The sequence below is a fragment of the Lolium perenne genome, chromosome 5, assembly GCF_019359855.2.
Source record: "Lolium perenne isolate Kyuss_39 chromosome 5, Kyuss_2.0, whole genome shotgun sequence".
NCBI lineage: Eukaryota > Viridiplantae > Streptophyta > Magnoliopsida > Poales > Poaceae > Lolium > Lolium perenne.
In genome coordinates, this window is record NC_067248.2 from 111,082,617 (window position 1) to 111,154,705 (window position 72,089).

Below are 72,089 nucleotides of genomic sequence, written 5' to 3' on the forward strand. Positions count from 1 at the left end.
GATTTGGGGAGGCTTGGGAGCGAGCATGTGTGAGAGAAGGGAACGAGAGCGATGGTCGGGTGCGGGGAGATCGACCCAATTCGTGCCCGACCGACTCGGCTAGTTGGGCCAGGTTGTTTAAGACGAGTTGGGCCAGTCCATTTAGCATCTGACCATTATATATATATATATATATATAGTATATTTATCCCTCAAATAGAATAACTCCATAAGAAAAGTCAAATGCAAATATTTGGACACAAATAAAATTCAATAATTATTAACACTTCTTAAATAACTATAAACTACTTAGGAATAAAGAAAACACTAAAGGTAATTTTTCATATTAACATTAAGATTATCATTTAATCCCTAAATGGTATTAATCCAAATTATTATTTTCTTTATATAATAAAATTAAGAAAAATGTTAAAACAAATATTAGCTTAGACTTAAAACTTTTTCTTAAATTTAATTTTATTTAATCAATTAGTATTTTAAAAATGATATTGCAAATAAGGAACTTAATAGTATCTTGCCTAAAATCCTAATTCCATTAGGAGTAAAACCCTAACTTGTTACTCTCATTTAAACACCATTGATCACCATTTTTAATACCACACCAGTGGAATCAATCAACAATCATTCTTAGTGTCACCTCATTGAAATCAACTTCAACCATCATATCCTTGTAGAATCATAATGATGAACCTAATACCAATCTTGTGTAGCAATGCACTTCACATGCTCCTATTCAACTAAACCCTACTTAGGAAATAATAAGCCACTTAACAATTAGAGATTACTTAGTAAAGCAATTGTGAAACCATAGTAAACCCTAATAGCTAATTTATAGAACCATCTTGATAACCATCCTTTAATATGATGCTTAGAAGAAACCATAGCAATAAACCTGCCAATACTTGCTATATAGAAACCCATTCTATTTAAGAATCCAACTAGTTCCTATTAGAGAACTAGATGAATCCAATAGTAAACCCTAGGAAGCCATAGCTCCTAAGTATAATAGTTCATATTCTTATCTAACCTGTTCCTCAAAAGTTATTCTTTTGAAGTACAAATATCAATCAAACCTTAGAAGCCCTAATCCTTCTTTGAAATACTTATTATTTCTTAAACAACATGTTCTTCAAAAGTTATTCTTTTGAAGTATAGTATAAGTAATCATCAACCATGTTCTGTAGAACTTAAAATTGACAACTGTTCTTTACATATTATTCCACCACTATTCTTTATGTGTATGATTGTTATGATGTCTTATATCACTTGGATATGATGCTAATAAGAACCTTGTTTGAGAATCATTCTAAAAGTGCAACCAACCCTAAAGAAATCTTTACAAATCATACATCCTAAATCATCGAGGTTAGGTTACGCTCGGGACGATTGCATCTCATATTATGCATTATAGCATCTTTGCCAGTTCTTTAAACATTGTCCTTACCGGACGATGATGGTATTTCAGCATTTGGAGTTCTCACGTATCGAAGCTTTTACCTGCATAATCTTGCAGTCAAGAAAGGCAAGTTCATCACTTGCTCATGTCATTTGATTATTTGTATCAAACTATATGCAAAGTACTATACTTATCACTCATGCATTGAAAAGCAAAGTATTATTTTATAATTATGAATATGACTATGTGGTGGGCAATGGAACCATGGTATGTGTTGATATGGTGGAGGTTCCATTGCATGGTTACTACTCATCTAGGACTAAGTACCAATGCCGTCCAGTGATTCTAGCGCCGTACATATCGCGTTCACCATAAGATCTATAATGGCTCTGGGAAGTCAGCTGTATCTTTTCCCTTCTGCACGCCAACGGATTGGTAGAGCCGCGGGGTGTTGGAGGCACTGCCGTAGGTTGGGATAGCCTTTTAAATCCCCATCCATTAGTGATGTTGGGCTCTACGATCTATGATGGATTGTCCACAGTGCACCGTGAGTAAAGCCGTATTATCGGGAGAAGTCTACTGGGGGTGTACGGGTGGACAAAAGGGTGGGTTTGCAGTCGCGGAGAAGGCGGTGTGGACTTGGATCTTACACCTGGCCTCACACCAAAGGAAGTGTGGACGGGAAAGTTAACGCCTGGTTGGCAACAAGGATAAGGTCTCTTATGGGAAAAGTAACGCACCTCTGCAGAGTGTATTGAATTGTGACTGTCACTCCCTGTTCCGGGAAGGGAACTGCGAACGCGGCAGGAAAGGAACTCCATGAAGTTCTAGTCAACCTGTGAAGACTGACGGGCATAGTTTTCAGAATAAAATAAACCTTTTGAAGAAATGTTTATGAAAACTTGCATTGGCCTACGACTTTCTGGTCTATGGCTGTAGCTAGTGCATGATTGTAGTGGTATTGTCACGGCATATGCCATAGGGTGGCTAATCGAAGTGGTTCCTGAGGGATCTCACGGCGGTATCCGGATGCGGGTATGGGCACGAGCGACACGGCGACGTACCCAGGTTCGAGGCCCTCCGATGGAGGTAAAACCTCTACTCCTGCTATGAGTGTATATGATGATCACACAGTACAATGGTGCTCCTAGAGCTGTGTCCGGCTGCTCCTGAGAGGCTAAGGGAGATGATGGTCTCTCTCTCAGGGCAGCTCTGTAGGTAGGTGAAAGCAATAAATGATCGATCCCCTGCACGAGAGGGGGTAGTGCGGCTTATATAGGCACCGGCACTTTACATATAAGACCCTATAGTTTACTGGCCGGCTTGGCCGGCTCCGGCTCCCGCTCCTTCCCGAGGTGGTGACGTCAGGAGTGGTTGAGGCATCGTGGCCTGTCCCATCCGGCTGCCACGGTCAGCGGTATGGAGAGGAGGTGTCCCTGTCTCTGTCAGCCCACCGTAGCGCACGGATCGTCGTAAGCCACGACGGCCTGTCCGGCGCGCGTGGCACTATTGCTCCACGGTGCCCCGCGCTTTACGGAAGATGGAGTCGAGTGGACTTTGGGAACCCGGATCACCAACCCGGTTCCTTCCAAAGTGCAAGACTCGCCGACCTCGAGTCGGTCTGAGGTACAAACCCCAGTCGGATATGGCTTGTAGAAGCCGGCCCAGCTACAGCATTGGTGACCGTAGCCGGGCCGCCTAGGACCTAGAGACTGCCGGCTTCCGGACCAGCCGGCCACGGCGCCAGTCGGCTGCTCCTCAGCCGGCCTTTGCCGCGAGCCGGCCAGTGGCCAGCCGGCAGCTCCGCGTCCATTGCCCTACCCGGGGTCTTCCCCCCGACATTAGCCCCCGAAGCTGGCAAGGTCCTGCGTTTAGAAGGACCTAGGCAGGTTTTCCTGGCTTCTTGAATATATTTGACGGCACTTGGAGGGGCCGACTGAGAATTTCCATTCAGCCGGCTGCGCCCTCATCCGGCTCGTTCCTGCCGGCTGCTTCTAGCCGGCTGCTTTTTACACTTGTACAGTTTTTGCTTTCTCGCAAGATCTGACGGCGCCTCCGCCTTGCTGATGAATTTCGGCTCGGGTGGAACTTATTGTCCGGCTCCGGCTTGCGGCGCGCCGGAGTCTCCGCCGCCTCGGGTCCTGCGCCCGACTTGACTGGTCTGACGCCTGGCCCGGCGGTCGGTTCATCTGGTCACATCAATGTCCCCCCGGATCCGGTGTGGTAGTGGGCGACGTGGTGTGGCCGTTTCCGAAAACCGTCGTGGACGTGGGAGGAGTTACGGCGCAGTAAATCCGGGGACGTGGCCCACGACCGCCACTTGGAGGCCAACCGCCCGCGGCAGGAGGTTATAAATGCCGCGGGGGAGGCATCGAGGCGGCCACTTGCCATTCTCTTCCTCCTCGCGCTCCTGCTTCCATCGCTCCCTGCGCGCTCGAGCTCGCTGTTGCTCCGGCGAACGCCTCCCGCTGGCGAACTCCGGCGGGCGAATCTCCACCGATCCACCGCCGCCACTCCGTCAATCCGGCGCCACGGGGCCGCGCGTCTCGACGGAGCGTCCTCAGCCGCCGTTGTCGCCGCCGCGGTCACAAGGTTCTTCCTCGCCGTTTAGTCTCTCCTGGTCATCTTCTTCCTCGACCTCGTCAATGGCGTCCCCCAGCGGGTCGTGGAGGGGCTCCTACATGCAGGAAGACGACATCGAACGCCTGGTGCGCCTCCGGCGGATCCCGCAGTCGGTGATCACGCGGGTGCCCGGCGAGGAGGTGGAGCCTGAGCCGCGGCCCGGCGAGCGCGTCGTCTTCGGCGCGCACCTCGATCGCGGGCTGGGCCTGCCGGCTTCGACGTTCTTCCGGCAGTTCCTCGACCACTTCGGCCTTCAGCCGCACCACCTGCCGGCCAACGCGTGCGTCCTCCTGAGCTGCTTCGTGGCGTTCATGGAGGCTTACGCCGGCTTGTGGCCCGACATCGATTTCTGGAGTCGGCTCTTCTTCTTGAAGGCGCAGACCAACGACGGCCGCCTGCGAGCCTGCGGCGCCGCCTCGATCTACACCCGGCCTGGTACGCCTTTCCCCAAAATCCCCACCGTCAACTCGGTGAAGAACTGGCAGATGTCATTCTTCTACGTGCGCAACGAGGGGGAGCTCGTCGACCGGATCAACCTGCCGGAGTTCAACCCGGCTCCCCCAGTCGGCCGGATCAACTGGAGCCACAACGCCCGCTCGTCAGATCCGAACGCCGAGGTGAACCTGCTTTGGGACTTCCTGGCGACAGCCACCGATGGCGGGCTGACTGCCGAAGATCTCCTCTGCACCATCGCCGAGCGCCGGGTGCTGCCGCTCCAGAGGCGCACCCACAAGATCGGGCACATGTCCGGCCGGTTTGATCCGAACCGGACGTCCATTACGCCGCTCACCAAGGCCCAGGTGGCCAGCCGGGTGAACCACATCACCAAGGCGAACCTGCCGGAGGACTGGAGTTACGGGCTGGTGCCCTGCGACAGGAACCACCCACCGGCGCGGGTAAGCCTCGGGTCTTTGCCATTTTCCGGCTTGCGGCTGCGAGGCCGACTTCCTTTTTCTTCTGCCGACTTCCGGCTTGTCATATGCTTATGTTTTCTCTGTCTTTCTAGCTTTTTGAGCGCCAGAGCGCCGAGGACGGTGACCTGGCGACGAGGAGGTGGACGCCGGATCACGTCGATCCGGCTGACCAAGCCGGCGACCATGCCGGCGACGACGACCTGCCGCAGGCGCCTGATCTAGGCGGCCAGGGGGAGCACAATCCGCCCCCCTCACCAGAGCAGCAGGAGGAGGAGGAGCCAGCGACGTCCGGCACGGGGCCAATCCCCGCCGTGCCTCTGCGTACGAGGCCGCCAAGCACCACGGCGACTTCGGCGCCCAAGGGCACGAAGCGAGCCGGCTCCACCGCCGCCTGGGAGGCGAAGGCGAAGAAGCAGCGCCGGCAGCAGCCGAAGAAGGTCCCGGAGCAGGCCGGGTGAGTTCTCTTTCTTTTTCTTGTTTGATTCCTTTTCTTTCCTTGCTTTCATGCTTATTGTCTTTCTGTTTATCCGGCTAGGGCCTCTATCAAGTTCGCCCAGGGCGGCGGCTCCCGGCAAGCTCCGCGCGTCGCGTCGCCGCCGCTGCGCCAAAGGAGGGAGCCGACGCCGCAGCCTTCATCGCGCGCTCCTACGCCACCGCCGCTGCGGGTACTGCGCCTTCCGCGGGGGCACCTTCCTTCGCCGTGCCGCTGGCCTCAGCGCCGATCGCGGCACGCGGGTCGAGCCGACTCGGCAGCCGACGCTGGACGACATGTTCCCGCGCCGGACACCTCTTCGGACCCAGCCGGCCGGGGCCGGGCGGGGCATGCCGCCTGCGGCCGGAGCCGGAGCCGGCAGGGCTGCCCCTAGAACCGGCACCGGCAAGGCCGCGCCGCCCGCGGCCGGAGCCGGCACCAGGCCCACCGTGGTGGAGCTGGACGAGAGCCCGGAGGGGGCGCCCCAGGGGCCGGAGACAACTGGGCCGGCTGGGCCATCCGCTGCGCCCGGAGCGACGCCGCCGCCGCAGCCGACGACAGAGGAGCCGGCCATGAAGGAGCCGGCGAGAGACGAGCCGGCGCGCATGGAGGGCGCCGACTCGCGCGCGCTGGTGAGGACGGGGACCCCATCGGCGTCACCGCAAGGTCTGCACGTGGCCAAGGGCGCACTTCTTCTTCAGGTGCCGTCCGCCTCCGACTCCAGCCTCGGCTCGGCTGCCACCATGGAGCAGGCGTGGCTCCGCGCCGACTCCTACGAGGTGACCAGCCGGGAGGGGAACCCCGGCCAAGCATCGGTGGAGATGTTCTTCTCCAGCCTGCAGGCCAATCTCAAGGCCAGGGCAGCCGAGGCCGCGGCTAACATTGCCAAGGTGGAGGAAGCCGGCAAGGTAAGCTTCGTCTGTTTTTGATCTGACCATTATCCTGGTAGCCCTCCGAGGCATGGGCCGGCTGCTTGGAGCCGGCACGGGTTTCGCCTGATCGACTTAACTTTTTCTTTTCCTTAGGTTGTGATGGACCGGCGCACTACTTTGTACAATCGCGCCGTCACCCATTACCACAAGGCCAAGCTGGACCGGGCCGACTTGGCCCGCGAGCTGGAAGCCGTCAAGGGTAAGCTCTATGCTTCTTTCGACTTAATGTCTTGTTTTCTTTCAGTCTTGGTTAGCTGACATTTCTTTCTGGCCGCCTCGCAGTTGAAGCCGCCAAGGTCCCGCAGCTGGAGTCGGATCTCCGAGCCGCTCGCGCCCAGTGCGCCGAGAGCGAGGAGGCGGGCCGATCCGCCGCCGGCAAGCTCAAGCTGGCTGAACAGGAGCTGACTCGGCTGCGCCTGCTGGAGCAGAACCATCTCACCGAGCTCAACTCCCTCAGGACGGCGGAGAAGGCGAAGGTGGATGATCTGAGCCGGCGGCTGACGGAGGTGGAGAAGCAGCGGCTTGCGCTGCAGGAGGAGGTCACCGCCAAGTCCACAGAGCTGACGGCTACCGCCAAGCGTTGGACCGACGATTTTAGCGCGCTTGATCGCGGCTTGGCGGGTGAGTACATCTCTGTGTTCCTTTCCCTTTGCCGGCTTTCGGCAGCCGGAAGCAGAAACTTCTGATTTCTTCGTTATCCTCATCTTCGGGCTGGCGACAGTCGGTTCTTGCCGGCTGCCGCCAGGTTTTTCCTTTTGGCTTAGGACTTCGAAAATTTGCATTTTTCAGCTTATTTCGGCTTTGATGGTTTCTGACTTGCTTCCTCTTCTTGCAGCGGCCTTCCCGGAGACGCAGGAGGCGGCTTTGGCAGCCGTTGGCGTCGCGCGCGACTCCAGGAGGCGGGAGACCGGCGAAGGCAGCTCGGAGTACTTCTCCATGGAGGACCACCTGGCGTCCATGGCTGCCCGCATCGAGCCCGTCACCAAGCTCGGCTGGGAGCTCCGGAAGGCGGCTGAAGAGCTGGTGCCCATGCTGTGGCCTGAAGAGGCGGCGCCGCAAGATATCTCCGGCCTCATCTCTGCGATGGAGCGGGCGCCGGACCGTTTCCTCGACTGGAAGGAGTCGGCCACGCGCGCCGGCGCTGACATGGCGCTGTCCTTCGTCCTCTCCTGGTACAACGAGGTGGACCTGGGGCAGCTTGAGTTCCGGCGAGCCGGCGTGGAGGACAAGCTCCCAGCCGATCTCAAGGCCGCCCGCCTTGCTCGAGCCAGCACCATCGCCGACTTCGTCGACAAGGCCCTTTTCGTCGCGGACCCGAACCCTCCTCCATCCGATGGAGATTACATGGACGATGAGGAGGCGGAGGACGTGCCCGAGGACGACCCGGCAGCCGGCTCCGCTGATGCCCCTCCGGCTTAGATTTCCTGCTTTCTAGTTGTTCTTTTGTCAAGACAGTTTATTAAATCCCCGGGATGCCGGGTGCAGATGTATGAATATTATCGCCCTTTAATTATGTCACACTTTAATGTGTTTGTTAATCATTTGTGTGCCGAGTTGCTTTCTTTCGACTCGTTCGCTTTTTCCCATCCGCCCCACTCTTCGGCTGTGCTCTTGCCGGTCGTACGTCCGACTTGCGATCCATCGCCGGATCAAGAGCGGGCCGCTGGGTGAGGCCGACAGTATTTCAGTCGAACGAGCTGAATTCGGCAATCCGGCACTTTTATGAAAAGTTGCAAGTCAACTCGCTTTTACTCTTTCCCTTAGTCGTTTTTCGCGTGCCGGCTCCCTAGGCCTTACTCCCGCCAGCCGGACAGCCGGGTTGCGGTCTGTAGCTGGATCGGAAGCCGGCTGTCGGAAACCGGATCACGTTACTGAGCCGACCGCGTGAGAGGGTTCAAGCCAATTGGCGAAACAAGGTAAAGTACGCGAAAAACTTGTCGGAAACGGCGCTCTTGGCGCAAGCTTTTTCATAACTCACAAAAGGGGTACAAGGGATACATACATTCCTGCTCTCATGTGTAAAATGGGCGGAGTAACCTGACATTCCAGGGACGTTTAGTCTCCTCGTCAGCCTTGTCCGGCTTGTTTTCTCTAGCCTCTTGGGCATCTATGAGATAGTAGGAATCATTGCCTACCGCCTTGCTCACGATGAAGGGACCCTCCCATGGGGATGATAGTTTATGCTGTCCGGCTGTCCTCTGGACCAGCCGGAGCACTAGGTCTCCTTCTCGGAATGCTAAGGGCTGGACCTTCCGGCTGTGATAGCGTCGGAGGCTTTGCTGGTAGATAGTAGATCTAGACTCAGCCAGCAGCCGGGCCTCTTCGACCAGGTCAACTCCATCTTCGCGAGCTTCTTTGGCTTCGGCTTCTGTGTAGAGCTTGATCCTTGGCGCATCATGCTCGATATCAGTCGGCAGGACGGCTTCGGCCCCGTATACGAGGAAAAATGGTGTGAAGCCGACTGAGCGGTTTGTCGTTGTGCGCAGGCTCCACAGCACATTGGGCAGTTCTTCGATCCAGCAGCCGGCTGCTCGCTCGAGCGGCTCCACCAGTCGGGGCCGGATGCCGGCTAGGACTAAGCCGTTAGCCTTCTCCACTTGTCCGTTGGACTCTGGGTGCGCCACAGAAGATAGGGCCATCCGGATCCCCATTTCTCCGCAATAGCGAGAGAAGATGCCTTGGGAGAAGTTGGTGGCGTTGTCGGTGATGATGGTGTGGGGGTAGCCGAATCTCACGATGATTTCCTTGAGGAATGTGACGGCTGTGGACCCGTCCAGTTTCTTGATTGGCTTGGCTTCGATCCACTTGGTGAATTTGTCAATCATCACCAAGAGGTGTGTCATGCCGCCTCGCGCTGTTCTGAATGGGCCTACCATATCCAAGCCCCATACGGCAAATGGCCATGTGATGGGGATGGTTTTCAAGGCGGAAGCCGGCTGGTGTCTCTGCTTTGCGAAGCGCTGACAGCCGTTGCACTTCTTCACCAAATCTTCTGCGTCTCTGAGCGCAGTCGACGATAAAAACCGTGCCGGAAGGCTTTGGCCACTATGGCTCTGGATGAGGCGTGATGTCCGCACTCTCCTTGATGGATTTCCCGTAGGAGTTCAATCCCTTCAGCCGGCTCGACGCACCGCTGGAACACCCCACTTACGCTGCGTTTGTACAGCTGGTGGTTGATGATGGTATAGGCCTTGGCCCTTCTCTCAATCTGCCTGGCCTGGACTCTATCATCAGGCAGCACACCGTCGGTGAGGTAGGAGAGGAATTCTTGTGCCCATGAAGGTACGCATCTTATCTCGAATACGCTATCCAACAGGGCCTCCTGCGTGGGAGCTTCCGGGTTCGACTGCATGGTCGCCGGGTTCGGCTTGCTAGCCGGCGGGTTCGGCTTGCTAGCCCCCGAGTTTGGCGATGAAGCCCCCGAGTTGGACTGAGAAGTCCCCGGGTTCGGCATGGTAGCCGGCGGGTTCGGCTTGTTAGCCCCCGACTTGGGCGATGAAGCCCCCGGGTTTGGCTGAGCAGCCCCCGGGTCAGCCGGCACGAATATTGAATCCGAGTCCGGTGACGGTATGATGGACGGCTTCTTGAGAACCGCCAAGGCGACACCCGGCGGAATGGCTTGCCGGGTTGAGCCAATCTTGGATAAGGCATCAGCCGCCTCGTTGTTTGCTCGTGGCACGTGGTGGAATTCGCAGCCGTCGAAGAAGCCGGATAACTGCTGGACATGGAAGCGGTATGAGGCCATGTTGGCGTCCTTCGCGTCCCAGTCGCCCGATGCTTGCTGTATGACCAAGTCGGAGTCGCCGAAGCAGAGTATGCGACGCACGCCAATCTCCTTGGCCAGCTTCAGCCCATGAATGAGCGCTTCATATTCCGCCACGTTGTTGGATGCGGCGAAGTGGATCTGCAGGACGTAGTCCAGCCGGTCTCCCTTGGGAGAGGTGATGACGATGCCGGCTCCCAAGCCATTGCGCATCTTCGAGCCGTCGAAGTGCATCTTCCAGTGTGTGGAATCCGGCACAGGCGGCAGGTACTGCATCTCAGCCCAGTCGACGAAGAAATTGGCTAGGATCTGCGACTTGATGGCTGTGCGCGGCTCGTAGAGGATGGTGTGGGCGGCTAGCTCCAGGGCCCACTTGGCAACCCGGCCGTTGGCATCCTTTGCTGCCGATGATTTCCGCCAAAGGCGCTGTGGCAACCACCCTGATGGGGTGCTCTTGGAAGTAGTGCTTGAGCTTCTTGGCCGCCATGTACACGCCGTAGGTGACCTTCTGGTAGTGGGGGTAGTTTTGCTTCGACTGGGAGAGCACTTCGCTGAGGTAATAGACTGGGCGCTGGACCAGCTGCTCTCTGTTTTCGGCTTCTTTGCGCTCCACCACCAGGACGACGCTAACCACTCGGTTGGTGGCTGCGATGTACAACAGCATCGGCTCCATACAAGCCGGCGTTGCAAGGATTGGCGCGGTTGAAAGCACGCGCTTCAAGTCACGGAAAGCTTCATCCGCCTGCGGTGACCAGACGAATTTGTCCGCCTTCCTCATCAATTGATACAGGGGCAGTGCCTTCTCCCCCAGCCGGCTGACGAAGCGGCTCAAGGAAGCCAGGCAGCCAGCAAACTTCTGGACGTCCTTGAGGCACTGCGGCAGTTCCATCTTCTCCAGGGCACTGATCTTGTCCGGGTTGGCTTCGATTCCTCGCTGAGAGACGAGGTAGCCAAGGAGCTGGCCAGACGGCACGCCGAATATGCACTTGGCCGGGTTGAGCTTCATCCGGAATCTTCTCAGATTGGTGAAGGTTTCTCTCAGGTCATCAAGGAGGGTAGTCGTCTCCTTGGTCTTTACAACGACATCATCCACATATGCGTGAACGTTTCTGCCGATTTGATCCTGCAAGCATTTTTGCATGCACCTTTGGTAGGTGGCGCCTGCATTTTTCAAGCCGAACGGCATAGTCGTGTAGCAGTAAGCCCCGTACGGGGTAATGAACGAGGTCTTTATTTGATCAGCCGGATTCAAAGGAATCTGGTGGTAGCCTGAATAGGCATCTAGGAAAGACAACAGTTCACAGCCGGCAGTCGAGTCTATAACTTGATCTATGCGCGGCAGGGGAAAGGGATCCTTTGGGCACGCCTTGTTCAGGCTGGTGTAGTTGATACACATGCGCCAGGAGCCGTTCTTCTTCAAAACCAGGACCGGGTTCGCCAACCAGTCCGGGTGCAGCACTTCCATGATGAAGCCGGCAGCTAGGAGCCGGGCGATTTCTTCACCGATGGCCTTCCTTCGTTCTTCGGCGAAGCGCCTGAGAGGCTGCTTCACCGGCTTGGCTTCAGGCCGGACGTGGAGGTGGTGCTCAGCCAACTCCCTCGGCACACCTGGCATGTCTCTTGGAGTCCATGCGAAGATGTCCCGATTCTCACGGAGGAAGCTGGTGAGCTCGCTTTCCTATTTCTTGTTCAAGCCGGCACCGATGGTGACGAACTTGTCCGGCTGCGCCGGGTCCAGCAGGATCTTCTTGGTGTTGTCGGCCGGCTGGAAGTGAGTCGTCCCAGCCGGGTTGCCCGCAGCCGGCATGTCTGTCTGCGCGGCTTTGGCGAGGGCGACGGCGTCGTGGATGAGCTGCTTCTCGGTGGCGATGACCAGCGTCTGGGCCATCTTGGAGCTCTGCGTGGCGCAGTCCATGGAGCGGCGATAGTCGCCGGCTACGGTGATGACCCCCTTGGGGCCAGGCAGCTTCATCTTCAGGTACCCATAGTGGGGCACCGCCATGAACTTGGTCAGGGCCGGCCTGCCCAGGAGCGCGTGGTAGGGACTCACGAGGTCCACCACCTCGAACTCGATTCTCTCTGTGCGAAAGTGGTCCGGCTGCCCGAACATCACCTCCAGCGTGATCCGGCCGATCGGCTGGCAGCAATGGCCTGGCACGATGCCATGGAAGACGGTGGGGGTGGGGCGCAACTCGGCCTCCTGGATGCCCAGCTTGCGGGCGGTGTCGCGGTAGAGGATGTTGATGCTGCTGCCGCCGTCGATGAGGACGCGCGAAAACGCACGCTGCGCCGGGTTGTGCCGATGGTGGGGTCGAGGACCATGGCGTAGCTGCCCGGCCCGGCAGGACAGCCGGTGTGTCGCGGCGATCAAAAGTGATGGCCTGCTCTGACCAGTTTAGGTACTGGGGGACCGGCGGTATGACCGCGTTGACCTCGAGGGAACGGCGCTCTTGGCTCGTCCTGTCCTCGGGCTCGGAGGTGAAGACGATGTAGGTGGCGTCTTCGGCCAGATATCGGCCGCCATGGTGCACTTGGTTAGCCTCGTGGTGCTCGAGGTTGGCGTTCTCTGCGCCGGCTTGGCCACCCGGCCCGCCGGCTGGTGGGGCGGGGAGGCGGTAGAGGTTCACCGCTTGTCGACCGCTTCATGAAGTGGCAGTCGCGGGTGGTGTGGTTGGAGGGGTTCTTGCCGCTGTGGTATTTGCACGGCGAGTCGAGCATTTGCTCAAAGGTGTACTTCGGCTTCCACTGCCGGTCTTGCTTCTGGCGGCGGCTGCCGCCTGCCGCGTTGTCTGCCACGGCGGCTACGTGGGCGGAGCCGTACCGGCGGTCCGGCTGGTCGCTGTGACGCTTGCCGCGGTAGTTGTCCCGCCGGCTGCCATGCGAGCCGCCCTCGGCCGGCTTGTGCTCAGCCGGCCTGTTGGTGTCCCGCCTTGCTGGAGCCGGTGAAATATCAGCCGGCGCCTTGCCGGCTTCCTCTGCCAGCGCGTACTTGTCGGCGATGGCCATCAAGGCGGCCATCGACTTGGGGTCACTGCGGCGCAACTTGTGCCACAGCATGGTGTTGGGCCGACAGCCTCCCATGAAGAAGCTGATGGCTTGCATCTCGTGCACGCCCTCGCAAGAGTTGCGCATCTCGCACCAGCGCGTCAGGTACGCGCGATCCGTCTTGTCCGGGCCCTGCTTGCACATCTCAAGCTGTTGAGGGCGACCCGGCCGGCGATAAGTGCCGGTGAAGTTGCTGATGAAGGCGGCTTCGAAGTCCAGCCAGCCGTTTATGCTGCCGGCTGGCAGGTTGATGAGCCACGTGCGGGCGGAGCCGAGTAGCATGAGGGGGGAGTAGCGCACAGCCCAGCGCTTGTTGCCTTTGGCGATGCCGACTGCGGTGGAATAGTCCTGCAGCCAGTCCTCCGGCTTGGCGGTGCCGTCGTACTTGGGGGTGTCGCGCGGGAGCTGGAAGCCGTCGACCATGGGCTCGTTGAGGATCCGCGGCCCGAAGCACTTTGGGCCGGCTGGCCCCTCTTCTTCCGCGATGCGGGATTGAACCAGCCGGTCGAGGCGGTCCCGGGCGTCGGTGGGCTCGATGCGCGGGCCCAGCCGGGAGTGTGCCGGCTGGCGCGCGCCGCTTGCTTCTGGAGCCGGCCGGTGATGACGGCGGGGCCCGGAGTCTTGCTCCTGGTTCCGGCTTGGAGGGGCCCGGCTGCGGCTGCTGCCGCTCAGCTGGTGGCTTGGCCGGCCCGAGCTGTGCGTGGCCCGGGAGTCATGGCGCCGGCTTGGTGTTGGGGAGGCGGATTCGGCCGTGTCCCTGGCGCCTTCCCTGTCGTTGCCTGCAGCTCCACGAGCGTGAGAAGCTCTGGGGGCATTGACATACCTGGGGTCGGCGATCTGTCTGTTGGCTGCGTTGAGCAGCTCAGTCACCCGCTTGGTCTGGCGGCGTAACTCTTCGCCTTCGAGGCGGTTCAGCTCTTCCGCGGCGGCTTCTGCCGCGCGCACGTTCTTGTCGGGGGTGTTGTAGACGGGGAGCTCCGCGGACGGAGCCGGCGAAGGAGCGCCGTCGCGGGCGATCTCAGCGCCAAGGTCGCGGCCCCTGCGGCGGATATGGCCGGCTCGGCTTGGCTCGTCGCCGCCTGGAGTGAGGCCGTGGGCGCGGTTGTATTCGCGCTGGGTGATCTCCATCTGGCGCTTAGCGGCAGCCAGTTCTTCGGTTTGCTTGAGGAGGAGCTGGCGGTGCGCCTCCAAGTCCGCCTCGATGGCGGTGGGGTCTGCACCAGGCGTGAGCGGGGTGCTCAGTTTTGCCCGGACTGCATCCAGCCGGGACGGTGGTGGTGGCGCTTTCGGGCCCGAGCCGGAGGCGTTGGGGTCGATGTTGCGCTCCAGGTCGGGGCCGCGCATGCGCGGGTTCTTGGTGGGGAGCTCGTCGCCAGCCATCATGACTTGCACGACGGCGGGGCTGGCGGAAGCGCTGCTGCCGGCTCGCGGAGGAGGGCTAGCGCAGCGCAGCACCTGCCGCGGGTAGCGCGGCGGTGCGACGGTGGCGACGTAGACGTCGAAGCCGCCGAAGGAGATGACGCTGCCGCCGGCTGGGAAGGGGCGGTCAGCGAAGCAGCCAGCGTTGTCGCTGACGCAGTTGAGGGAGCCGAATCTCCAGATCAAGCCTGAAGCGACTCGCTCGCCGGTGGTGATGGTGAGGCCCGTCCGGATGAAGACACCGGCCGAGGATGCTGAGGGCCCCACGGTGGGCGCCAAATGTCGTGGTATTGTCACGGCATATGCCATAGGGTGGCTAATCGAAGTGGTTCCTGAGGGATCTCACGGCGGTATCCGGATGCGGGTATGGGCACGAGCGACACGGCGACGTACCCAGGTTCGAGGCCCTCCGATGGAGGTAAAACCTCTACTCCTGCTATGAGTGTATATGATGATCACACAGTACAATGGTGCTCCTAGAGCTGTGTCCGGCTGCTCCTGAGAGGCTAAGGGAGATGATGGTCTCTCTCTCAGGGCAGCTCTGTAGGTAGGTGAAAGCAATAAATGATCGATCCCCTGCACGAGAGGGGGTAGTGCGGCTTATATAGGCACCGGCACTTTACATATAAGACCCTATAGTTTACTGGCCGGCTTGGCCGGCTCCGGCTCCCGCTCCTTCCCGAGGTGGTGACGTCAGGAGTGGTTGAGGCATCGTGGCCTGTCCCATCCGGCTGCCACGGTCAGCGGTATGGAGAGGAGGTGTCCCTGTCTCTGTCAGCCACTGTAGCCAGTACGGATCGTCGTAAGCCCTGACGGCCTGTCCGGCGCGTGGCACTATTGCTCCACAGTGCCCCGCGCTTTACGGAAGATGGAGTCAGAGTGGACTTTGGGAACCCGGATCACCAACCCGGTTCCTTCCAGTGCAAGACTCGCCAGCCTCGAGTCGGTCTGAGGTACAAACCCCAGTCGGATATGGCTTGTAGAAGCCGGCCCAGCTACAGCATTGGTGACCGTAGCCGGGCCGCCTAGGACCTAGAGACTGCCGGCTTCCGGACCAGCCGGCCACGGCGCCAGCCGGCTGCTCCTCAGCCGGCCTTTGCCGCGAGCCGGCCAGTGGCCAGCCGGCAGCTCCGCGTCCATTGCCCTACCCGGGGTCTTCCCCCCGACATTAGCCCCCGAAGCTGGCAAGGTCCTGCGTTTAGAAGGACCTAGGCAGGTTTTCCTGGCTTCTTGAATATATTTGACGGCACTTGGAGGGGCCGACTGAGAATTTCCATTCAGCCGGCTGCGCCCTCATCCGGCTCGTTCCTGCCGGCTGCTTCTAGCCGGCTGCTTTTTACACTTGTACAGTTTTTGCTTTCTCGCAAGATCTGACGGCGCCTCCGCCTTGCTGATGAATTTCGGCTCGGGTGGAACTTATTGTCCGGCTCCGGCTTGCGGCGCGCCGGAGTCTCCGCCGCCTCGGGTCCTGCGCCCGACTTGACTGGTCTGACGCCTGGCCCGGCGGTCGGTTCGTCTGGTCACATCAATGTCCCCCCGGATCCGGTGTGGTAGTGGGCGACGTGGTGTGGCCGTTTCCGAAAACCGTCGTGGACGTGGGAGGAGTTACGGCGCAGTAAATCCGGGGACGTGGCCCACGACCGCCACTTGGAGGCCAACCGCCCGCGGCAGGAGGTTATAAATGCCGCGGGGGAGGCATCGAGGCGGCCACTTGCCATTCTCTTCCTCCTCGCGCTCCTGCTTCCATCGCTCCCTGCGCGCTCGAGCTCGCTGTTGCTCCGGCGAACGCCTCCCGCTGGCGAACTCCGGCGGGCGAATCTCCACCGATCCGCCGCCGCCACTCCGTCAATCCGGCGCCACGGGGCCGCGCGTCTCGACGGAGCGTCCTCAGCCGCCGTTGTCGCCGCCGCGGTCGCAAGGTTCTTCCTCGCCGTTTAGTCTCTCCTGGTCATCTTCTTCCTCGACCTCGTCAATGGCGTCCCCCAGCGGGTCGTGGAGGGGCTCCTACATGCAGGAAGACGACATCGAACGCCTGGTGCGCCTCCGGCGGATCCCGCAGTCGGTGATCACGCGGGTGCCCGGCGAGGAGGTGGAGCCTGAGCCGCGGCCCGGCGAGCGCGTCGTCTTCGGCGCGCACCTCGATCGCGGGCTGGGCCTGCCGGCTTCGACGTTCTTCCGGCAGTTCCTCGACCACTTCGGCCTTCAGCCGCACCACCTGCCGGCCAACGCGTGCGTCCTCCTGAGCTGCTTCGTGGCGTTCAGCCGGCCTTTGCCGCGAGCCGGCCAGTGGCCAGCCGGCAGCTCCGCGTCCATTGCCCTACCCGGGGTCTTCCCCCCGAGGTTGGGATAGCCTTTTAAATCCCCATCCATTAGTGATGTTGGGCTCTACGATCTATGATGGATTGTCCACAGTGCACCGTGAGTAAAGCCGTATTATCGGGAGAAGTCTACTGGGGGTGTACGGGTGGACAAAAGGGTGGGTTTGCAGTCGCGGAGAAGGCGGTGTGGACTTGGATCTTACACCTGGCCTCACACCAAAGGAAGTGTGGACGGGAAAGTTAACGCCTGGTTGGCAACAAGGATAAGGTCTCTTATGGGAAAAGTAACGCACCTCTGCAGAGTGTATTGAATTGTGACTGTCACTCCCTGTTCCGGGAAGGGAACTGCGAACGCGGCAGGAAAGGAACTCCATGAAGTTCTAGTCAACCTGTGAAGACTGACGGGCATAGTTTTCAGAATAAAATAAACCTTTTGAAGAAATGTTTATGAAAACTTGCATTGGCCTACGACTTTCTGGTCTATGGCTGTAGCTAGTGCATGATACACCTATTTCCTAATATGAACTTGCTGAGTACGCTCGTACTCATTCCCTCCCATTTGAACCCCCTTCTTAGATCAAGGCACAGAAGGAGAAACTACTGTGGAACTCGAAGACAAAGGAGTCAACTACAACAAGATGAAGAATCCAATCAAAGAAGTCCATGGAGTCAGATTCTGCATCAGCTATTATGAAAACCTAGACTAGTAATAGAAGGGAACCTTTCCCTAATCCTAGCACCTAAGTAGTTAGAGTTCTATAGCAAGCCAAGTAGTTCCTAAGCTGGAGTTAGAAATAAGTTAGACTACGAGTCGTTCTTCTGGAGCTTTATTTGAAGTTTTACCTCACTGTAAAGTAGGAGGTTGTGTTGATCTTATGTAAACAGATTGTGTATCCTTCTATAGACATGCCTTCGACTCGCATATGTTTCTGTTGTACCACTCTGAGGGATGTAATATGAGTGGAACGGTGTTTCACTTGTGTTATGTCAATGACTTGTGTACTACACCATGCAGTGGTACGCTGGGTCACCACAGCTGGTATCAGAGCAAATGCTTTGACCCTAGGATTAAAACCCTTTAAAGGAGACCTATAGGTTTGGTAGTGTCTATAGGAAGTGTCTTAGCTAAGTCAACTATGCTAAACCAACTATTCTTATGACTTGAGAGGGGTATTCACTTGAGAATAATCCTGACACACTTGAGTCAATTTTTCTTATCTATTTTCTTAAGTAAAGTTAATTAGTTATCTTGCTTCATTCCAAATAACTAGAACACCATTGGAGCTTAATATAATGGGTGGTAGTAGGACCACAGTTGGTATACAATACATGGTAGTCCAAAGAGAGGATACAACCATAAGGAAGATATCCTATTGGAAGAAGTATACCAATGCAAGTTATGGTTAAGTAGGAGTCTTTTAAAATGTCAAATGACTAGTATAAAATGAGGAAGATAAGACATACGAGGTAGTTTAGATCCATGATGAGTCAATCATAGGAGGTAAGGAAGAGTGATAGGAGTATTTAAGTCTACTTTTCATGGTAAAGTTGGTAATCATATATGATTCACTTGAGAATCATGATGTGAGGGAGTAGAACATCATAAGTTAGTTAACAGAAGTATGATGAGGAGTAGGATTTAAGGAATAGTTCGAGAGCTTAGGCCTTAAAATCCTAATAACTGTACCAAGTATGTTAGAACCATAGTCCTTAATTTAAAGAAGGCTTATTTAGAGCATATCACATAGACAAATCCTAGAGTTATAGGTGGTATATTCTAAACAATCATGTGTTTAGAGTAGACATGTTAGAACTAATTGTATTATAGGAAGTAGTCCTCAATAGCACATATATATGGTATATTATTTTGTTAGTACTTCCAAAGAAAACTAGGTTAACTTCAACTATACCAGGCCATTTTGTTTCAAGTTTGTCTCATTGCAAATGTGCAATTAAGATAAATGTTGAGGCAAATAGTAGAAATTCACGTATTCGTGCTAAGTATCACAACCTAAACCTATCTTATGTGGTGTTATATACTACACATCTGATCCTGATGTTTAGGGATGTCTTACCCAACTACTATATTCAGGCATATAAGGATGTGTATTATAAGCACAAAGCCGAATCTTCTTGGATTTTATTGGATTTTCATTGATTGACTAGATCCATACATGAAGTTTGACTTTGATATGCAAATGCATGTTGCAATATCAAGCTCTTACTTGATGTTATAGGTCTAGAGGGTAAAGGTATTCGTGTGAGGAAGTGACGAATTCTGAAGATTTTGAAGACAAGATGAAGGTTCACTAGAAGAAGGAAGTAAAGTTGTGGGAAGTAACCACAATACTCCGAAGGAAGGACCAATCGAAACTCACTTTTATCCTCAATTAAGGAGTACTTCAACATGGAAGTACCATGAAAGTGAGAAAATAGTGAATATGGAGCAGTAGAAGTAGAGCCGTATTCATTATGGAAGAAGGGAATGCAAGTGAAGTCACTTACAATACTATTTTCATAGTGTCAACAAGTGGTTTTCTTGCAAAACAAACCCTGGAAGAAGGAAAATAGACAAGTGAAGTCGTAGCTTGTATAATAAGACCGCAACTGATATAGAATAGTCAGGAAGAGGAAGCATTGAAAGTGAGGTAGATCTTAACTAAAAAATTATAAAAGTATCCACATCTGGTAGGTAGATATTGACTAGAACCATAACATAGCCACAGCTGGTTGATACGCGTACAGCACGCGTCCGTTGGGAACCCCAAGAGGAAGGTGTGATGCGTACAGCGGCAAGTTTTCCCTCAGTAAGAAACCAAGGTTTATCAAACCAGTAGGAGCCAAGAAGCACGTTGAAGGTTGATGGCGGCGAGATGTAGTGCGGCGCAACACCAGGGATTCCGGCGCCAACATGGAACCTGCACAACACAACCAAAGTACTTTACCCCAACGAAACAGTGAGGTTGTCAATCTCACCGGCTTGCTGTAACAAAGGATTCGATGTATAGTGTGGATGATGATTGTTTACAGAAAAAAGAAGAACAAGTATTGCAGTAGATTGTATTCGATTAAAACAATGGATCGGGGTCCACAGTTCACTAGAGGTGTCTCTCCCATAAGATAAATAGCATGTTGGGTGAACAAATTACAGTTGGGCAATTGACAAATAAAGAGGGCATGACCATGCACATATATGATATGATGAGTATTGTGAGATTTAATTGGGCATTACGACAAAGTACATAGACCGCTATCCAGCATGCATCTATGCCTAAAAAGTCCACCTTCAGGTTATCATCCAAACCCCTTCCAGTATTAAGTTGCAAACAACAGACAATTGCATTAAGTATGGTGCGTAATGTAATCAATAACTACATCCTCGGACATAGCATCGATGTTTTATCCCTAGTGGCAACAGCACATCCACAACCTTAGAACTTTCTGTCACTGTCCCAGATTTAATGGAGGCATGAACCCACTATCGAGCATAAATACTCCCTCTTGGAGTTAAGAGTAAAAACTTGGCCAGAGCCTCTACTAATAACGGAGAGCATGCAAGATCATAAACAACACATAGGTAATAGATTGATAATCAACATAGCATAGTATTCTCTATCCATCGGATCCCAACAAACACAACATATAGCATTACAGATAGATGATCTTGATCATGTTAGGCAGGTCACAAGACCCGACAATGAAGCACAATTAGGAGAAGACGACCATCTAGCTACTGCTATGGACCCATAGTCCAGGGGTGAACTACTCACTCATCACTCCGGAGGCGACCATGGCGGTGAAGAGTCCTCCGGGAGATGATTCCCCTCTCCAGCAGGGTGCCGGAGGCGATCTCCTGAATCCCCCGAGATGGGATTGGCGGCGGCGGCGTCTCTGGAAGGTTTTCCGTATCGTGGCTCTCGGTACTGGGGGTTTCGCGACGAAGGCTATAAGTAGGCGGAGGAGATAGGTCAGGGGGCCACACGAGGGCCCCACACGCTAGGCCGGCGCGGCCAAGGGCTGGGCCGCGCCGCCCTACTGTGTCGCCAGCTCGTGGCCCCACTTCGTATCATCTTCGGTCTTCTGGAAGCTTCGTGTGAAAATAGGCACCTTGGCGTTGATTTCGTCCAATTCCGAGAATATTTCCTTACTAGGATTTCTGAAACCAAAAACAGCAGAAAACAGCAACTGGCTCTTCGGCATCTTGTTAATAGGTTAGTGCCGGAAAATGCATAAATATGACATAAAGTATGCATAAAACATGTAGATATCATCAATAATGTGGCATGGAACATAAGAAATTATCGATACGTCGGAGACGTATCAGCATCCCCAAGCTTAGTTTCTGCTCGTCCCGAGCAGGTAAACGATAACAAAGATAATTTCTGGAGTGACATGCCATCATAATCTTGATCAATACTATTTTAAGCATATGTAATGAATGCAGCGATCAAAACAATGGTAATGCAATGAGTAAACAAATGAATCATATAGCAAAGACTTTTCATGAATAGTACTTTCAAGACAAGCATCAATAAGTCTTGCATAAGAGTTAACTCATAAAGAAATAATTCAAAGTAAAGGTATTGAAGCAACTCAAAGGAAGATTAAGTTTCAGCGGTTGCTTTAACTTATAACATGTATATCTCATGGATAATTGTCAATGTAAAGTAATATAACAAGTGCAATATGCAAGTATGTAAGAATCAATGCACAGTTCACACAAGTGTTTGCTTCTTGAGATAGAGAGAATAGGTGAACTGACTCAACATAAAAGTAAAAGAAAGGCCCTTCGCAGAGGGAAGCATTGATTGCTATATTTGTGCTAGAGCTTTGATTTTGAAAACATATAGAGAGCATAAAAGGTAAAGTTTTGAGAGGTGTTTGTTGTTGTCAACGAATGGTAGTGGGCACTCTAACCCCCTTGCCAGACAAACCTTCAAAGAGCGGCTCCCATTTTATTTTATTTTTGTGTGGCACTCCTTCCAGCCTTTCTTTCACAAGCCATGGCTAACCGAATCCTCGGGTGCCTGCCAACAATCTCATACCATGAAGGAGTGCCTTTTTATTTTAGTTTTATTATGATGACACTCCTCCCCACCTTTGCTTTCTCAAGCCATGGCTAACCGAATCCTTCGGGTGCCGTCCAACAATCACATACCATGGAGGAGTGTCTATTTTTTTGTTAATTAATTTGGGACCGGGAATCCCATTGCCAGCTCTTTTTGCAAAATTGTTGGATAAGCGGATGAAGCCACTAGTCCATTGGTGAAAGTTGCCCAACAAGATTGAAAGATAAACACCACATACTTCCTCATGAGCTATAAAACATTGACACAAATCAGAGGTGATAAATTTTGAATTGTTTAAATGTAGCACTCAAGCAATTTACTTTGGAATGGCGGAGAAATACCATGTAGTAGGTAGGTATGGTAGACACAAATGGCATAGTGGTTGGCTCAAGGATTTGGATGCATGAGAAGTATTCCCTCTCGATACAAGGCTTAGACTAGCAAGGTTATTTGAAACAAACACAAGGATGAAGCGGTGCAGCAAAACTCACATAAAAGACATATTGTAAACATTATAAGACTGTACACCGTCTTCCTTGTTGTTCAAACTCTTTACTAGAAATTATCTAGACCTTTAGAGAGACCAATTATGCAAACCAAATTTTAGCAAGCTCTATGTATTTCTTCATTAATAGGTGCAAAGTATATGATGCAAGAGCTTAAACATGAGCACAACAATTGCCAAGTATCACATTATCCAAGACATTTTACCAATTACTACATGTAGCATTTCCCGATTCCAGCCATATAACAATTTAACGAAGAAGATACTTTCGCCATGAATATTATGAGTAAAGCCTAAGGACATATTTGTCCATATGCAACAGCGGAGCGTGTCTCTATCCCACACAATGAATGCTAGGATCCAACTTTATTCAAACAAAAGAAAAACAAAAACTAACCGACGCTCCAAGCAAAGTGCATAAGATGTGATGGAATAAAAATATAGTTTCACTAGAGGAACCTGATAATGTTGTCGATGAAGAAGGGGATGCCTTGGGCATCCTAAAGCTTAGACGCTTGAGTATTCTTGATATATGCAGGGGTGAACCACCGGGGCATCCCCAAGCTTAGAGCTTTCACTCTCCTTGATCATATTGTATCATCTCCCTCTCTTGATCCTTGAAAACTTCCTCCACACCAAACTCAAAACAACTCATTAGAGGGTTAGTGCACAATAAAATTTACATGTTCAGAGGTGACACAATCATTCTTAACACTTCTGGACATTGCACAAAGCTACTGAAAGTCAATGGTATCGAAAAATCCATCAAGCATAGCAAAACAGGCAATGCGAAATAAAAGGCAGAATCTGTCAAAACAGAACAGTTCGTAAAGACGAATTTTATTGAGGCACCAGACTTGCTCAAATGAAAATGCTCAAATTTAATTAAAGTTGCGTACATATCTGAGGATCACTCACGTAAATTGGCATAATTTTCTGAGTTACCCATCAACATGTTCTTCTTGAGCAACCAATGAAGCTAACGGAACATTATTAGGATCAACATTAGTCCTACCATTCACAAGCATAGACATAATAGCATCAATCTTATCACTCAAGGAAGAGGTTTCTTCAACCTAATTTACCTTCTTACCTTGTGGAGCTCTTTCTGTGTGCCATTCAGAGTAATTAATCATCATATTATCAAGAAGCTTTGTTGCTTCGCCAAGAGTGATGGACTTAAAGGTACCTCCAGCAGCTGAATCCAATAGGTTCCGCGAAGAAAAATTCAGTCCTGCATAAAAGGTTTGGATGATCATCCAAGTAGTCAGTCCATGGGTTGGGCAATTTTTAACCAAGGATTTCATTCTTTCCCAAGCTTGTGCAACATGGTCATTATCCAATTGTTTAAAATTCATTATGCTACTCCTCAAAGATATAATTTTAGCAGGGGGATAATATCTACCAATAAAAGCATCCTTGCATTTAGTCCATGAATCAATACTATTCTTAGGCAGAGATAGCAACCAATCTTTAGCTCTTCCTCTTAATGAGAAAGGAAACAATTTTAATTTTATAATGTCACCATCTACATCCTTATACTTTTGCATTTCACATAATTCAACAAAATTATTAAGATGGGCAGCAGCATCATCAGAACTAACACCAGAAAATTGCTCTCGCATAACAAGATTCAGTAAAGCAGGTTTAATTTCAAAGAATTCTGCTGTAGTAGCAGGTGGAGCAATAGGTGTGCATAAGAAATCATTATTATTTGTGGTTGTGAAGTCACACAACTTAGTATTTTCAGGAGTACCCATTTTAGCAACAGTAAATAAAGCAAACTAGATAAAGTAAATGCAAGTAACTAATTTTTTTGTGTTTTTGATATAGCAAACAAGATAGCAAATAAAGTAAAACTAGCAACTAATTTTTTTGTATTTTGATTTCGTGCAGCAAACAAAGTAGTAAATAAAATAAAGCAAGACAAAAACAAAGTAAAGAGATTGGATGTGGAGACTCCCCTTGCAGCGTGTCTTGATCTCCCCGGCAACGACGCCAGAAAAAGAGCTTGATACGCGTACAACACGCGTCCGTTGGGAACCCCAAGAGGAAGGTGTGATGCGTACACCGGCAAGTTTTCCCTCAGTAAGAAACCAAGGTTTATCGAACCAGTAGGAGCCAAGAAGCACGTTGAAGGTTGATGGCGGCGAGATGTAGTGCGGCGCAACACCAGGGATTCCGGCGCCAACGTGGAACCTGCACAACACAACCAAAGTACTTTGCCCCAACGAAACAGTGAGGTTGTCAATCTCACCGGCTTGCTGTAACAAAGGATTAGATGTATAGTGTGGATGATGATTGTTTGCAGAAAACAGTAGAACAAGTATTGCAGTAGATTGTATTCGATTAAAAGAATGGACCGGGGTCCACAGTTCACTAGAGATGTCTCTCCCATAAGATAAATAGCATGTTGGGTGAACAAATTACAGTTGGGCAATTGACAAATAAAGAGGGCATGACCATGCACATACATGATATGATGATTATTGTGAGATTTAATTGGGCATTACGACAAAGTACATAGACCGCTATCCAGCATGCATCTATGCCTAAAAAGTCCACCTTCAGGTTATCATCCGAACCCCTTCCAGTATTAAGTTGCAAACAACAGACAATTGCATTAAGTATGGTGTGTAATGTAATCAATAACTACATCCTCGGACATAGCATCGATGTTTTATCCCTAGTGGCAACAACACATCCACAACCTTAGAACTTTCTGTCACTGTCCCAGATTTATTGGAGGCATGAACCCACTATCGAGCATAAATACTCCCTCTTGGAGTTAAGAGTAAAAACTTGGCCAAAGCCTCTACTAATAACGGAGAGCATGCAAGATCATAAACAACACATAGGTAATAGATTGATAATCAACATAGCATAGTATTCTCTATCCATCGGATCCCAACAAACACAACATATAGCATTACAGATAGATGATCTTGATCATGTTAGGCAGCTCACAAGACCCGACAATGAAGCACAATTAGGAGAAGACGACCATCTAGCTACTGCTATGGACCCATAGTCCAGGGGTGAACTACTCACTCATCACTCCGGAGGCGACCATGGCGGTGAAGAGTCCTCCGGGAGATGATTCCCCTCTCCGGCAGGGTGCCGGAGGCGATCTCCTGAATCCCCCGAGATGGGATTGGCGGCGGCGGCGTCTCTGGAAGGTTTTCCGTATCGTGGCTCTCGGTACTGTGGGTTTCGCGACGAAGGCTATAAGTAGGCGGAGGAGATAGGTCAGGGGGGCACACGAGGGCCCCACACGCTAGGCCGGCGCGGCCAAGGGCTGGGCCGCGCCGCCCTACTGTGTCGCCAGCTCGTGGCCCCACTTCGTATCATCTTCGGTCTTCTGGAAGCTTGATACGTCTCCGACGTATCGGTAATTTCTTATGTTCCATGCCACATTATTGATGATATCTACATGTTTTATGCATACTTTATGTCATATTTATGCATTTTCCGGCACTAACCTATTAACGAGATGCCGAAGAGCCGATTCTTTGTTTTACTGCTGTTTTTGGTTTCAGAAATCCTAGTAAGGAAATATTCTCGGAATTGGACGAAATCAACGCCCAGGGGCCTATTTTCACATGAAGCTTCCAGAAGACCGGAGAGTCAATGAAGTGGGGCCACGAGGTGGCCAGGTGATAGGGCGGCGCGGCCCAAGCCCTGGCCGCGCCACCCTGTCTCCTGGGCCCCTCGTGACGCCCCTTGACCCGCCCTTCCGCCTACAAATAGCCTTCGTCGCGAAACCCCCAGTACCGAGAGCCACGATACGGAAAACCTTCAAGAGACGCCGCCGCCGCCAATCCCATCTCGGGGGATTCAGGAGATCGCCTCCGGCACCCTGCCGGAGAGGGGATTCATCTCCCGGAGGATTCTACACCGCCATGGTCGCCTCCGGAGTGATGAGTGAGTAGTCTACCCCTGGACTATGGGTCCATAGCAGTAGCTAGATGGTTGTCTTCTCCTCATTGTGCTTAATTGTCGGATCTTGTGAGCTGCCTAACATGATCAAGATCATCTATCTGTAATGCTATATGTTGTGTTTGTTGGGATCCGATGAATAGAGAATACCATGTTATGTTGATTATCAATTTATACCTATGTGTTGTTTATGATCTTGCATGCTCTCCGTTACTAGTAGATGCTCTGGCCAAGTTGATGCTTGTAACTCCAAGAGGGAGTATTTATGCTCGATAGTGGGTTCATGTCTCCGTGAATCTGGGGGAGTGAGAGAAACCTCTAAGGTTATGGATGTGCTGTTGCCACTAGGGATAAAACATTGATGCTATGTCCGAGGATGTAGTTATTGATTACATTACGCGCAATACTTAATGCAATTGTCTGTTGTTAGCAACTTAATACTGGAAGGGGTTCGGATGATAACCTGAAGGTGGACTTTTTAGGCATAGATGCATGCTGGATAGCGGTCTATGTACTTTGTCGTAATGCCCAATTAAATCTCACAATACTCATCATAATATGTATGTGCATGGTCATGCCCTCTCTATTTGTCAATTGCCCAACTGTAATTTGTTCACCCAACATGCTATTCATCTTATGGGAGAGACACCTCTAGTGAACTGTGGACCCCGGTCCAATTCTTTACATCTGAAATACAATCTACTGCAATTGTTCTACTGTTCTCTGCAAACAATCATCATCCACACTATACATCTAATCCTTTGTTACAGAAAGCTAGTGAGATTGACAACCTCGCTCTTTCGTTGGGGCAAAGTATCTTGGTTGTGTTGTGCAGGTTCCACGTTGGCGCCGGAATCCCTGGTGTTGCGCCGCACTACATTTCATCGCCATCAACCTTCAACGTGCTTCTTGACTCCTACTGGTTCGATAAACCTTGGTTTCTAACTGAGGGAAACTTACTGCTGTACGCATCACACCTTCCACTTGGGGTTCCCAACGGTCGCGTGCTGTACGCGTGTCAAGCTAAATTTCTGGCGCCGTTGCCGGGGAGATCAAAACACGCTGCAAGGGGAGTCTCCACATTCCAATCTCTTTACTTTGTTTTTGTCTTGCTTTACTTTATTTACTACTTTGTTTGCTGCACTAAATCAAAATACAAAAAAATTAGTTGCTAGTTTTACTTTATTTGCTATCTTGTTTGCTATATCAAAAACACAAAAAAATTAGTTACTTATATTTGCTTTACTTATTTCAACATGTTTCCTTTTAATTTTACCATAAAAGACATACCGGTAGGACGTGGGTCTATAATTGGGAGAAATAATATAGAAGAATTTTTCAATCATGTTAATACCGTTGAAGATTTTGAAGATAGACACTTGGTAGAACTTGCTCCTACTTATGAAATTGCTGCTGCTTCTTTAGTTCGCATGTTGGAAACTAAATTTGTTAATCTCAATCCTATAATCCAACACATGTTTCTCACACTCGGTGATATGGAAGAAGGGGAAAAGAAAGATTTTGTTTTAGAAACCCTTCTTAGAGAATTTGGTGGTATAGCAAGTGAGGCTGGAAAGGTCTTTATTAAATATAAGATGCTTGGTTCTTATACCAATTTTGTTAGTATCCTTGAAAAGATGGATATGGATAGAATTAAGTATACTAATAATGTTAATAATGGTGGGGAGATTAAAGCACCAATACCATGTAAGCTCCTAGCAATGCATGAAGCACTAGAAAATAACTATGCTTGGCTTGTTCCTGAAAATTTGTTTGATGAAAGTAGCAAGCCCAAGACTAATGAAAAGGGAGCCACTGAAACTTATGTATCCAATATACTATGCATGGTTGAGAAAACTCCACACCCCGCTGTAGATGCACCATCTTTTGATGATACTTGATATACACTTTCTGCGCCTAGCTGAAAGGCGTTAAAGAAAAGCGCTTATGGGAGACAACCCATGTTTTTACTATAGTACTTTGTTTTATATTTGTGTCTTGGAAGTTGTTTACTACTGTAGCAACCTCTCCTTATCTTATTTTTGTGCTTTGTTGTGCCAAGTAAAGTCGTTGATAGTAAGGTTCATACTAGATTTGGATTACTGCGCAGAAACAGATTTCTTTGCTGTCACGAGTCTGGGAAACATTCTCTGTAGGTAACTCAGAAAATTATGCCAATTTACGTGAGTGATCCTCAGATATGTACGCAACTTTCATTAAATTTGAGCATTTTCATTTGAGCAAGTCTGGTGCCTCAATAAAATTCGTCATTACGAACTGTTCTCTTTTGACAGATTCTGCCTTTTATTTCGCTTTGCCTGTTTTGCTATGTTCGATGGATATTTCGATTCCATTGACTTTCAGTAGCTTTGTGCAATGTCCAGAAGTGTTAAGAATGATCATGTCACCTCTGAACATGTAAATTTTGATTGTGCACTAACTCTCTAATGAGTTGTTTTGAGTTTGGTGTGGAGCAAGTTTTCAAGGATCAAGAGAGGGAGATGATACAACATGATCAAGGAGAGTGAAAGCTCTAAGCTTGGGGATGCCCCGGTGGTTCACCCCTGCATATATCAAGAAGACTCAAGCGTCTAAGCTTGGGGATGCCCAAGGCATCCCCTTCTTCATCGACAACATTATCAGGTTCCTCCCCTGAAACTATATTTTTATTCCATCACATCTTATGTGCTTTGCTTGAAGCGTCGGTGTGCTTTTGTTTTTGTTTCGTTTGAATAAAATGGATCCTAGCATTCATTGTGTGGGAGAGAGACACGCTCCGCTGTTGCATATGGACAAGTATGTCCTTAGGCTTTACTCATAGTATTCATGGCGAAAGTTTCTTCTTCGTTAAATTGTTATATGGTTGGAATTGGAAAATGATACATGTAGTAATTTGCTAAAATGTCTTGGATAATGTGATACTTGGCAATTGTTGTGCTCATGTTTAAGCTCTTGCATCATATACTTTGCACCTATTAATGAAGAAATACATAGAGCATGCTAAAATTTGGTTTGCATATTTGGTCTCTCTAAGGTCTAGATAATTTCTAGTATTGAGTTTGAACAACAAGGAAGACGGTGTAGAGTCTTATAATGTTTACAATATGTCTTTTATGTGAGTTTTGCTGCACCGCTTCATCCTTGTGTTTGTTTCAAATAGCCTTGCTAGCCTAAACCTTGTATCGAGAGGGAATACTTCTCATGCATCCAAATACTTGAGCCAACCACTATGCCATTTGTGTCCACCATACCTACCTACTACATGGTATTTCTCCGCCATTCAAAAGTAAATTGCTTGAGTGCTACCTTTAAAATTTCCATTCTTCACCTTTGCAATATATAGCTCATGGGACAAATAGCCTAAAAACTATTGTGGTATTGAATATGTACTTATGCACTTTATCTCTTATTAAGTTGCTTGTTGTGCGATAACCATGTTCCTGGGGACGCCATCAACTACTCTTTGTTGAATATCATGTGAGTTGCTATGCATGTTCGTCTTGTTTGAAGTAAGGGAGATTTACCACCAAAATGGTTAGAGCATTGCATAATGTTAGAGAAGAACATTGGGCCGCTAACTAAAGCCATGATCCATGGTGGAAGTTTCAGTTTTGGACAAATATCCTCAATCTCATATGAGAAAATTAATAATTGTTGAATGCTTATGCATAAAAGAGGAGTCCATTATCTGTTGTCTATGTTGTCCCGGTATGGATGTCTAAGTTGAGAATAATCAATAGCGAGAAATCCAATGCGAGCTTTCTCCTTAGACCTTTGTACAGGCGGCATAGAGGTACCCCTTTGTGACACTTGGTTAAAACATGTGCATTGCGATGATAATCCAGGTAATCCGAGCTAATTAGGACAAGGTGCGGGCACTATTAGTATACTATGCATGAGGCTTGCAACTTGTAGGATATAATTTACATAACACATATGCTTTATTACTACCGTTGACAAAATTGTTTCTTGTTTTCAAAACCAAAGCTCTAGCACAAATATAGCAATCAATGCTTCCCTCTTTGAAGGACCATTCTTTTACTTTTATGTTGAGTCAGTTCACCTATCTCTCTCCATCTCAAGAAGCAAACACTTGTGTGAACTGTGCATTGATTCCTACATACTTGCATATTGCACTTGTTATATTACTTTACATTGACAACTATCCATGATATATACATGTTATAAGTTGAAAGCAACCGCTGAAACTTAATCTTCCTTTGTGTTGCTTCAATGCCTTTACTTTGAATTATTGCTTTATGAGTTAACTCTTATGCAAGACTTATTGATGCTTGTCTTGAAGTACTATTCCTGAAAAGTCTTTGCTATATGATTCATTTGTTTACTCATGTCATTTACATTGTTTTGATCGCTGCATTCATTACATATGCTTACAATAGTATGATCAAGGTTATGATGGCATGTCACTCCAGAAATTATCTTTGTTATCGTTTACCTGCTCGGGACGAGCAGAAACTAAGCTTGGGGATGCTGATACGTCTCCGACGTATCGATAATTTCTTATGTTCCATGCCACATTATTGATGATATCTACATGTTTTATGCATACTTTATGTCATATTTATGCATTTTCCGGCACTAACCTATTAACGAGATGCCGAAGAGCCGCTTGTCGTTTCTGCTGTTTTTGGTTTCAGAAATCCTAGTAAGGAAATATTCTCGGAATTGGACGAAATCAACGCCCAGGGGCCTATTTTCACACGAAGCTTCCAGAAGACCGGAGAGTCAACGAAGTGGGGCCACGAGGTGGCCAGGTGATAGGGCGGCGCGGCCCAAGCCCTGGCCGCGCCACCCTGTCTCCTGGGCCCATCGTGACGCCCCTTGACCTGCCCTTCCGCCTACAAATAGCCTTCGTCGCGAAACCCCCAGTATCGAGAGCCACGATACGGAAAACCTTCCAGAGACGCCGCCGCCGCCAATCCCATCTCGGGGGATTCAGGAGATCGCCTCCGGCACCCTGCCGGAGAGGGGATTCATCTCCCGGAGGACTCTACACCGCCATGGTCGCCTCCGGAGTGATGAGTGAGTAGTCTACCCCTGGACTATGGGTCCATAGCAGTAGCTAGATGGTTGTCTTCTCCTCATTGTGCTTAATTGTCGGATCTTGTGAGCTGCCTAACATGATCAAGATCATCTATCTGTAATGTTATATGTTGTGTTTGTTGGGATCCGATGAATAGAGAATACCATGTTATGTTGATTATCAATTTATACCTATGTGTTGTTTATGATCTTGCATGCTCTCCGTTACTAGTAGATGCTCTGGCCAAGTTGATGCTTGTAACTCCAAGAGGGAGTATTTATGCTCGATAGTGGGTTCATGTCTCCGTGAATCTGGGGGAGTGAGAGAAACCTCTAAGGTTATGGATGTGCTGTTGCCACTAGGGATAAAACATTGATGCTATGTCCGAGGATGTAGTTATTGATTACATTACGCGCAATACTTAATGCAATTGTCTGTTGTTAGCAACTTAATACTGGAAGGGGTTCGGATGATAACCTGAAGGTGGACTTTTTAGGCATAGATGCATGCTGGATAGCGGTCTATGTACTTTGTCGTAATGCCCAATTAAATCTCACAATACTCATCATAATATGTATGTGCATGGTCATGCCCTCTCTATTTGTCAATTGCCCAACTGTAATTTGTTCACCCAACATGCTATTCATCTTATGGGAGAGACACCTCTAGTGAACTGTGGACCCCGGTCCAATTCTTTACATCTGAAATACAATCTACTGCAATTGTTCTACTGTTCTCTGCAAACAATCATCATCCACACTATACATCTAATCCTTTGTTACAGCAAGCCGGTGAGATTGACAACCTCGCTGTTTCGTTGGGGCAAAGTATCTTGGTTGTGTTGTGCAGGTTCCACGTTGGCGCCGGAATCCCTGGTGTTGCGCCGCACTACATTTCATCGCCATCAACCTTCAACGTGCTTCTTGACTCCTACTGGTTCGATAAACCTTGGTTTCTAACTGAGGGAAACTTACTGCTGTACGCATCACACCTTCCACTTGGGGTTCCCAACGGTCGCGTGCTGTACGCGTGTCAAAGCTTCATGTGAAAATAGGCCCCTGGGCGTTGATTTCGTCCAATTCCGAGAATATTTCCTTACTAGGATTTCTGAAACCAAAAACAGCAGAAAACATCAACTGGCTCTTCGGCATCTTGTTAATAGGTTAGTTCCGGAAAATGCATAATATGACATAAAGTATGCATAAAACATGTAGATATCATCAATAATGTGGCATGGAACATAAGAAATTATCGATACGTCGGAGACGTATCACTGGTATCCAATAAGCCACATCTGGTGCTAGATAGTCTGCATTTGGTACCAGATCGCCCACAGCTTGAACATTTCTTTACCCTAAAAGAAAGAGGGATTCCGCAGCTGGTATTCCGTAGCTGGTATTCCGTAGCTAGCAACCATTTAGTCAGAGGATTCACATCGGATACCCACAATTGTGTGGATACACCACAAAGAATTCTTCGTGAGACTCTAGAAAAGTACCAACTACAAGCTAGACCAAGACTAAACTTCTAACCTTGGAGTTTAATGATTAGAATAAAGGAAGTTTGAAGACCATTAGTAAACTCCAAGGGGGAGAGGAAGGCTGAATGAGAAGTATTAAGTTATGGTTTGGAGTATGATAGACGGAGAAAAAGGTATGAACCGAGAGGAAGTCCGATCTTATTTTTATAAGGTTGTTGGGAAGTACCCATATAAAAGTACTCTCAGGGGGTTGTCAGACCAGAAGCCGAGGTTCATATCTCGAGGAAGTAAGGGTTAGACCTTAACTTGAGTGGGTAATTGTAATTACTCGAAACCAAGAGAACTTAAGTAAGTCTTAGATAATGAAGAAGTAGATATCGGAGGACAATCAAAGCCTAAGAAAACAACAGACCGAAGGGTTTGACCATACCAAAACTGATGATTATTAGCAAGATTCCTTCCATGGAACCTAAAGAAACCAAAAGGAGTATAACTAGCATAAACTAGAAGCCATGATTGGATGGACTAAATGAGTCTAATCCATTTATAGGAATAAACCACCAGGACCATGCCTATTGTAAATACCTTACTAGTTACCATTACTTTCGTTATGGTAGTAAGGGAAAACAATACCCTACCTTAAATAAATCTTTTAGAATTAAGGTTTGGGCACTGCAGCTGGTACACCGTATTGCCATATTATACCGTAGCTGGTAGAACCAAGCTTTGGATATCAGATAGGAAACTGTTACCCCAACGATTAGTAAAGTCCATTAGCATAAAAAGATGTCCTAATCGAAGAATCTTTGTAGAATAAGACTAGAAGTTTCGAATGTTAGAAGGAAATCCTAGAATTAAAGGAAGTATCAGTGCCAGACATCAGAAGACTACAGGAAGGATCTGGATAAGGGATATATCCAATTATATCTAATTAGATCACCATGGAGCTTGAAAGAGATCGTGATCGGTTCAAGTCAGTTCCACATTCCGAAACGTGAGAGCGTTCGAACTTCGGGACGAAGTTCAGTTTAAGGGGGAGAGGCTGTAATATCCCAGGTTTAGAGGTAAGAAAAAGAGAGAACACGAGAGTGTGCATTGCATTCATGCATAGAAAATCTGGGGGATTTTCGCGCGTTCATCTAAAACCCAAAGTGATCGAGGTTTCTCTTGTGTCGATGGAATTGATGTGTGTCATCCACACAAGTGCGATAAATTTCGACATGACCTTTGTTGATTTATTATGTTTTCGTGGGAAATAGTTTGAATTCAAATTCAAATATGGAAGACAGAATTCAAACAAGATATTGAATTGGAATTTGAAATTTGAACAAGTAAATAGATATAATATGTACAAGTAAATACTTGATAGTTCCAAATAAATAAATGTGTTAAACTTTATTACAAATGACATTATTCAATACATTACAAGTTAGAAAAGAAATAGAAAATTACAAAATAATAAAAGAAAACCCTAAAACTAAATCTTCATCTTCTCAATCCTTATTCTTCTTTTCCTGCAATAAGAAAAACAAAACAAAAGACAAGCAAATAATTGTGTCATGGTTAGAAATGTTTGCCTTCACCTTTGGTGAGGCAATATTACTGTTGGTGGCTAGCAAAAAGGGTTTCAAGAACTACTCTTGATCCCTAATGATGATTAGAGGGAATTAATTCTTTCTTAGGCAACATCAGGAAGAAATGGATCATATAAGGGACCGATGGGTCAATTGGATCATGGAACATTCATCAAGAAGGCAACCAGGGACTAGAGGCAATAGTAGCTGATCCATATCACAAGGCAACATAATTTGAGGCAACAAGGCAACTATTTAAAATTTCCCTCTAATCTAGCTAGGAACCATGAAGGCTCACAAGTTTATTTAAAGTGATCATTTTTGACATGGAAAAGTCAAAATGATCTTAAGCAAATATTTTATAAATCCACTTATTAATTAAGCAGCAGCTTAATTAATATTTAAGAAACATTTACTGTATAGAGAACAATCACAGGGATTAAGCCACCAAATTATTAAGCCATAAGTAGTCAGCTCACATATGTATTAGTTATTGAGTCAAACAAGAAAGCTCACAGTGGCAACAACAAAAGAAAGGAAAATAGTGATCATTATCCATCTCAGTTGTGTCTTGCACAAGGGGAGAAGTACTAGCTTGGTAACTTGTACCATCAACTGGAGCCACATGTAAGCAGCTGCAAGCAGCTCACACACACATGCAATCTGGTGTGTTGTCGATACCACAACCAACAGTCTGACCATATAAAAGACAGGCAGTAAACAACCAGCTGAACCAAATATCTTCATAAGCAATCAGCCGCACCACCCTTTGCTTGGATCTGCTAAAAGCAACCAACAGCTCATCTATCAATCTCTACACTATCTAGAGTTCACCACTCCAATAAATCAACTCAAAATCACCATCAGATGTCCATGGATCATCAAACCACCAGGAAGCATATCAAGCAGCCAGGAGGAGGAGGAATATCACAAGATGCAGTTTAGTTCAGAACCAACAAGAACAAGCTACCAAGCTACAGAGGGTAGCAGGTAGAGTCTCACCAGAAATACAAGCTAGGAGTATATGTTCTTAGCCTTTGCATCTCGGGGAAAATAAAAGGGTAATATGCAAAGAAAGCAGATCCATCTACCCTTCCACTAAATTTTCATCTAGGAGGATTAGAAGGATTTTTCTCTCAGATCTGCATAGAGGTGCTATGCAATAATCATCACAGAGAAATTATAAAGCCACACTTTAGTATATGTTCTTATCCAGTATTTTTGCCTCAGCCTTTGCATCACAAATGGGCCAAGATCTCAAGTGCAACATATGTTCTTATAAATTTTACACAACACATCTTTCACCAATAAATTCACCATCTACAGTGGTCTACTTGGGGTCCAGGAAATCATCCTAGGCCGACCAAGCAGTACCATAACAACAATCAGGGGCTATAAGCATACAAGTTAACACAGCAAGCCTCAAGTAAATAGCCAAGTCAAGCATCAAGTAAATAATACATCCTTTCAGTAAAAGCAAAACAATCAGTGCATATGCATGGATGAATAACTCATCCAAACAGGGGCATCACAAATAGATAGTAATTGGTAGAGCAGCCAGTGATTAATCAACTTGATACATGAAGCTACTTAGGGTCCAGGAATCATTCCTAGGCCAACCAAGTAATTTCCTGGAACACGACAACAATGACCAGCCTTAAAAAAGCATCACCCAACAACCTGGACAAGCATGTATGTAGCTGTTCTTATCAAATACCAGTACTACAACACTTTACCAAAATATAGATCACATAAAGGAGTATCTAGAGGATCATAAGATCATTGTATATATCCATACAAATGCCAAAGTACATAACCATCAGTACATAATAATTAGCCAAGATCAGGCTTATGATAAGGTTTAAACTGAAACTGTCAAGCTTCAGTTTTATCAGAGATAATAACACAACAAGCAAATTATATTTGGATGAGTAAATCACCCAAACCGGGGTTAACACAGACCACACATGCTTTGGCTGATTAATTCATCCAAAAGGAAAGCATGTCACTTCACGTATGAATTACCATCATATGCAGTAGATGTAGTAATTATAGGCATTGAATTACACATAGGTATCCAGCAACAATTGTACGACACAGGACATCATGGTCATAGACAGAGATGAGGGGAGGATTAGCTCACATTGCAATTGCAGCAGTAGAAGAAGTTGACGCCGGGGTTGCGTCGCGGCACCGTCCCGCCGGCGCCAAGGTCGAGGGGGTAGTAGTAGCAGCAGAGCACCCTAACCAGCACCATGCCACCACCACCAGCACATCACCACAACAGCAAGGTCATGAGGCGGCGTATCGAGACACCGGGGTTGCAGCAACGTTACTGTTCTGCAATCATCGGAGAGGAGGCGGTCGAGCACAAGCTCGTGAAGGGGCACAATTGATGCAGAGGGCCAGAGGGAGGCGTAGCGGCACGCGGCATCACGTCGGCGACCTAGCCAGGATGGGCTAGGGTTTCGTGACCGCGAGCATGGCGGAGTTAGAGGGGGGCATCGTGGCGGCGACGGTTGAAGGAGAAGTCGCGGCGGCGCACATCGGCTGTTGGCGGCGCTGGGAGCAGCCGGCGGCAAGTCAAACCGAGGGGGCTAGGGTTGTTGTCGAGCACATGTGCGAGGCGCAGGTGGGGAGTCACTGGAGGACATTATGCGGAGCAGCAGCGGCACGCCACGGTGCCGGGGTTGGCCGGCAGATGGCCGGGCGACGGAGGCGACCGACAAGGATTTCGGGTTGGGGAACGAACGGGAGAGGCCACGAGAATTAAATCGTCGAGGTGGAGTTGTAGATCACCTCAAGGCAGAGCAGAAACCCCTCTCATCGGCGTCGGTACCGGAGGCGGCCGGCAACCAATCGGAGCGGCGCCCTCGTCGGTGACGATTTGGGGAGGCTCGGGAGCGAGCGTGTGTGAGAGAAGGGAACGAGAGAGATGGTCGGGTGCGGGGAGATCGACCCAATCCGTGCCCGACCGACTCGGCTAGTTGGGCCAGGTTGTTTCAGACGAGTTGGGCCAGTCCATTTAGCATCTGACCATTATATATATATATATATATATATATATATATATATAAATATATATATATATATATATAGTATATTTATCCCTCAAATAGAATAACTCCATAAGAAAAGTCAAATGCAAATATTTGGACACAAATAAAATTCAATAATTATTAACACTTCTTAAATAACTATAAACTACTTAGGAAATAAAGAAAACACTAAAGGTAATTTTTCATATTAACATTAAGATTATCATTTAATCCCTAAATGGTATTAATCCAAATTATTATTTTCTTTATATAATAAAATTAAGAAAAATGTTAAAACAAATATTAGCTTAGACTTAAAACTTTTTCTTAAATTTAATTTTATTTAATCAATTAGTATTTTAAAAATGATATTGCAAATAAGGAACTTAATAGTATCTTGCCTAAAATCCTAATTCCATTAGGAGTAAAACCCTAACTTGTTACTCTCATTTAAACACCATTGATCACCATTTTTAATACCACACCAGTGGAATCAATCAACCATCATTCTTAGTGTCACCTCATTGAAATCAACTTCAACCATCCTATCCTTGTAGAATCATAATGATGAACCTAATACCAATCTTGTGTAGCAATGCACTTCACATGCTCCTATTCAACTAAACCCTACTTAGGAAATAATAAGCCACTTAACAATTAGAGATTACTTAGTAAAGCAATTGTGAAACCATAGTAAACCCTAATAGCTAATTTATAGAACCATCTTGATAACCATCCTTTAATATGATGCTTAGAAGAAACCATAGCAATAAACCTGCCAATACTTGCTATATAGAAACCCATTCTATTTAAGAACCCAACTAGTTCCTATTAGAGAACTAGATGAATCCAATAGTAAACCCTAGGAAGCCATAGCTCCTAAGTATAATAGTTCATATTCTTATCTAACCTGTTCCTCAAAAGTTATTCTTTTGAAGTACAAATGTCAATCAAACCTTAGAAGCCCTAATCCTTCTTTGAAATACTTATTATTTCTTAAACAACATGTTCTTCAAAAGTTATTCTTTTGAAGTATAGTATAAGTAATCATCAACCATGTTCTGTAGAACTTAAAATTGACAACTGTTCTTTACATATTATTCCACCACTATTCTTTATGTGTATGATTGTTATGATGTCTTATATCACTTGGATATGATGCTAATAAGAACCTTGTTCGAGAATCATTCTAAAAGTGCAACCAACCCTAAATAAATATTTACAACTCATACATCCTAAATCATCGAGGTTGGGTTACGCTCGAGACGATTGCATCTCATATTATGCACTATAGCATCTTTGCCAGTTCTTTAAACATTGTCCTTACCGAACGATGATGGTATTTCAGCATTTGGAGTTCTCACGTATCGAAGCTTTTACTTGCATAATCTTGAAGTCAAGAAAGGCAAGTTCATCACTTGCTCATGTCATTTGATTATTTGTATCAAACTATATGCAAAGTACTATACTTATCACTCATGCATTGAAAAGCAAAGTATTATTTTATAATTATGAATATGACTATGTGGTGGGCAATGGAACCATGGTATGTGTTGATATGGTGGAGGTTCCATTGCATGGGTACTACTCATCTAGGACTAAGTACCAATGCCGTCCAGTGATTCTAGCGCCGTACATATCGCGTTGACCATAAGATCTATAATGGCTCTGGGGAAGTCAGCTGTATCTTTTCCCTTCTGCACGCCAACGGATTGGTAGAGCCGCGGGATGTTGGAGGCACTGCCGTAGGTTGGGATAGCCTTTTAAATCCCCATCCATTAGTGATGTTGGGCTCTACGATCTATGATGGATTGTCCACAGTGCACCATGAGTAAAGCCGTATTATCGGGAGAAGTCTACTGGGGGTGTACGGGTGGACAAACGGGTGGGTTTGCAGTCGCGGAGAAGGCGGTGTGGACTTGGATCTTACACCTGGCCTCACACCAAAGGAAGTGTGGATGGGAAAGTTAACGCCTGGTTGGCAACAAGGATAAGGTCTCTTATGGGAAAAGTAACGCACCTCTGCAGAGTGTATTGAATTGTGACTGTCACTCCCTGTTCCGGGAAGGGAACTGCGAACGCGGCAGGAAAGGAACTCCATGAAGTTCTAGTCAACCTGTGAAGACTGACGGGCATAGTTTTCAGAATAAAATAAACCTTTTGAAGAAATGTTTATGAAAACTTGCATTGGCCTACGACTTTCTGGTCTATGGCTGTAGCTAGTGCATGATACACCTATTTCCTAATATGAACTTGCTGAGTACGCTCGTACTCATTCCCTCCCATTTGAACCCCCTTCTTAGATCAAGGCACCGAAGGAGAAACTACCGTGGAACTCGAAGACAAAGGAGTCAACTGCAACAAGATGAAGAATCCAATCAAAGAAGTCCATGGAGTCAGATTCTGCATCAGCTATTATGAAAACCTAGACTAGTAATAGAAGGGAACCTTTCCCTAATCCTAGCACCTAAGTAGTTAGAGTTCTATATCAAGCCAAGTAGTTCCTAAGCTGGAGTTAGAAATAAGTTAGACTATGAGTCATTCTTCTGGAGCTTTATCTGAAGTTTTACCTCACTGTAAAGTAGGAGGTTGTGTTGATCTTATGTAAACAGATTGTGTATCCTTCTATAGACATGCCTTGGACTCGCATATGTTTCTGTTGTACCACTCTGAGGGATGTAATATGAGTGGAACGGTGTTTCACTTGTGTTATGTCAACGACTTGTGTACTACACCATGCAGTGGTACGCTAGGTCACCACACCGGCGCGGCCAAGGGCCAGGCCGCGCCGCCCTGCTGTGTCGCCACCTCGTGGCCCCACTTCGTGACTCCTTCGGTCTTCTGGAAGCTTCGTGTGAAAATAGGCCCCTGGGCGTTGATTTCGTCCAATTCCGAGAATATTTCCTTACTAGGATTTCTGAAACCAAAACAGCAGAAAACAACAACTGGCTCTTCGGCATCTCGTTAATAGGTTAGTGCCAGAAAATGCATAAATATGACATAAAGTATGCATAAAACATGTAGATATCATCAATAATGTGGCATGGAACATAAGAAATTATCGATACGTCGGAGATGTATCAGCATCCCCAAGCTTAGTTCCTGCTCGTCCCGAGTAGGTAAACGATAGCAAAGATAATTTTTGGAGTGACATGCCATCATAACCTTGATCATACTATTGTAAGCACATGTAATGAATGCATCGATCAAAACAATGGTAAATGACATGAGTAAACAAATGAATCATATAGCAAAGACTTTTCATGAATAGTACTTTCAAGACAAGCATCAATAAGTCTTGCATAAGAGTTAACCCATAAAGCAACAATTCAAAGTAAAGGTATTGAAGCAACACAAAGGAAGATTAAGTTTCAGCGGTTGCTTTCAACTTGTAACATGTATATCTCATGGATATTGTCAATGTAAAGTAATATAACAAGTGCAATATGCAAGTATGTAGGAATCAATGCACAGTTCACACAAGTGTTTGCTTCTTGAGGTGGAGAGAGATAGGTGAACTGACTCAACATAAAAAGTAAAAGAAAGGCCCTTCGCAGAGGGAAGCATTGATTGCTATATTTGTGCTAGAGCTTTAGTTTTGAAAACAAGAAACAATTTTGTCAACGGTAGTAATAAAGCATATGTGTTATGTAAATTATATCCTACAAGTTGCAAGCCTCATGCATAGTATACTAATAGTGCCCGCACCTTGTCCTAATTAGCTCGGATTACCTGGATTATCATCGCAATACATATGTTTTAACCAAGTGTCACAAAGGGGTACCTCTATGCCGCCTGTACAAAGGTCTAAGGAGAAAGCTCGCATTGGATTTCTCGCTTTTGATTATTCTCAACTTAGACATCCATACCGGGACAACATAGACAACAGATAATGGACTCCTCTTTTATGCATACGCATTCAACAATTATTAATTGTCTCATATGAGATTGAGGATATTTGTCCAAAACTGAAACTTCCACCATGGATCATGGCTTTAGTTAGCGGCCCAATGTTCTTCTCTAACATTATGCATGCTCTAACCATTCTAGTGGTAAATCTAACTTACTTCAGACAAGACGGACATGCATAGCAACTCACATGATATTCAACAAAGAGTAGTTGATGGCGTCCCCAGGAACATGGTTATCGCACAACAAGCAACTTAATAACAAAATAAAGTGCATAAGTACATATTCAATACCACAATAGTTTTTTAGGCTATTTGTCCCATGAGCTATATATTGCAAAGGTAGAGGATAGAAATTTTAAAGGTATCACTCAAGCAATTTACTTTGGAATGGCGGAGAAATACCATGTAGTAGGTAGGTATGGTGGACACAAATGGCATAGTGTTTGGCTCAAGGATTTTGGATGCATGAGAAGTATTCCTTCTCGATACAAGGTTTAGGCTAGCAAGGTTATTTGAAACAAACACAAGTATGAAGCGGCGCAGCAAAACTCACATAAAAGACATATTGTAAACATTATAAGACTCTACACCGTCTTCCTTGTTGTTCAAACACTCTACTAGAAATTATCTAGACCATAGAGAGACCAATTATGCAAACCAAATTTTAGCAAGCTCTATGTATTTCTTCATTAATAGGTGCAAAGTGTATGATGCAAGAGCTTAAACATGAGCACAACAATTGCCAAGTATCAAATTATTCAAGACATTTTACCAATTACCACATGTAGCATTTCCCGTTTCCAACCATATAACAATTTAACGAAGAAGATTCAACCTTCGCCATGAACACTATGAGTAAAGCCTAAGGACATATTTGTCCATATGCAACAGCGGAGCGTGTCTCTCTCCCACACAAAGAATGCTAGGATCCATTTTATTCAAACAAAAACAAAAACAAACCGACGCTCCAAGCAAAGTGCATAAGATGTGATGGAATAAAAATATAGTTTCACTAGAGGAACCTGATAATGTTGTCGATGAAGAAGGGGATGCCTTGGGCATCCCCAAGCTTAGACGCTTGAGTCTTCTTGAAATATGCAGGGGTGAACCACCGGGGCATCCCCAAGCTTAGAGCTTTCACTCTCCTTGATCATATTGTATCATCTCCCTCTCTTGATCCTTGAAAACTTCCTCCACACCAAACTCAAAACAACTCATTAGAGGGTTAGTGCACAATTAAAGTTTACATGTTCAGAGGTGACATAATCATTCTTAACACTTCTGGACATTGCACAAAGCTACTGAAAGTTAATGGAATCGAAAAATCCATCAAGCATAGCAAAACAGGCAATGCGAAATAAAAGGCAGAATCTGTCAAAACAGAACAGTTCGTAAAGACGAATTTTATTGAGGCACCAGACTTGTTCAAATGAAAATTCTCTAATTGAATGAAAGTTGCATACATATCTGCGGATCACTCACGTAAATTGGCATAATTTTCTGAGTTACCTACAGAGAATTAGGCCCAGATTCGTGACAGCAAAGAAATCTGTTTCTGCGCAGTAATCCAAATCTAGTATGAACCTTACTATCAACGACTTTACTTGGCACAACAATGCACAAAACTAAGATAAGGAGAGGTTGCTACAGTAGTAACAACTTCCAAGACTCAAATATAAAACAAAAGTGCAGTAGTAAAATCATGGGTTGTCTCCCATAAGCGCTTTTCTTTAACGCCTTTCAGCTAGGCGCAGAAAGTGTGTATCAAGTATTATCAAGAGATGATGCATCTACAGCGGGGTTTGGAGTTTTCTCAGCCATGCATTGTATTTTGGATACATAAGTTTCAGAGGCTCCCTTTTCATTAGTCTTGGGCTTGCTACTCTCATCAAACAAATTTTGAGGGACAAGCCAAGCATAATTATCATCTAGAGCTTCATGCATAGCTAGGAGCTTGCAGGGTATTGGTGCTTTAATCTCCCCACCATCATTAACATTATTAGTGTACTTAATTCTATCCATATCCATCTTTTCAAGTATTCTTTTAAAATCGGTGATCATACCAAGCCTCTCATGCTTACTAAAAACTTTTCTAGCTTCTTTGGCTATATCCTCAAATTCTCGCACTAGGACTTTTAGAACAAAATCTCTCTTCTCTCCCCTCTCCATATCAGAAAGTGTAAGGAACATGTGTTGTATCATGGGGTTGAGACTAATAAATCTAGCTTCCATCATGCGTTCCAAACAAACAGAGGCATCTTCATAAGTAGGGATAGCTTTTGCAAGGGGTATATCTTTAAGATCTTCATGCATACTAACATGGGTGAAAAATTCTTCTATATTATCTCTTCCAATTATAGACCCTTGTCCTACCGGTATATCTTTTACAGTAAAATTAAAAGGAAACATGATGAAATAAGTAAAGCAAATGCAAGTAACTAATTTTTTTGTGTTTTTGATATAGCAAACAAGATAGCAAATAAAGTAAAGCTAGCAACTAATTTTTTTGTGTTTTGATATAATGCAGCAAACAAAGTAGTAAATAAAATAAAGCAAGACAAAAACAAAGTAAAGAGATTGGAGGTGGAGACTCCCCTTGCAGCGTGTCTTGATCTCCCCGGCAACGGCGCCAGAAATTTAGCTTGACACGCGTACAGCACGCGACCGTTGGGACCCCAAGTGGAAGGTGTGATGCGTACAGCAGTAAGTTTCCATCAGTTAGAAACCAAGGTTTATCGAACCAGTAGGAGTCAAGAAGCACGTTGAAGGTTGATGGTGGCGAGATGTAGTGCGGCGCAACACCAGGGATTCCGGCGCCAACGTGGAACCTGCACAACACAACCAAAGTACTTTGCCCCAACGAAACAGTGAGGTTGTCAATCTCACCGGCTTGCTGTAACAAAGGATTAGATGTATAGTGTGGATGATGATTGTTTGCAGAAAACAGTAGAACAAGTATTGCAGTAGATTGTATTCGATAAAAAGAATGGACCGGGGTCCACAGTTCACTAGAGGTGTCTCTCCCATAAGATAAATAGCATGTTGGGTGAACAAATTACAGTTGGGCAATTGACAAATAAAGAGGGCATGACCATGCACATACATGATATGATGAGTATAGTGAGATTTAATTGGGCATTACGACAAAGTACATAGACCGCTATCCAGCATGCATCTATGCCTAAAAAGTCCACCTTCAGGTTATCATCCGAACCCCTTCCAGTATTAAGTTGCAAACAACAGACAATTGCATTAAGTATGGTGCGTAATGTAATCAATAACTACATCCTCGGACATAGCATCGATGTTTTATCCCTAGTGGCAACAGCACATCCACAACCTTAGAACTTTCTGTCACTGTCCCAGATTTAATGGAGGCATGAACCCACTATCGAGCATAAAGACTCCCTCTTGGAGTTACTAGCAAAAACTTGGCCAGAGCCTCTACTAATAACGGAGAGCATGCAAGATCATAAACAACACATAGGTAATAGATTGATAATCAACATAACATAGTATTCTCTATCCATCGGATCCCAACAAACACAACATATAGCATTACAGATAGATGATCTTGATCATGTTAGGCAGCTCACAAGACCCGACAATGAAGCACAATTAGGAGAAGACGACCATCTAGCTACTGCTATGGACCCATAGTCCAGGGGTGAACTACTCACTCATCACTCCGGAGGCGACCATGGCGGTGAAGAGTCCTCCGGGAGATGATTCCCCTCTCCGGCAGGGTGCCGGAGGTGATCTCCTGAATCCCCCGAGATGAGATTGGCGGCGACGGCTTCTCTGGAAGGTTTTCCGTATCGTGGCTCTCGGTACTGGGGTTTCGCGACGAAGGCTTTAAGTAGGCGGAGGTGATAGGTCAAGGGGCCATACGAGGGCCCCACACGACAGGCCGGCGCGGCCAAGGGCCAGGCTGCGCTGCCCTGCTGTGTCGCCACCTCGTGGCCCCACTTTGTGACTCCTTCGGTCTTCTGGAAGCTTCGTGTGAAAATAGGCCCCTGGGCGTTGATTTCGTCCAATTCCGAGAATATTTCCTTACTAGGATTTCTGAAACCAAAAACAGCAGAAAACAACAACTGGCTCTTCGGCATCTCGTTAATAGGTTAGTGCCGGAAAATGCATAAATATGACATAAAGTATGCATAAAACATGTAGATATCATCAATAATGTGGCATGGAACATAAGAAATTATCGATACGTCGGAGACGTATCAGACGCCGCCGCCACCAATCCCATCTCGGGGGATTCAGGAGATCGCCTCCGGCACCCTGCCGGAGAGGGGAATCATCTCCCGGAGGACTCTACATCACCATGATCGCCTCCGGACTGATGTGTGAGTAGTTCATCCTTGGACTATGGGTCCATAGCAGTAGCTAGATGGTTGTCTTCTCCTCATTGTGCTATCATGTTAGATCTTGTGAGCTGCCTATCATGATCAAGATCATCTATTTGTAATGCTACATGTTGTGTTTGTTGGGATCCGATGAATATGGAATACTATGTCAAGTTGATTATTGATCTATCATATATGTGTTGTTTATGATCTTGCATGCTCTCCGTTGCTAGTAGAGGCTCTGGCCAAGTTGATACTTGTAACTCCAAGAGGGAGTATTTATGCTCGATAGTGGGTTCATGCCTCCATTGAATCTGGGACAGTGACAGAAAGTTCTAAGGTTGTGGATGTGCTGTTGCCAGTAGGGATAAAACATCAATGCTTTGTCTAAGGATATTTGTGTTGATGACATTACGCACCATACTTAATGCAATTGTCTGTTGTTTGCAACTTAATACTGGAAGGGGTGCGGATGCTAACCCGAAGGTGGACTTTTTAGGCATGCATGCTGGATAGCGGTCTATGTACTTTGTCGTAATGCCCTAATTAAATCTCATATTAGTCATCATGATATGTATGTGCATTGTTATGCCCTCTCTATTTGTCAATTGCCCAACTGTAATTTGTTCACCCAACATGCTATTTCTTATTGGAGAGACACCACTAGTGAACTGTGGACCCCGGTCCATTCTTTTACATCTGAATACAATCTACTGCAATCATTGTTCTCTGCTGCTCTTCGCAAACAAACATCATTTTCCACACCATACATTTAATCCTTTGTTTACAGCAAGCCGGTGAGATTGACAACCTCACTGTTAAGTTGGGGCAAAGTATTTTGATTGTGTTGTGCAGGTTCCACGTTGTCGCCGGAATCCCTGGTGTTGCGCCGCACTACACTCCATCACCAACGACCTTCACGTGGCCCTTGACTCCTACTGGTTCAATAACCTTGGTTTCTTACTGAGGGAAAACTTGCTGCTGTACGCATCACACCTTCCTCTTGGGGTTCCCAACGGACGTGTGCTTCACGCGTTATCAAGCTCTTTTTCTGGCACCGTTGCCGGGGAGATCAAGACACGCTGCAAGGGGAGTCTCCCACATCCAATCTCTTTACTTTGTTTTTGTCTTGCTTTACTTTACTTTATTTACTGCTTTGTTTGCTTTCTATATCAAAACTACAAAAAAAAATTGGTTACTTGCTTTACTTTATTTACTGTCTTGTTTGCGCTCTCTATATTAAAAACACAAAAAATTTAGTTACTTGCATTTACTTTATTTAGTTTGCTTTATTTACTACTGCTAAAATGGGTACTCCTGAGAATACTAAGTTGTGTGACTTCACTAGCACAAATAATAATGATTTCATATGCACACCTATTTCTCCACCTGCTACTACAGCAGAATTTTATGAAATTAAACCTGCTTTACTGAATCTTGTTATGAGAGAGCAATTTTCTGGTGTTAGTTCTGATGATGCTGCTTCCCATCTTAATAATTTTGTTGAACTTTGTGAAATGCAAAAGTATAAGGAAGTAGATGAGGACATTATAAAATTGAAATTGTTTCCTTTATCCTTAAGAGGAAGAGCTAAAGATTGGTTGCTATCTTTGCCTAAGAATAGTATTGATTCATGGACTAAGTGTAAGGATGCTTTCATTGGTAGATATTATCCTCCTGCTAAAATTATATCTTTGAGAAGTAGCATAATGAATTTTAAGCAATTGGATAATGAACAAGTTGTCCAAGCATGGGAAAGAATGAAATCTTTGGTAAAGAATTGCCCTACCCATGGACTGACTACTTGGATGATCATCCAAACCTTTTATGCAGGATTGAATTTTTCTTCGCGGAACCTATTGGATTCAGCTGCTGGAGGTACTTTTATGTCCATCACTTTAGGCGCCACGACAAAGCTTCTTGATAATATGATGATCAACTACTCTGAATGGCACACTGAAAGGGCTCCACAAGGTAAGAAGGTAAATTCTGTTGAAGAAACCTCCTCCGTGAGTGATAAGATTGATACTATCATGTCTATGCTTGTGAATGGTAGATCTAATGTTGATCCTAATAATGTTCCTTTATCTTCATTGGTTGCTCAAGAAGAGCATGTTGATGTGAACTTCATTAAAAATAATAATTTCAACAACAATGCTTATCGGAATAATTTTGGTAACAACTATAGGCCATATCCTTCTAATAATAGTAACAGTTATGGTAATTCTTACAACAATAATAGGAGTGTACCCCCTGGTCTTGAAGCCATGCTTAAATAATTTATTAGTACACAAACTGCTTTTAACAAATCTGTTGAAGAAAAGCTTGGCAAAATTGATGTTCTTGCTTCTAAGGTTGATAGTCTTGCTGCTGATGTTGATCTTTTAAAATTGAAAGCTATGCCTAATGAAACTAAAGATATTAAGTCATTTGCTACAGCAAACGCTATCCAAGTTCGAATTAATGAAAATATTAGATTGATGGTTGAATTGCATGCTAGGTGGGAAAAAGCGGAAAAATTTGCTAAAGAGAATAATGTAGCTAAAGTTTGGACTATTACCACCACTAGTAATGTTGATGCTTCACATGTTGCTAAACCTCCTACTATGAATGGTAAAATAATTGGTGTTAGCAATGTTTCTACTCCTAATGCAAAGCGTGCAAAACTGCCTGAAACTGCTAAAACTGGTGAAACAACTTGTGATAAAACTGCTGAAATTTTTCAAAATATTGGGGACAACGATCCCATTGCTGTAGATCATAATGGTTTAGATTTTGATGATTGTCATATCTCTGAAGTTATTAAGTTCTTGCAAAAACTTGCTAGAAGTTACTACAAGAAAAGTTGCCATGGCCGACGAAGTTGAAGTCGCGCCGTGGTTGCTGGTGTACCATGGCCGACGATTTTGGGTCTATCCATTGTGCATGTCAAAACGTTTTTTTTCTCGTTTTTGAGGCCACCTAGCCCGACGAAACCGGCCAAAACATTGCTTATGGTGGCCCGGGACGTGGTGCATCTCGAATTCTCGGGTTCGCTGGCCGAATCAACGCAAATCCGCACCGCCGATGGATGTAGGGCCCAGATGGCAGCCTCTCTGGCATTGTTTTTTTTCTCGATCGCGCCATCTCGTTCAACGCTCTCCGATCGAGCCGTTTACGATGCAGGATCATGGGTCCCGCATGTCATCCTCTATGAACCAAAATTCTTTCTATTCTTGGATTTTTTTTGACCCCCTGATTTCTGGCTACTTCCTTTTTTCTTTTGATCCCTTGCCGCCTTGGAAACGTTGACACCGCTGCTGCTAATTGGGACCCGCATGTCATCCTCTATGAGCAATCAACTTTCTTTTCTTGGAGTTTTTTTTGGCACCTCAAATTTGGTCACTTGCCTTTTTCTTTCGATCCCCTGCCGCCTCTCAAACGGTGATACCGCTGCTGCTAAATGGGACCCGCATGTCATCCTCTATGTACTATAAAACTTTCTTTTCTTGGATTTTTTTTGGCACCTCATATTTGGTCACTTGCCTTTTTCTTTCGATCCCCTGCCGCCTCTCAAACGGTGATACCGCTGCTGCTAAATGGGACCCGCATGTCATCCTCTATGTACTATAAAACTTTCTTTTCTTGGATTTTTTTGGCACCTCATATTTGGTCACTTACCTTTTTCTTTCAATCCCCTGCCGCCTCTCAAACGGTGAGACTGCTGCTGCTAAATGGGACCCGCATGTCATCCTCTATGTACTATAAAACTTTCTTTTCTTGGATTTTTTTTGGCACCTGATATTTGGTCACTTGCCTTTTTCTTTCGATCTCATGCCGCCTTTGAAACGTTGACTAAGCTGCTGACTCATGGGTCCCGCATGTCATCCTCTACGACAATAAAAGTTTTCTTTCTTGGAGTTATTTTTGACCCCTAATTTCTGGCTATTTGCCTTTTTCTTTTGATCTCCTGCCCCCTTTGAAACGATGACGACGCACCTGGCAGGTCGGTCCCACATGTCATCCTCTGTGAACAATAAAAGTTTCCTTTGATGGATTTATTTTGAACCCCTAATTAATTTCGGGATATTTCCTTTTTTCCTTTGTTCACCTGTCGCCTTGAAATCGCTGAGGATGCTGCTGCCTCATGGGTCCCGCATGTCATCCTCTCAGAATGGTAAATGTTTCTTTTCTTGGATTTTTTTGACCAAACGATTTTTGGCTTATTTTTTATTTCGATCTCCTGCAGCCTTTAAAACGTTGAGGACGCTGCTGGCTCACGGGTCCCATATGTCAGCCTCTATGAACAATAAACGCTGAGGATGCTGCTGCCTCATGGGTCCCGCATGTCATCCTCTTAGAACGAAAATGTTTCTTTTCTTGGATTTTTTACCAACAGATTTTTGGTTTATTTTTTCTTTCCATCCCCTGCCGCCTTTAAAACGTTGACGACGCTGCTAGCTCATGGGTCCCCGATGTCAGCATCCCCGTACAACAAACATGTGATATCTTGATTATTTTGCAGACAATAAACAGTGTATTGCGCTCTGAGCTATTTCAAATGGATAAAATAAATCTTTATTTTTACATAAACAAACTTATATGTTGAATCTACTTGTTTTTTTTGTTTTTGCGAAGCATAGGACTTTCCTGTTTTTTTTAGAAAATTCCGAACTTTCCTGTTTTGGAGTGGGCTGAAATTGTACGAGTCAAAAGGCCAAGCAGGATAGTTCGAAGGCCAAGATGTCCAGATGCAGCCCAATTGAAATCTTTCTTCTTGGATTTTTTTCACCCCCTGATTTCTGGCTACTTCATTTTTCTTTCGATCCCCTGCCGCCTCTCAAACGGTGATACCGCTGCTGCTAAATGGGACCCGCATGTCATCCTCTATGTACAATAAAACTTTCTTTTCTTGGATTTTTTTGGCACCTCATATTTGGTCACTAACCTTTTTCTTTCGATCCCCTGCCGCCTCTCAAACGGTGATACCGCTGCTGCAAAATGGGACCCGCATGTCATTCTCTATGTACACTCAAGTTTCTTTTCTTGAATTATTTTTGGCTCCTGATATTTGGTCACTTGCCTTTTTCTTTCGATCTCATGCCACGTTTGAAACGTTGAGGAACCTGCTGGCTCATGGGACCCGCATGTCATCCTCTATGTGCTATAAAAGTTTATTTTCTTGGGGTTTTTTTCACCCTCTGATTTTTGGCTATTTCCTTTTCCTTTTGATCCCCTGCCGCCTTGGAAACGTTGAGTAAGCTGCTGACTCATGGGACCCGCATGTCATCTTCTATGTACAATCAACTTTCTTTTCTTTTGATCTCAAGCCGCATTTGAAACGTTGAGACCGCTGCTGCTAATTGGGACCCGCATGTCATCCTCTATGTACAATAAAGTTTCTTTTCTTGGATTATCTTTGGCTCCTGATATTTTGCCACTTGCCTTTTTCTTTCGATCTCATGCCGCCTTTGAAATGTTGAGTAAGCTGCTGGCTCATGGGTCCCGCATGTCATCCTCTACAAACAATAAAAGTTTCCTTTCTTGGAGTTATTTTTGACCCATAATTTCTGGCTATTTGCCTTTTTTCTTTTGATCTCCTGCCCCCTTTGAAACGATGAGGACGCTGTTGGCAGGTCGGTCCCACATGTCATCCTGTGTGAACAATAAAAGTTTCCTTTGATGGATTTATTTTGAACCCCTAATTAATTTCTGGATATTTCCTTTTTTTTCCTTTGATCCCCTGCCGCCTTGGAATCGTTGAGGATGCTGCTGCCTCATGGGTCTCGCATGTCATCCTCTCAGAACGGTAAATGTTTCTTTTATTGGATTTTGTTTACCAAATGATTTTTGGCTTATATTTTATTTCGATCTCCTGCCGCCTTTAAAACGTTGAGGACGTTGCTGGCTCACGGGTCCCACATGTCAGCCTCTATGAACAATAAACGCTGAGGATGCTGCTGCCTCATGGGTCCCGCATGTCATCCTCTTTGAACGAAATGTTTCTTTTCTTGGATTTTTACCAACATATTTTTGGTTTATTTTTTCTTTCCATCCCCTGCCGCCTTTAAAACATTGACGACGCTGCTGGCTCATGGGTCCCCGATGTCAGTCTCCCCGTACAAGAAACATGTGATATCTTGATTATTTTGCAGACAATAAACAGTGTATTGCGCTCTGAGCTATTTCAAAAGGATAAATTAAATCTTTATTTTTACATAAACAAACTTATATGTTGAATCTCCTTGTTTTTTTGTTTTTGCGAAGCATAGGTCTTTCCTGTTTTTTTAGAAAATTCCGAACTTTCCTGTTTTGGAGTGGGCTGAAATTGTACGAGTCAAAAGGCCGAGCAGGATAGTTCGAAGGCCCAGATGTCCAGATGCAGCCCAATTGAGATCTTTCTTCTTCGATTTTTTTCACCCCCAGATTTCTGGCTACTTCATTTTTCTTTTGGTCCTGTGCCGCCTTGGAAACGTTGAGACCGCTGCTGCAAAATTGGACCCGCATGTCATCCTCTATGTACAATAAAATTTCTTTTCTTGGATTATTTTTGGCTCCTGATATTTGGTCACTTGCCTTTTTCTTTCGATCCCGTGCAGCCTCTCAAACAGTGATACCGCTGCTGCTAAATGGGGCCCGCATGTCATCCTCTATGTACAATCAAGTTTCTTTTCTTGAATTATTTTTGGCTCCTGATATTTGGTCACTTGCATTTTTCTTTCGATCTCATGCCACGTTGAGGACCCTGCAGGCTCATGGGACCCGCATGTCATCCTCTATGTACTATAAAACTTTCTTTTCTTGGATTCTTTTTGGCACCTCATATTTGGTCACTTGCCTTTTTCTTTCGATCCCCTGCCGCTTCTCAAACGGTGATACCGCTGCTGCTAATTGGGACCCGCATGTCATCCTCTATGTACAATCAAGTTTCTTTTCTTGAATTATTTTTGGCTCCTGGTATTTGGTCACTTGCCTTTTTCTTTCGATCTCATGCCACGTTGAGGACCCTGCTGGCTCATGGGACCCGCATGTCATCCTCTATGTGCTATAAAAGTTTATTTTCTTGGGTTTTTTTTCACCCTCTGATTTTTGGCTATTTCCTTTTCCTTTTGATCCCCTGCCGCCTTGGAAACGTTGAGTAAGCTGCTGACTCATGGGACCCGCATGTCATCCTCTATGTACAATCAACTTTCTTTTCTTGAAATATTTTTGGATTCTGATATTTGGTCACTTGCCTTTTTCTTTTGATCTCATGCCACGTTTGAAACGTTGAGTAAGTTGCGGACTCATGGGACCCGCATGCCATCCTAATTTCTGGAGTTTTTTTTACCCCCTAATTTCTGGATACTCTTTTTCTTTTGATCTCAAGCCGCATTTGAAACGTTGACACCGCTGCTGCAAAATGGGACCCGCATGTCATCTTTTATGTACAATAAAGTTTCTTTTCTTGGATTATTTTTGGCTCCTGATATTTGGTCTCTTGTCTTTTTCTTTCGATCCCGTGCAGCCTCTCAAACGGTGATACCGCTGCTGCTAAATGGGGCCCGCATGTCATCCTCTATGTACAATCAAGTTTCTTTTCTTGAATTCTTTTTGGCTCCTGATATTTGGTCACTTGCATTTTTCTTTCGATCTCATGCCACGTTGAGGACCCTGCAGGCTCATGGGACCCGCATGTCATCCTCTATGTACTATAAAACTTTCTTTTCTTGGATTCTTTTTGGCACCTCATATTTGGTCACTTGCCTTTTTCTTTCGATCCCCTGCCGCTTCTCAAACGGTGATACCGCTGCTGCTAATTGGGACCCGCATGTCATCCTCTATGTACAATCAAGTTTCTTTTCTTGAATTATTTTTGGCTCCTGGTATTTGGTCACTTGCCTTTTTCTTTCGATCTCATGCCACGTTGAGGACCCTGCTGATCATGGGACCCGCATGTCATCCTCTATGTGCTATAAAAGTTTATTTTCTTGGGTTTTTTTTCACCCTCTAATTTTTGGCTATTTCCTTTTCCTTTTGATCCCCTGCCGCCTTGGAAACGTTGAGTAAGCTGCTGACTCATGGGACCCGCATGTCATCCTCTATGTACAATCAACTTTCTTTTCTTGAAATATTTTTGGATCCTGATATTTGGTCACTTGCCTTTTTCTTTTGATCTCATGCCACGTTTGAAACGTTGAGTAAGTTGCGGACTCATGGGACCCGCATGCCATCCTAATTTCTGGAGTTTTTTTTACCCCCTAATTTCTGGATACTCTTTTTCTTTTGATCTCAAGCCGCATTTGAAACGTTGACACCGCTGCTGCAAAATGGGACCCGCATGTCATCTTTTATGTACAATAAAGTTTCTTTTCTTGGATTATTTTTGGCTCCTGATATTTGGTCTCTTGTCTTTTTCTTTCGATCTCATTCCGCCTTTGAAATGGTGAGGAAGCTGCTAGCGCATGGGTCCCGCATGTCATCCTCTATGAACAATAAAAGTTTCCTTTCTTGGAGTTATTTTTGACCGCTAATTTCTGGCTACTTCCTTTTTCTTTTGAGCCCCTGATGCCTTGGAAACGTTGAGTAAGCTGCTGACACAAGGGGCCCGCATGTCAACCTCTATGTACAATCAACTTGCAAGATCTTGGAGCGAAAGAGCTTGTATAAGTGGGACCCATATGCCATCCTCTATGTACAATAAAAGTTTCTTTTCTTGGATTATTTTTTGCTCCTGATATTTGGTCACTTTCCTTTTTCTTTCGATCTCATGCCGCCTCTGAAAAGTTGAGTAAGGTGCTGGCTCATGGGACCCGCATGTCATCCTCTATGTACAATAAAGTTTCTTTTCTTAGATTTTTTTTACCCCCTGATTTTTGGTCACTTGCCTTTTTCTTTCGATCATATGCCGCCTTTGAAATTGAGGTCGCAGGTGGCTCAAGGGTCCCACATGTCAGCATCTATGAACAATAAACCATTCCTTTGTTGGATTTATTTTTTACCCCTAATTTCTGGCTATTTGCCTTTTTCTTTTGATCCCCTGCCCCCTTTGAAACGCTGCTGGCAGGTCGGTCCCACATGTCATCCTCTATGAAGAATAAAAGTTTCCTTTTTTGGATTTATTTTTGACCCCTAATTTCTGGCTATTAGCCTTTTTCTTCTGATCCCTGCCGACTTCGAAATGATGAGGATGCTGCTGGCAGATCGGTCCCACATGTCAGCCTCTATGAACTATAAATGTTTCCTTTCTAGGATTTATTTTTTACCCCTATTTTCGGGCTACTTGCCTTTTTCTTTGAAACGTTGAGGACGCTACTGTCTCATGGGTCCCACATGGCATCCTCTCTGAATGATAAACCTTCATTTCTTGTTAACGACAGGTTTATCAGTATTATTTTTGCAGACTAATACAAGCTCTTTCGATCCAAGATCTTGCAAGTTGTCAAGTTGATAGATTAAATCATGGAATTATCAGGATATGTTTTAAATTTCAAATCCACTTTATGAATTTGTAAAAATACCGTTATCCATGTGGTTATGGAGCGATCAAGGATTTTCATATTGTGCATGAGCAGTTTCAAAAATTGGAACCCAATAATTCAAAATAAATAAAAACAACTTTTATGTAGAATCTCCGTGTTTTTTTTTTGCCAATCATAGGATCTGTGTTTCATTAGAAAAGGGCCGAAATTGCATGAGCAGAAAGGCCCATTTGTGGTTATTGGGCTTCGACAGCCGGAGCAAGTAGACCGATAACAATTACCATGTAGATGTTCGTTGGCAACCCAAAAGTGAAATATTGGGCCCAACAGGGGAAGGTTGAACAGTACTTTTTCTATTGGGAAGGTGGTACATGGGGTTATCCTGACAAAAAAAATGGAACATGGGTTACTGAAGGTTGCCCATTTGTGCCCAATATGTTTGTCAGCAGGAGCTTTACCTTCCGCCGCCGCCGCCATGGTCGAGCTAGCGGTACGGCGGCGTCTCGAGCTCGGGGTAGCGCAGCGTCCGCGCGCGCCCCAAATTAAGGTACCTATTAAGCGGAGATACGTACCGGCGACGAGCACATCGGCCTCGCGACGGCACCTACGATAGGCTCGGCTGGCCTTGGGGCATTTACCCCTAGCCTCTTCCATGCTCAAGTTTTAGAAATGTTTCTGGCTCTGTTCAACACTGGATCAAATTTGTCAACATGACCATTTTTATGGAGTAGCAACGAGTTGAATCTCTCAAAACTCTTTAAGTTCTGCAATATAACGACTAATTGGGACTACCTTATACAAAATGATTACATATCCTTATTTTGGAAGCAAGCAATCACACATTTATAGTTTGCTAGTCAGCTGCACGTAACGTTAAAAATCAGCAATTATAATGAATAAACCTGTAATCTTCACTTAAAATGCATTAAGGAGCATCAAATTTGACAAATCAAACCATGTCTTACTGAAAATTGACATGTCTTTCTCATGCAGAAATTAAAATTATCCATGCATGTGCGTTTATACAGGTTAAGTTTTGCACGTATTATTTTTTGTACTAACTTTTCTAACTACCTTCAAAGCTCCAATCCTTCTTCATCATCTTTATTATACCGCACTGATGCAAGTGAATGCGAGCTGCTCGCCAGACGTGACTTCGTGTCCGATATGTGTACATGTACTATGCCTTCTCCATCTAGTGCTAGTTACGCCTCTGTGCTAATTAATTCTATCCCAGTGCCTACATCCAGCACAAACCTCTGTCATTGCAGCTGTGACTCACCTCGACCATTGGAGCCCAATCACAAGAGCGAGCTCGATCAGTCGTCTCAACCAGAGAGGCATGTGTCTCATGGTTAGCTATCTACAACTTGCTGTCTTACTAAAACCGTGGCTATCATAGAGATCACCTCGCTGGTGTAGCAATGGCTGCAAGTAGCTGCTATGGGGATAAGGAAGAAAAGATTTAAATAATGGGGTGGGGCCAACAAGCAGGAAAGCTATCTATAGCTTTATGGATGTTTCTGGAATTGGCTAGAAAATAGTAGATGACACTGTAGCAGTGAATCCCAGAGACCATGGCCGTTGGATGATGTCTAATGAACGGCAGAACTGTGTTCAAGAAAAAAACGGTAGAACAAAATAGGCGAAATTAGCTTGAATTTTGATAATAAATCTTGGGCATTTTCCCTCGAACATGATGTACTACTACTACTGTACTCAACTTTGGGTAGTCTCTGGACTAGTCTCCCTCGTCCACCAATTATTATTATTATATTATATATACTACTGCGGAAAGTTGAGGGGAGTCCCTAGTCCCGAGCACTTCGCCCACTTCCCCTGGCCTCATCCCAGAGATCTCACACCAACCACCTCACCGTCGACTAGCCGCCAGTCTACACCCCTCCGAAGAATCCCCAATGGCGGCGACGCCCCTACTAGAGCGCTCCTCACGCGAGCGCATCATCGAGTCTGGCCCACATGTCTTCTGTGCCTGCCGTGTGTCGGCAAGCATGACCGACTTCTCTGTCGGCGAGCCGCCGGCCGTGGGCGAGGGCGAGGCGTCCCCGTACACTATGACAGTGCACATCTTCTTCTCGAGGACATACGAGCTCAGGAGGATGGCCGGCCCCCTCCCTGCCCCACTGGATGAGGACGATATCGCCACTACACCCTACGAAGAGGTGGTGCTGGATCTTGGCTTGCCTCCGAGGGAGCTGCGTAGTGGGGGCTATGTCGTGCGAACTATGCGCGAGATTCTTGCCCGTGTATGGCTGCTCAAGAACCTGAACCTCACGGAGGAGGAGTGGGACATCATCATGCCTTACGATGTTATGCACCTGATGTGGCAGCAGGCGTGTCGTCGGGTCGGTGGCCTCCACTTCGACCTCACCCTTAGGGTGGACCACCGGCTCATCGTCAACTTGCCAGCACTGCAAGACAGTTGGGTCCTAGTTGCGCCGGAGGACGGCCACTGCAGCTTATGCATGCAGGGGCTGTCGCGGCGCACAACGGTGCGTCTCCGGGGATGCAAACACCCGTTCCATAGGAAGTGCATCTTCTCCTGGTTTGTAACGAACGCCAGCTGCCCTATCTGCCGCGATAAAGTGCTGACCCATCTTATTTTCAATTTGTAGCATAGTATGAATAAAAACCCTGTATGATAGGGATGCCATGCCAACTTGAATCCTATGTCAAGAGAAATTCTATTTGATTGTGGTTATAAGATATTTTGCATTAGTTTGATCTATTATCATTCTATTTTCCTATGGGATATGACCCTATGAATCAAACAGCCTGGGATTACTTCCACACAATTAAGTTTGACCAACTTTTAGTAGGACAACAAACATAAATAATTAGTCATCATGGGATTACAATCCAACAGATAATTGTCTTCAGGACTCATACATTTTCCAAATAGAAAAATCAAAACAAATCATGGTTCTTCATCTCACAGCATGATACAGAGACAAGAGTCTAATCATCATCATCATCATCATCATCATCATCATCACCTCCGTCTTCATTATGATATTCGTGCATGGTCTCATCCTGCTCGTCGTGTCCATTCTCCTCCTGAGATTCACCAGGTAGCTTCAGTTTATCCATCACTTTGTCGATTATACTAACCTCAACAGTGAAATCTACTTCTCCATCATGTGCAGGGATACCTGTATCCAACGAGGTTTCATCAATGTCAGCAACTTTAGTTTGCCTAGAACCAGCGAAATCATCTTGCTGGGCACCAATTATTGGATCCGCATTCTCATCCAAATCATATATGTTCCTTGCCACAAACTTTTGCACATACTGCCATCCTTTTCTAGATCTGTCTTCCAAGAAAAGTACCTTGGCCGCTTGAGGTACCAAAATATAAGGATCATCCTTGTACCACTGAGCAGTAGTATTGACTGATATGAAATACCCATCATTTCTGGCACCTTTGCCCTTGTTTGGATCTTGGTTGTACCAGTAACACTTAAATAGAACCACAGATCGGACAGTAACCTTATCACTATAGAACAACTGAATAACCTCTTCTATGTGACCATAATGGTCAAATGACTCTGATCTCTTCTTTCTGGTTGTCAAGTGATCTCCACTGGTTGTGATGCCACTATTTCGTGTCTTCAAATGTTGTTCACGCTCATAGGAGCTGTAATGGACACCATTGGCATTGCAAGCTGCAGCTACCAACACCCTCTTATCTGGACCACGTGATAGGACAAGGAGATCAGCACTAACAGCGCTTGGATTCTCCGCATGGAGTTTCGAGATCTACGATTACAAAATAGACAAGAGGTCATCTCATGTGAAAACACATAGACAAGTCAGAGTGCAATTGAACATCTTACATGTTTCTCAAACCAGTCCTGAAACCCACTCCCACGTGCCGATAGCTTTCCATTCGTTTCCATGTACAACCTGCAAAACATAGCCAAGTCAGCTGAATATATTTCATTTTGATACAAGTTCATAGTATATGAGAGGAACTGAGGATTTCGTGTGCATAGTACTCACTTAACATATTCATCAGCCTCTGCAGCATTATTCAGCACATACCAAGACAGCTGTTCAAATTCAGACTGCTCTAATGTTTTTTCGGTCCTCTTTCCTATTAGCTCAACACCATGATTAAAAACAGATCCTCCAACTTCCAAAATTCTGCGACCCCGGTTGAATCTGGTCTCAATATCAGGAATATATCTTGATGCAAATGTATATGCTTCAGCAGCAATATACGCCACTGCAATGCAAGCCTCCGGTCTAGCTTTGTTCCTAATCGTATTCTTGAAAGTGCACGATCGACGTTCTATAGGGTACATCCATCCATACTTGTACCGGACCTCTTAAAAGTGCCTCATCAGGTAGATGAACAGCCAAATGCACCATCACATCAAAGAACGCTGGAGGATATATCAGCTCCAGCTTGCACAGGATTACTGCTATGTCCACCTTAAGACGTTTTACAACAGCTCTGCTTAGAGTTTTACTACATATTTCCCTAAAGAACCTTCCCAACTCTGCAATCACGTTGTACATATTTGGCTTCACTAAATCTTTAATGCCAATAGCTAAAAGCCTTTGCAGCAGGATGTGACAATCGTGAGTTTTCAACCCTTGGAGCTTGTTTCCTTCAGCATTGAGACAATTTGCAATGTTGGAAGCAAATCCGAACGGGAACATCACACCTCGGAGGTACTCACAAAATAATCTCCTTTTAGGCATCGGCAATGTGAATTCCGCGCCTCGAAACTTATAATGTTTTTCCTTGCCTTTGTTCACTTTGTCATTACGATCCAGTTGCAAGTTCCTGTTAACATTCAATGTTGCACAATCAATCCTAGCATTTGAGCTATCTTTTGTCTTGGATGGAATGTTGAGTAATGTGCCGACAATGTTGTCACATATATTTTTCTCCATGTGCATGATATCAATATGATGCCAAAGCTTCTTACCAGCCCAATACGGCAAGTCCCAAAGAGTGGCCCTGCGCTTATAAAATATTCTCGGTCTATCATTTTCCATTTCCTTCCTCTTGGTACATGCTGCTATTTCACCTCCCATCTTCCTTTTGGTAGCTGCTAGACTCAGTTCATCTCCTCTCTTCTTCCTTTTTCTACCTGCTACTACTGCTGCTGCATCTTCTGTATTCTTCTCTGCTGTACCTGCTGTGGCGGCTGGTGGTTTTCCTGGTTTAACATTTCTGACCGCTTCTAGGTGCGCCTCCAACTCGTGACTCGTAAAGTGCTGCGGTTTAGTCTTTGCACAGGCCTGATCACCAATAAATTGCAATTTTTTATTATTTTTTCGGAAACTGTGACCTATTGGAAGGAAACGGCGATGGCCCATATAGCATATCTTGTTTATTATCCTCACTGCCAGCTGATCTGTATCATAGTGAACACATGCATTATAACCTGATGTTACTCTGCCTGACATAGTGCCCAAAGCTGGATAATCATGGGTGCAATACGATGCAAAGACACGTAATAGAAAATTTTGTTCTTTAGGTTGACACACATCCCGTGTAGGGACACCCTTCCATAATGTTTGCAAGTCTCTAATAAGAGGCTGCATGAACACATCAAAATCCTTCCCAGGAGATTTGGGACCTGGGATGAGTAAGGCCATCATACAGTTCGACTGATCGGTGCATGTCCAGGGAGCCTGGTTGTATGGTGTAACTAGTACTGGCCACATGCTATACGAGTTGCTCATGTTGCCAAATGGGTTGAATCCATCTGTAGCAAGGCCAAGTCTCAGGTTCCTTGGATCTGCAGCAAAATCTGGATGATCCAGGTCGAATTGCTTCCATTCATCGCCATCAGCAGGATGCCTCAGTAAATCAGGGTCGGGCGTGAGAATCTCTTTGTGCCATCTTGTTTCCCGAGATGTTTGTTCTGAAGCAAACAACCTCTGCAATCTTTGTACAAGTGGAAAGTATCTCATAACCTTCCAAGGAATCTTTTTCTTACCACCAGCTCCATCATGTTTCCATCTTGATTCCTTACATACTGGACATTCATCGAGGTCATTATACTCCATCCAAAACAGTGCACAGTTATTTTTGCAAAAATCAATCTTCTCATATCCAAGTCCCAGTACCTTGATGTACTGCTTCACCTCATAAAAGGATTTTGGCAGTCCAGCCCCAAGGAGTGCATCGCTGTATGTCTTCGCAACTGCATTGAAGGCTTTATTGGTTATCCCCTGGTATGACTTGTCATGAAGTAATTTCACAATTACTTCGAATCTTGACACAACAGAACCAGGGGCCACTAAGCGCTTAGCATCTTCTATCAGGTCATGGAAAAGAGGCTTTTTGTGATAACCATGGGGCTGTTGGCTTGCATATGGATACAGATCCCGTAACAAATTAGCAGTAGCCTCATCCTGGACGAGATCTTTAGGCTGATAACCATCAGAATAAAGAGGATCAATAATCTCAGGCTGATCATAGTGTTCACCATGGTTAATCCACCTGATATATGTCTGGTCCATCCCATAAACGAATAAATGATCTGAGACTACATGTTGAGGCTTGGGCCCAATATTCAAACATACGCGGCATGGACAAATCACTTCCTTTGTTGTGTCGCCGTCAGTAAAATCACTAACTTGCTTCATGAAGTCTTCAATACCACTCAAATATGTTGGTGTGTTTAATGAGTGAAATAATATCCAAGTTTTGTCCATCTGTTGAGGGAATAGATGGTCAAAGAAGCGATAAGCTATTTCAACAAACAGGTCACCTACGAATGTAAGCAAACATACCTGAGCAAACAGGTCGAATATAAAACTATAAATGCTACATTATTTGAGCCGATTTCAGCAAACGAACTGAGTTCAAAACTACGGCTACCTAGCGAACAGATTTTATTTTAGGCTGACCAGTGGGTTTCCCCACTTTGTATTTTTTTCTTTTTATTAATAAAAAGAGGGAAATATGTACAAAAATTGCTGGAGAGCAGCAACTAAAAGGATCATAGATCCCAAACAGCAAAATATATATAAAATGTTCTACCCATGATATGATTTCCTCTTTGCCTTATGAACAAGGAGAGCAATTTCATCCTTGAATCTCTTGTGCCATCTGTAAATGCTTGGGGGGGAACAGATATATCGAAAGCAATACAATACCAACACATTCTTTCTTCTTTTTTGCCGTAATTCCGCCGATCTATTAGCAGTGCAAAGAAGTCAAAAGAAATAAGATTACAAACAGGTCCATAGACCACCAAGGCCGTACCTGAGAATACGGAGGGCCTGAGCAAAACAAGAAATAAAGGACCTCAACATGATCATTGGCAACTAAAATGATTTTATATATACTACTCACTCCATTTCAATAAACAATGCACCCTTGTTTTTCGTTTTTTATCTTCGAAAAAATATTAATCTATATCTCTCTATTTAAAAATGATGTTTCAATTTTATGTAGATATACATGTATTTAGATGAGTTTAGTTTGCAGATACATGCAAGTTTTGATGAAGTTGAAACATATTTTTCAGGATGAAGTATATAAAAAAATTGATATAAAACTGGTATCATTAGAAAGTATTTTCCATCACGGTTCTAACAATGCTGCTTATGTATTATATGATCGTGATATTGTTGTCCTATTTATTTGGTCAAGGTTCACATTGAAATGTGGTAAAATAAATTAAAAGAAGTGCATCGTGTGAAAAAGCAATCTAAGAATTCAAAAGTGCCAATTGTTAGTCGAAACATGACATCTTTCAAAAATGAATCTTCAATTAGTACTTCATAAAAATCACTGAGATAAAATATTAATATTCATTGGAAGACTAACTGAATTAGCTGCACTCGCGATGAAAGAGAAAGAGAAGATACGGGTAAGAGCAAGTACAATAAGGTACAGTCTTTTGTTTGTTTGTTTGGGTTGCTCATCAAGCTTATCGCTCGATACAATAAGTTACAGTCAGCGGGAGTGGTGTTTTGGAACATGGGTGCATAGTGGGTGGTATCATGGAGTACTATAATAGGTATGCTATATCTATACTCCTATATAGTGTAGCAATTTTGATAGTTTGAATCCAAGCATCATAATGCAATCTCTACTGTTGATTGTGCACCATCGGACGGTCTAAAACATTGGGATTCGCAGCTACAGTAGCACCCATCATTCTCTACGTCATTCTGGAAACATCTATATATTTGTTCTAGCCAATTCACGCTCCCTCCATACGCGACGCTGCTGGTCACGGCCCGACAACAAAACTCACAGATGCCTATGCTCTCCATAGATCAGTCAGAGTTGAATGCGATGCATGCGAATGGTAGTCACGCTCAAACTTCAGTTAGAACCGAAAGTGTGGCGAGTAGGTCGGTAGCACTGCACGGACATGCAGTTGCATAAGTGCTGGTACGTTCCCTATAGGTGGCACTGGGCATGGATGGGAGGATAAATTATTGAAGATCTGAATTTTGACAGCTAAAAAGAAATAAGTACAAAACCTAAGACGTGCAAAATTCAATAGTATATTCAAGAGCACATACATGGCAGAAAATTGCAATTCTGCATGAGAAATACAATTCAATGTTAGTAATACATAGTTTTCCCACATTTTACGCTATGCAAGCTATTTTGAGTTGAAATTGTAACGACTGATTTTTAACGTGCAAAGCACATGAAGCTGACTAGTTTATTATAGTGGAGTATTGAAAATGGCATAGAAGGGGATATTGCGAATTGAGAGTGGCATAAACACAACTTCAGTTTTTGTAATGGCATAAACACAACTTGTGAATTGAGGAGTGGCATAGAACCAATTAACCGTTGTTTCAATAACAGCCATCAAAAGCCGATCGAACGCACGAGGATGGATCCAAAATTTACCCATTTTTAGTTTCACAGGAAAATTTTAAACTTAAAATCCGTACTGCCTAGAAGTATTTGAAACAAAAATTCAGTAAATCTTATATGTTGGGTTATGCATTCTGGGGGAGTTTCATCAGATTCAGCCATATTGTTTATCAATAAAACTCATTTTATGTTTTACAACCAACTTAAACTTAAAATTCAAACTGTCCAGAAAAAAGAACAACATTCCAGTAAATCTTATACTATATTTCTTCTGCATTCTGGGAAAGATTGGTCGGATTCAAAAAAATAGTTTGGGAATAAACATTGTTTTAGTCTGGACACGACTTATTGTAGAGTGATTTTTGGTTGGATACATTCATGTGCGTTCGATTGGCTTTGGATGGTTATAATTGAACCAAAGTCAACGCTGGACTTCTGACCTGAACGTCACTGGAGCTGCGTCAAAAGTCCAGCCATGACTTTGTCTCAATAACAGCCATCAAAAGCCGATCGAACGCACAGGAATGGATCCAACCAAAAATCACTCAACCGCTGGAATTTTGACCTGAAAGTCACTGAAGCTGTGTCCATACTTGCCCAACAGGTTGCGTATGAATGTAAACCAACATATCTGAGCAAACAGGTCGAATATAAAACTATATAACTAAATGCCACGTTATTCTTTATCGAAAAAATGCCACGTTATTTGAGCCGATTTCAGCAAACCAACTGAGGTCTATTTTTTTAGGCTGGACAGTGGTTTCCTCGCTGTGTATTTTTCACTGTAATAAAAAAGAGGGAAAAGGTTACTGGAGAGCAGCAACTAAAAGGATCATAGATCCCAAACAGCAAAATCTAGCTAAAAAAGTTCTACCCACGATGATAAGCCATGATATGATTTCCTCTTTGCCTTACAAACAAGGAGAGCCATTTCATCCTTGAATCTCTTGCGTCTTCTGTAAATGCTTGGGGGCGAACAGATCAATCGAAAGCAATATAATACCAACAAATTTTTTCTTCTTTTTGGCCGTAAATCCACCGATGTATTAGCAGTGCAAAGAACCCAGAAGTAATAAGATTACAAACAGGTCCATAGAGGACTGGCACCAAGCAACGACTACATACATTGGGCAATGGTGAGCAGTACAGTGTACAGTACAAATGAATTTGAGCATATAGGTAAAGCGGAAAACAATGTCTGCCTATGTTTATGTTATCTTTTTTTGAGATCCCGGTGGGGTTAAGAAAAAGGCTAGACTATTATAGATCGCGTTTCTTTTGGCAGAGTGATGGTCATAAGCGTAAGTATAGGTTATCGAGGTGGGATATCTTGTGTCGCCCTAAAGACCAGGGAGGGTTGGGAATTGAAGTATTGGAACTAAAGAATAAGAGTCTAATTAGTAAGTGGTTGTTTGAACTTTTGATGGAGACGGGGTGTGGCAGGAATTGCTTCGTAACAAATATATTCAATCTAAAACATTATCTCAAGTAAAAGCAAAGCCACTTGATTCTCCTTTTTGGAAAGGTTTGACGAAATTGAAAGATGATTTTCTTAAGCGTGGATCTTTCAAAATTGGCGATGGAAAGAATACTAGTTTCTGGGAAGATAAGTGGTTGGGGAACGCACCTTTGTCACATCAATACCCATCTCTTTTTAACATTGCTGAAAGAAAACATGTCTCAATTGCGCATGTTTTAGAGAATAACCCTCTTCAGATTTCATTTAGAAGGATTCTAACACCCAACAAGTGGGTTCTCTGGTTAGAATTAGTGGAACGTCTTATGCATGTTCGGTTGTCTAATGAAAATGATTCCTTTGTTTGGGCTCTAAATAGTTCAGGCAATTTCTTGTAAAGTCATACTATCTTGATTTGTTACAAGATAAAAGGAACTTCTTAAGGAAATATATTTGGAAAATGAAGGTACCGCTGAAGATTAAGATCTTTATGTGGTTTCTCTATCGGAGAGTTATTTTAACCAAAGATAACCTTGCAAAAAGAAATTGGCAAGGATGCAAGAAATGTGTTTTCTGTGATAAGGATGAATCTATTCAACATTTGTTTATTGACTGCCCTCTAGCTAAGGTTGTTTGGCGCATAGTATATATGAGTTTCGGTTTATCCCCACCTGTGAATATCACTCATCTTTTTGGTACTTGGCTTAGTGGTATTGCAAAGAAAGATGTACTGCAGATTCATGTGGGTGTATGCGCTTTGATTTGGGCTATATGGAATATGCGTAATGAAGTGGTTTTTAACAAGCCGAAACCTCAACCTTTCTTGCAGGTAATTCCTTTGGCTATTCATTGGATCCGTACGTGGTCTTATCTCCAACCAGAGGATCATCGGGCTGCCATGGAGTCTGGGTGCAACCGACTGGAGATGGTCGCACAGGATTTTCACAACCAGTGTGGCTGGCGACATCAGCTTAGATTAAATCTTTGATGTTTTCTTGGAGACAACTTCTTTGTTTATTTAGATGGTTGATTTTAGTCTCGACTTTAGTCGATGAGTGAGATGTAATAAACTGTAAACGCTGGAGTCTCTTTTAATAAGGTAATAAAGCAGCCATATGCATCATTTTGATGCAGAGGCTGGGGTATTATCCCCATCTCGAGAAAAAAGAAAAAAAACACATCGAGAGGAAAACAATATCAACCGATCGATTCGAACGAACTAACGAACTTATAAGGGCTGGGCGACGGCGACTGACTTCGATTGAGCTATAATGAATCGTACTTGCCCAGGCCTGAAGATAGCATGCATACCGTGAGGATCTACAAGCTGACCGCGCCTGCCGGTGCGGCTGGAGAAGAACGGCGCCACCAGCAGTCGCCGGCTGACGCGGCTGATAGACAGCGTGGGGAAGTTTTGGTGCGCGGCCTGGTTCACCGAGGGTGTGTCTAGAGAAGAACAGGGCGCCGAAGGAGGTGTCTAGAGAAGAACAAGGTGGGCTGGGTGCTGGGTTAAAGGCGAGCATTTGAAATATTGGGCGCGCATTCGAAAGTTTAGGTGCGCGAGGGAGGTGTCTGCTGGTGAAAATTTCCCCGTCCTCTACTTTTTCTTTTTCTTTTCTTTTGAGAACACAGTACAACGCAGACGCTCACAAACACGCACGTACAAACACCCCTATGAACGCACGCACGCACGCACACCCTACCCCTATGAGCACCTCCGAGGGACTGAGCCGGCATATCTTGAGGTTGACGAAGTCACCACTGGCGCCTCCTCTTCTTTTTTGGGCTAATCTATTTATCTATAATATCTATCTATACCTCTATCTATCTACATGTTTTTTAATTTTTTTCTATTCTATACATGAGTTTTTGAATTTGAATTTTTTCACTCTGTCAGCCTTCCCGGCCAATGCTCATTTGTAGCTTAAAGGTGCTATCTACCGCTCATCATACAAGGACTCTTCAGATCTAACGGCTGTGAATGCACGGATTCGTCACCCATGCTTCCCCTTGGACTGGCGATGCTGAAAGAAAGCCTGAAACACTGGAACCCTCTAGATACTTCGGGGTACCTCACTGCTCCACATTATTAAACAGGCCTTTTCCGACATGGGAAGTCAAAAGTTGGGGGCTCCATCCAGTACATATGAATGCTCGCTAGCTGCATGGTCTAGAAGCAGACTAGAGTAAATCATCAATTCATCAAATCAATTGGTGTATATTTTTTTTAGGAGCTAAGACGCCTGCATGAACCATTTTCAAGCGTTTAAATTCCTCCTACCTGAAAAATGATTCTTTAGATTGACATCAACAAGAGAACTCTTTTAGAAAGAGTGAGAGAAAGGGAGATATGATTGCATACACTATTCTTAGAAGGGAAATCATGTACTTGTTCATGGAGAGATACAAGTATATCGACTATCTACACTACAATTTTGAAATAAAAGAAACAAAATTGCAAATGTCTATTCTAACTAGATATGTTGATATTTCTAAATAGTACCAAAGCAATACATATTCTAAGCTGGGCACTCAACTTCTGAAATGCGCGAGTATTCGTAGGTCGATTTTTTTTCGTTTTTATTATTATTACTAGGCAGCACATGTGTTTGCCCGTCCAGTGAAACTCTTTCATTTCATTTTTCTTTTCCGCAAGGTCGGGAGTCGGAGGAAGAGGGATCACACGGGAGGATACAAAGGGAGAGCAGTCACGGGGCCCCACTTATTTATGGTGTCTACATTTTTTCGGGTGATGCTGACTGTTGTGCAGGGTTGTCAGTGCGCAGGGGGTGCCCCAATTATCCAATTGTTGGATAATTGGAGAGATGGAGAGAGAGAGAGAGTCTTGATGCCTCTCTCTTGACAAAGAAGATGGCTGGGAGTTTGCCTACCTAGCGTACGTGACTTGTGCTCAGTGAAGTGTGGGACCTCACGCATGGGAACCAAACGTAAGTGACAGACTTGTTGCTCTAATAACTCGGGTGATTATTATATTGTATTAGTACATAGTTTCCTATGGATCCTTCTTAGTCACTCCAAAATGAAGCTTTTGGGAGGTTTTTGAAATTTCCATGTTTGAAACCAAAACGACTTCTCTTCATGCATGCTAGACTTCATAAGACAGAGTTTAGCTAGGGGTATGGGGTAGATACATGATTTTCCTGGTTTGAATATGTCTAGACCTTGTTTATCAACTTAATTGAATGCTTACTATATGACATAAGAAGACTATGTGCCTTGTTTTTTCATTTTTTTCTAAAATTTGTATACCCATTTGAATCTTGGTCAAATTCTAGGTTTCACCAAGATTTGAATAAGTTTAAAACATGAATATGAAAATGTAAGCATGTATGCTTCTTAGTCACTCCAAAATGAAGCTCTTGGGAGGGTTTTTGAAATTTCCATGTTCAAAACCAAAAACCACATATCTTCATGCTTGACTTCGTGAAACAGAGTTTAGGGTTAGGGGGAAGATACATGATTTTTCTTGTTTGAATATGTCTAGACCTTGTTTATCATCTTAATTGAATGCTTACTATATGACATAAGAAGACCTTGGTTTTTCATTTATTTTTTTTGAATTTTGATGCCCATTTGAATCTTGGTCAAATCCTAGGTTTAACCAAGATTTAAACAAGTTTAAGACATGAAAATGAAAAGGGAAGCCTGCATCCTTCTTAGTCACTCTAAAATGAATTTTTTAAGAGGTTTTTGAAATTTCCATGTTTAATTTGAAACCCAAAACCACTTCTCTTCATGATTGACTTCATCAGACAGTGTTTAGGGTTAGGGGTAGATACGTACATACATGATTTTTTCTGGTTTGAATATGTCTAGACATTTTGTTTATCAACTTTAAAGCTTTACTATGTGATCGACATAAGAATGCTATGTGCTTTGGTTTTCATTCTTTTGATTTTTTATGAATTTTTATGCCCATTTGAATCTTGGTCAAATCCTAGGTTTGACAATGATTTAAACAAGTTTAAAACATGAATATGAAAATTAAGCATCTATCCTTCTTAAGTCACTCCAAAATGTAACTCTTGGGAGGGTTTTTGAAATTTCCATGTTTGAAACCAAAAACCACTTCTCTTCATGCATGCTTGACTTCATAAGACAGAGTTTAGGGTTAGGGGTAGATATATACATGATTTTCTAGTCTGAATATGTCTAAACCTTGTTTATCAACTTGAATGCTTACTATATATATGACATAAGAATGCTATGTCCTTTGTTTTTTCATTCTTTTGATTTTTTCCTGAAATTTTATGCCCATTTGAATCTTTTGGTCAAATCCTAGGTTTGACCAAGATTTAAACAAGTTTAAAACATGAAAATGAAAAGGGAAGCCTGCATCCTTCTTAGTCACTCTAAAATGAATTTTTTAAGAGGTTTTTGAAATTTCCATGTTTAATTTGAAACCCAAAACCACTTCTCTTCATGATTGACTTCATAAGACAGAGTTTAGGGTTAGGGGTAGATACGTACATACATGATTTTTTCTGGTTTGAATATGTCTAGACATTTTGTTTATCAACTTTAATGCTTTACTATATGATCGACATAAGAATGCTATGTGCTTTGGTTTTTCATTCTTTTGATTTTTTATGAATTTTTATGCCCATTTGAATCTTGGTCAAATCCTAGGTTTGATAATGATTTAAAAAAGTTTAAAACATGAATATGAAAATTAAGCATCTATCCTTCTTAAGTCACTCCAAAATGTAACTCTTGGGAGGGTTTTTGAAATTTCCATGTTTGAAACCAAAAACCACTTCTCTTCATGCATGCTTGACTTCATAAGACAGAGTTTAGGGTTAGGGGTAGATATATACATGATTTTCTAGTCTGAATATGTCTAGACCTTGTTTATCAACTTGAATGCTTACTATATATATGACATAAGAATGCTATGTCCTTTGTTTTTTCATTCTTTTGATTTTTTCCTGAAATTTTATGCCCATTTGAATCTTTTGGTCAAATCCTAGGTTTGACCAAGATTTAAACAAGTTTAAAACATGAAAATGAAAAGGGAAGCCTGCATCCTTCTTAGTCACTCTAAAATTAACTTAATTGAGAATGCTTACTATATGAGATAAGAAGACTATGTGTGCCTTGGTTTTTCATTTTTTGATTTTTTTTAAATTCTTATGCCCATTTGAAGCTTGGCCAAATCCTAGGTTTGACCATGGTTTAAACAAATTTAAATCACGAATATGAAAATTAAGCATCTATCCTTCTTATTAGTCACTCCAAAATGTAAATCTTGGGAGGGTTCTTGAAATTTGCATGTTTGAAACCAAAAACCACTTCTCTTCATGCATGCTTGACTTCATAAGACAGAGTTTAGGGTTAGGGGTAGATATATACATGATTTTCTAGTTTGAATGTGTCTAGAACTTGTTTATCAACTTGAATGCTTACTATATATATGACATAAGAATGCTATGTCCTTTGTTTTTTAATTCTTTTGATTTTTTCCTGAAATTTTATGCCCATTTGAATCTTTTGGTCAAATCCTAGGTTTGACCAAGAATTAAACAAGTTTAAAACATGAAAATGAAAAGGGAAGCCTGCATCCTTCTTTAAGCATCTATCCTTCTTATTAGTCACTCCAAAATGTAAATCTTGGGAGGGTTCTTGAAATTTGCATGTTTGAAACCAAAAACCACTTCTCTTCATGCATGCTTGACTTCATAAGACAGAGTTTAGCGTTAGGGGTAGATATATACATGATTTTCTAGTTTGAATATGTCTAGACCTTGTCTATAAACTTGAATGCTTACTATATATATGACATAAGAATGCTATGTCCTTTGTTTTTTCATTCTTTTGATTTTTCCTGAAATTTTATGCCCATTTGAATCTTTTGGTCAAATCCTAGGTTTAACGAAGATTTAAACAAGTTTAAGACATGAAAATGAAAAGGGAAGCCTGCATCCTTCTTAGTCACTCTAAAATGAATTTTTTAAGAGGTTTTCGAAATTTCCATGTTTAATTTGAAACCCAAAACCACTTCTCTTCATGATTGACTTCATAAGACAGAGTTTAGGGTTAGGGGTAGATACGTACATACATGATTTTTTTTGGTTTGAATATGTCTAGACATTTTGTTTATCAACTTTAATACTTTATTATATGATCGACATAAGAATGCTATGTGCTTTGGTTTTTCATTCTTTTGATTTTTTATGAATTTTTATGCCCATTTGAATCTTGGTCAAATCCTAGGTTTGACAATGATTTAAACAAGTTTAAAACATGAATATGAAAATTAAGCATCTATCCTTCTTAAGTCACTCCAAAATGTAACTCTTGGGAGGGTTTTTGAAATTTCCATGTTTGAAACCAAAAACCACTTCTCTTCATGCATGCTTGACTTCATAAGACAGAGTTTAGGGCTAGGGGTAGATATATACGTGATTTTCTAGTCTGAATATGTCTAGACCTTGTTTATCAACTTGAATGCTTACTATATATATGACATAAGAATGCTATGTCCTTTGTTTTTTCATTCTTTTGATTTTTTCCTGAAATTTTATGCCCATTTGAATCTTTTGG